The 72089-nt window shown below is 42.2% G+C and overlaps 1 protein-coding gene across 1 annotated transcript; it reads right to left on the bottom strand.

Annotated features, from left to right (window-relative positions):
* Positions 1–21487: 21487 nt before the first annotated feature.
* On the bottom strand, positions 21488–54100 carry fscn2b (fascin actin-bundling protein 2b, retinal). Its single transcript, XM_028819937.2, has 5 exons — positions 52379–54100; positions 27177–27333; positions 25763–25884; positions 23358–23525; positions 21488–21862 (listed from the first exon to the last, which is right to left on the bottom strand). Exons 1-5 carry the CDS (start codon positions 53199–53201, stop codon positions 21657–21659), a joined length of 1476 nt encoding a protein of 491 aa, XP_028675770.1. The 5' UTR covers positions 53202–54100; the 3' UTR covers positions 21488–21656.
* Positions 54101–72089: the final 17989 nt, after the last annotated feature.

The raw sequence follows: 72089 nt of genomic DNA, 5'->3' as shown, positions 1-72089 counted from the left end.
TACGCAGTGGTGTGCTGGGGAGGCAGCATAAAGAAGGAGGACGCCTCACACCTGGACAAACTGGTAAGGAAGGCAGGCTCTATTGTTGGCATGGAGCTGGACAGCTTGACATCCGTGGCAGAGCGACGGGCGCTCAGCAGGCTCCTATCAATTATGGAAAATCCACTGCATCCACTAAACAGGGTCATCTCCAGACAGAGGAGCAGCTTCAGCGACAGACTGCTGTCACCGTCCTGCTCCACTGACAGACTGAGGAGATTGTTCCTCCCCCAAACTATGCGACTCTTCAGTTCCACCCGGGGGGGTTAAATGTTAACATTATACAAAGTTATTGTCTGTTTTTACCTGCATTTTTATTACTCTTTAATATTGGTTTTTGTATCAGTATGCTGCAGCTGGAGTATGTGAATTTCCCCTTGGGATTGATAAAGTATCTATCTATCTATCTATCTATCTATCTATCTATCTATCTATCTATCTATCTATCTATCTATCTATCTATCTATCTATCTATAGGTCTTCGTGAAAGGGCTCAATTTAAGAGCTTTTCTATAAAGTAAAGATGATCCTGACCTAATTGTTTTTTTTTCTCTGTATATGTGGTTCATATTTTTTAACGTATGTTTACATAACATCTCCTATGCTATAAACTAGCATAGGTGATAGTGGAAGAAATTAAGAGGTTTACGGGCTCAGTGGCATCAGTACACAACACTGACCCTCTCACCAAAGTTAATCCCATCTGAAGCTGTCTGTCATTGCTTTTATTTTTAGAATTGGCCTTTACATAACCAGGATGATACTAGCACGTCACACAGGAGCGGAAGGCTTTTGGCAAGAAGCCATGACAGTTTTGTTATAGATATCATTACGATTAGCGGGAGTGGTTTGTCCCTAATGGCCTATTGAGAACAGGGATATAATGGAGTGCAGAGAGAATAATCTATAAACCGCTCTGGCAGATTCACAAAGGACTATGAGTCTTTCAAGTGGGTCTGTCTGGAAGCCATACAGCATCTATTTTCTGAACCTGACAGCATTGGGCAGGAGTCAACCCTTAGTGTGACTCCAGTCACACACACACACTTATTCATACAGGAACTCTTTTTTTAATTGCAGATTGCACATCTTTGGCATGTGTCACAAAACTAAAATATCAGGACGACAAAAAAAGAAGAAAAGTACAAATTACATAGAAACTGTGACAAGGATGGGATTCAAATCCAAGTCTGAGATTGTGTTGCAGCATTGCTATCCACTAAGCTACTAGTGAATTTCCCTTGGAGATGAAGAAATATCTGTTAGTCTGTCTGACACAGTGACATATGTTGTTGTTGTTGTTATCATCATATTATTTGTCCTGTGAGGGTGTACAGTATCTTTTTTTGTTTTGTTTTGTTTTTTGCTGCTGCATACGTCTAAATTTCCCCCTGGGATTAATAAAGTTTATCTAATCTAATATAAAATAAATTTGCAAACATAAACCTATGAAGATATAAAACTCTTATACATTTAATGGTATCTTTCTTTTATATGCACATTTAGCAAACAGAATCAGAATATCTTTATTGTCATTGTAACAAATACAACAAAATTAGGTGCAGTCCCTGCGGTGTCAAAATATAAATAAATATAATTACAAAAGGATAGGAAAGGATAAGAAGAAATAAGGTAGAACACAAACACTCAACATAAGACCTTAATTGCACATGAACACTATTACACAAGCTGTCATCTATTGCACTGCTGATACGATTTAAACATTTATCTTTCTTTTATATGCAGATTTAGCAAACGATGTTTAACAAAACTGAATTTGAGAATAGCATTTAATTCCAATTATTCTCCAAATATTTCCAAAATAGTAATGATTTTGATAGCTCTCAGGCATCTGCTATCATCCACTCATGCAGCATTTATAAAGAGCGGACAGTAGTAGGCAGATCCTCGGGTAGCCTCAGAGAATAGATGTTAATTTGTGCGCATGTAGCAGATAACCACACACAGAACTTCTACATAGTTTAAAGCAGAAGCAGGCAAGTTTTGTTTTGTAAAATCATTAAATATGAAAGTGGAAATTTGTATAGCGTTAGACCCAATCCCCCCCCCCCCACCAGGGAGTGTGGAGTTAAATAAGAGAAAACTGAAGCAAACATGCAGAATTATGCAGGCCCAGGAACAGAACCTAAGATTGTAGAGGTGCGGGACAGCAGTGCTAATCACTATGCAGCCTTACTAGTTCATAATAAAGCATATAAATCGCCAGCAAGACAAAACACTGTGCCACCCAGATTAGAGCAATGCTAAAAATTGTGTAACACAGAGACCTATCAATCACAACATGACAGAGCCACCCTGCTCCTGTGGGATCAAAGGCCTTGTCTCTCCTAGGCAGCTCCCTCTCTGCGTCTCTACAAGCTGCCTTAAAAGGCAATCTGAAAGCAAGATTTTAAATCTAGAAAAAAAGAAAGGAAAGAATCCACAGGAAGTTGGCACACTTCTCCTTCAGAGAGGCTGAAACATTCCTAATTATGAGGGAGAGGAATGCATTGGTTTTTAAAGAAAGAAAGAACCTTCCCTGTCCTTTGTAGCTTTTGACCATGTATCTTTTCTTAAATCTGTAGCTACCCACTGCTTTAGTATGGCGTTTATTCTTAAAATCGGGACAAACAGCTTCTCCTTACGGGTGTGGCTCAGCCTCCCAGTGAACTTCAGGCAGGTACCCTTGCAACGAACGTGAGTGATCGGTAAGTGTCATAATATGTCTTTGTGAAATGCCTTTGGGAGCAATTCACTCGTAGTAGCCCTCAAAGTCCAGAATAATTCCACCCAGACCAAAGAATACAAAAATGACATGTTAATTGTAAAATAACACATAAAAAGGGCAGAATAACGAGAGAGAGCGAGATCATAAAAATTAGAAGTCAAACCAGAAAACTCTATAGCCTCTCACAGCCTAACTGTCTTCACTCCTTTCTGCCAAATGGAGTGGGTTAACCCGCTTACCTACCTACCATTCGGTACCCAAAGTAAACATCGGCTTTTCTTCCAAGTCAGTCTGCCCCTAATTCCATCACCATCTCTCAACACTTGCTGTTGCAGTTGTGGCAAAACTTCCATTTTGTGAAGTCGACACGGCACACTTCGATTTGATAGAAACTTCATGTGGGACTAAACTCCACCGACCCTTATTGTTTCAACGCGATAGGAATCTCGCGGGGGAACCGCAATTTATTGCTTTGACACAATTGGGTGAACGGCATGCTTTGATGCAGTCAACTTCACAGAGGACGGCAACCTTATTGCTTTGACACATGATTGGGACTTCATGGGGGGGGGGGGGACCCACCTACGTGCTCCTTGCAAACGGGTGGGAGAAGCGGTGTGTAGTGTGACACGGCACACTAGTGGAAGCAGGAGTAAGACTGGGCATTTTGGAATTATCTGTGATTTGCTTCAGAACCTTTGTGGTATTGGTACTGAGCTCCAAAAGTTGGTATCAATACCAAAGTCACATTTTTAGTTCCTATTTAACATTATTACCCAGTTTTTTTTCTCTTTTGTTCTTTCTCTCTCACAGCCCTGAATCATTTGAGGCCATTTAGAACATCACGGAAAAGGAAAGCCTGGTAAGTTGTGATGCATAAATCATCAATTCACTTTTGTGCTGTCAGAATAGTGCAGAGAATGGTGTTATCAGGTCAGATGAATCATTGTTCATTTTGTTCTTAACAAAATTTATGACACACACCTGTAAAAATCAATAGACCCAACTGCTTTAGAGCCACAACAGAGGGGTCTGATGGAACTTTTATGGCTTGGAGTCCAAGTGCTTTGCAAGGTTGGGTCTCGGGGGTAAAGGCCAGTAAATACAAAGCAATTTGGGGTGATTACATTCATCTACTGAGTAAGCTTTTCTGTTTTCCATAGTGACAATCCTCCCATTTACAGAGCACAAGCAGTTAATGATTGGTTTGAAGACCTAGGCAGTGATGTAAACCACATCCCATGGCCATACCACCCACCAAACCTTATCCCCAATAAACCCTTGAGTGTCACCTGAAGCAACATATCACCAACATGAAAATGCCACATGTTGGAATTTCTCACGGACGAATGGTATTGCATGCCCCCAGCAATGATCCAGACACTTGCAGAATCTAGGCCAAGGTGAAATGACGTTCTAGTGCCTCACAGTGGTTCGGTGCCCTGTTAAGATAACTAAAGTGGATGTTTGCTTTGTCAGTACAAGCTTCTTGATGCAGTCCATCATTAGGTTCGTGTTCACTATGTGCGTGTACGCAACATTCAAGTACAAATTGTGAAGTGAAAGGAAGAAAACAACAAAGAGCACCAATGTGTACCTTAATAAAAACAGATTGGTAAGTAGGTCAGGTGCCGGAGAGCCACAGGAATTCAGCTAATCCACTTTGCACACATGTAAACTGCTGATGCAGTTGTTGTGGGGCTTAGCCGCTAAATAGCTCACCTGCTGCACAGTGCAGCTTAACCAATCAGGCTGGCACAGAGCGGTGGGGGATTACTGATCTACTCAGTCACTTTTGGGTAAAGTGAGGGGCCTTGAACTCAGCTATCGGTAGACCGTCCCTTCTTCTGCCATGGCCAGGTTGCTCGCCAGCTTTCTTTAAGCAGCTAAGTAAACAGAAATGTATGCATGATGTGCTATTCGTCATGTATGAGATGGGATTTATTTGACCCTGAAAAACGTAGGGTTTGTTTCAACCTAACATATAACAATCTTTAACCCGCTTAATCCAGTTCTTAGTCTCGAAAGGCCTTGAGCCTGTGCTGCTGGAATTGAATAAAACCACAAAGGAAACAAATATTTGAAATGTACTTGAGAGGATGGATTTGAACCAATTGTGTTAATAGAAATTTGACACTTTTGTAGCCAATAGTAAGGTGGCATTTAGATCTCCAGGGACTTCATCCACTATGTGGAGATGGCACATACTCTCCATAACCAGCTGGGTTTTTCTCTTGGTACTCTGCTGTTCTCCCAAATCTATAGGTTAATGGTCAAATCTAAATCGGCTTTGTTTTAGTACTTGTGTCCTACGATGGACCAACATCCTGTCCAAGGTTGGTTCTGGCTTTGCAGATAGGTTAGGAGCGCACGCTGATACAGTGCATTGCCGTACCCACCACACGACAAAACCAACTCAGGGTGCAGATTAGGTCCCGAGTTCAGCCATACAATGGGTGACACGTCAACACCACACAAGTTCAGATGGAGTGGAACAGTGGGAGGTTTTTTATGGTAGCTGAAGTGCCAATTCTGCCACCAACCCCTAAGTTTTTCCGTACAGGAGCAGACGGAGCAATTGCAGGTTAAGGGCCTTGCTCAAGGGCCCAAAAGAGCAGAGTCCCTTTTGGCATTTACGGGATTCGCATGCCTGTCATCGTTTATATGGAGTGTGCATATTATGACCATATTTCTGGTGGGTTTTCTCTGGGTAAACTAGATAGTGGGTAGTGGGTCCTCCCTGTGTGGAGTTTGCATGTTCTCCCCCTGTCTGCGTGGGTTTCCTCCCACAGTCCAAAGACATGTAGGTTAGGTGCATTGGCGATCCTCAGTTGTCCCTGGTGTGTGCTTGGTGTGTGTGCGTGTGTGCACATGCCCCGCGGTGGGCTGGCACCCTGCCCGGGGTTTGTTTCCTGCCTTGCACCCTGTGTTGGCTGGAATTGGCTCCAGCAGACCCCCGTGACCTTGTGGTTAGGATATAGCAGGCTGGATAATGGATGGATGGATACACTAGATTGTATCCCAAAGAATGTGTATCAGGTTATGAGTTACTTCCAAATATGTTCTGAGTCTGTGTGTGTGTGTGTGTGTATTAGCAGACAGTACTGGACTGGCACTGTGCCTAGTATTGGCTGGTAACTTCGGTCTAATACTTCTGAGATCAGCTCCAGTGTCCCCATGACCCTAAACTGGATTTAGTGGGATTGATAATGATAGATACTTTATTAATCCCATCTATCTATCTAAGGGGAGATTCACATACTCCAGCAGCAGCATACTGATAAAGAAAATATTAAAGAGTGATAACAATGCAGGTATACAGACAGACAATAACTTTGAATTATGTTAAAGTTTACCCCCCAGGTGGTATTGAAGAGTCACATAGTGTGGGGGAGGAATGATCTCCTCAGTCTGTCAGTGGATGCTAATGCTGTGCATATTACGGCAAGGTACAACACAGCGATGCATGATGCAGCACTCGGACCTGCCTTCCATTCCTCACTACACTAGAGGTACATGTTGTCTGTAGTCTGCACATTCTGTGATTATGTGGAGCTCCTCCAGGGACTTTGGTTAACTTTATGTGCCTTGTGTGAAATGTCCTCTGTAAATTGGTTCTTGTGAAGGACTGGCACTCCAGACAAAAAAAAAAAAAAAAAAAGCTCACACTGTTGTGCTGAGGTGTCGCCTGTTGTACAGCTGCACTCGGGTTCCAATCCGGGTGGTTCATTATGTGGTGGGTGTGGCAATGCACTGTGATTGGTGTGTGCTCCCAAACTCCTCCCCCTCCTCCTCCTCATGTGATGCGATGGCACCTCAGTTAGCTCGTTCCTGTTGGGGCACCCATTGGCCTTGTATGCTCCGTGTAAGATCATTCAGAATGTCGTGAGACTAGCACAAAACATCATACAGTCCGACCTGTCATCGGATTCCGAAAGCTGTACTAAAAAGACTTGTTCCATAATGAAGGATTCCAATCACCCTAGGCACTAACTGACATTTTTAAAGGTTGCAGAACGTACTACTGTATATCATAAAACCCTGGACCTGTACTGTGAATGTCAGAGGTCATCTCAACATTTTACTGCTGTTCTCAATACAGACAAGGTTATCACTGGATGTCCCAAAAATCTGAAATTGCCTTGATTAAGGGTTTTTTTGTGATATTTTTCTCTTTTTCCGAGTTTCTGACTTTATTTTCCAGTTTTGACATTACTGTAATAATTTATTGGTACTTGCTGTCAACGCATCAACATTTTATTTGTGATTGCAATCAATTTTGAGTGATTTTATGTGATGTCACGTTGTTGATTAGCCACGGTGCTTCAGTGCCATCGCTTAATGAATGGACGTTCTACACGTGACATTTCCCATCGGGATTAATAAAGTATCTATCTATCTATCTATCTATCTATCTATCATCATCATCGTACCACTATTGAAGAGGGTGGTGCACTAGTTTTTGGATTTGATCTCAAAACTTTGTTGTTTTGTTTTTAGATGTTTCATAAATCCTTTTGGAGAGCTAGGACTTGGTATGTTTTCTGACTTTGATTTCTGCTTAAAGTTTTTGCTTTTTGGTGCAATTTGTTTGGCTCGGACCCCTGCTGTTTTTTTTCTTTTCTCCTCTTCTGGCCCATTTCCTCTTTAAACTTTGGTGGCCTGCCGTTTTGCATTTTGGCTGAGCATGAACAAGATATGCTAAGACAATAGACATTATTTCCCCTTGTATGGTCCTCTCAAACAAAACAGTAACGTAACAATTTTCACAGTTGCAGGTATATGCAGCACTGGGCACATCCTGGATGAGTGGGTAGTTCATTTCGGGGCTCACTTTTGCCAACACCCCCATTCATGCCGTAATATTTCAAAATGCTACTGACTGAGTCTTAACACTTTCCATCTATAATTTGAAATAGTGGTCAGAGACAAAAGTGTTGTTGTTGGTTTACAATTAATTAATTAATGGGATAGACACCAGCTCACCATAATCCTGAACTGGATAAGCAGGTTAGAAAATAAATGGATGGATGGATTAAATTGTCAAGGCCCTGAAACTCGCCTCTAAACGGCAAATTTGAATAGTCTAGACCAGGGGTCACCAACTGCAGTCCTGGAGGACCACCGTGGCTGCAGCTTTTCGTTCTAACCCTTTTCTTCATGAGTGCCCTGTTTGTGCTGCTATTTAACTTCTTTTGAATTCATTTTAATTGAATTGCTTTTTTAAGATTTGTTCCCCTGAATTTCTTCATCGTTCCTCTGAATTGCTTCATTTCTTTCCTTAAATGGCACCCAAACAGAAATGAAATGTGAAGTGAGGGAGCCAACAGAAGTCCAACTAAGTCAGGGCCTGAAACTCCAGACAATTTCACTCCAACCAGTTGCTTAATTCGGCGTCGATTCTTGTCGTTAATTAAACCCGATCTTTAATTCCAGGGCTTGTTGCTGCTCTCATTGTGCATTAGCAGACATTTCTGAAATTGTTACTTTTCTCATTTCTAAGAGCTCTGGTCAAATGTTTTGTGGACCTGAGCAGATCAGCATTCCTGAGACCTTCATCTTTCTTTATTTCAGATATTTTACTTTGGACACCAGTTGTTTTGGCTCATTTTGTACCTCATTATTGTTTGGCAGCTAATTAAGGAAAAGGAAAGAATTGAGGGGTCTGAGACTTCAAGAACAAGTCAGTTAAAATTAGTTCAAAAGAAGTTAATTAGCAGCAAAAACAGGTCACTTATTAAGAAAAGGGTTAGAATGAAAACCTGCAGCCATGGTGGTCCTCCAGGACCGGAGTTGGTGACCCCTGGTCTAGACTGCCTGCCCACCATTAGGCTGAATGGCCTAATATCAGAGGTGCTGGCTTGCAAATAAATCTTGTGGTGGTAGCTCACTGCATGACCCTGACTGAACTGCTCTTATCACATTTAAATAACTGTGTCTGATGGTGGCAACTATATTAAGCTGAAGTTTTGCTGTGGCATCGTTATTGCCAGCTAGAAATCAGTCAGGGTCCTGCCACTCTGTTTCCTGTCTTCGGCATGAGGGGCTGTCCTTGAACTTTGGGATCTCTGAGTCAGAAAGCACCAGCTCACCCAGTTACGTTAAAGGGAATTCCCACCACATAAGTTCCCAAGTGTGTTTCTGTGACTTCTTGACTACAGCTGTGGAGTTGTTGCATTTCAGCTAGGTCCCTACGCCTGGACTTCAAAAGCCGTTTTGATACCCGTTTTTTCTTTTATGAATCCTTTATCTATGTTAACTTTGTTGACCATTTAGTCTCTTTATGGCTTGATATCTCTTTGCATATACCATATGTTTTGTGTGTGTTCTTCCATGAGGTGGGACGACCAACCCATCACCACAAGGACCTGCCCTCAGTCCTTGTGAATTTCCCATTGGGATTAATAAAGTATCTATCTATCTATCTATCTATCTATCTATCTATCTATCTATCTATCTATCTATCTATCTATCTATCTATCTATCTATCTATCTATCTATCTATCTATCTATCTATCTATCTATCTATCTATCTACAAAGCCTGAGGAAGTCCCTTGCGGTTCATTGAATGTGCTAGGTGGGTGGTGAGTTTATCCTCAGTTTTTTGTTTTTTTTTCCCCTCTGGTATTGTGATTATTTTTGTGGTTTTCTGGCTTTTTACTGGTTTTGTGATCCTCTACTCTGTTTTTTGACTTGGATTTCATATTGGTACTGTATTTACCATTTGTGTTGCATTCTTTTTCTTTTGTGCTCCTTGAAGTTTCCTTGTGCTGCAGAGCATTTTATATACACAAGAAGTTGTTGTTATTATTATAAAAAGATACAACCTTTGACCCATTTTGCGACCAGCCTGGGTTTGCCTCTAGTGGACATTTTGAGATAACTGGAGACTCTTGTACTTAGGAATGTCGCATACATAACAAGAGTGTCATATTAGGCAGCAGACTCTCTTTATCTGTCTCTCATTAGATAGATATAGCCCATGTCAAGTTTATGAAGCCCCTTTGTTACTCACGTTGTCCAACTTACAAACTGGTGCTGCTATGTTCTATCTGTGCCACTCAAGGTCCTGTAATACTTGTGTTGCTTCCTTTCGTACTAAAATGTCACATCCAATTGACTTGCTGAATCGTCGTACCATCCATGCACCGTATTGCAGCATAGAAATGATGTTCTGCAGGGCCACGATGCAGCATATACATAAATACAGGACAAGTATAAAACTATACTATAAAAGGATAAATAGATAAGTGGATAGATAGTAATAATTTGAAATAGATGGTAATACATACTAATAATAAAATAACAGTAGTAACAAATGTACTGCATATAAATAAGCTTCTAAGAGCAGATCTGAGGACTTGGTGGGGGGTTTAGCACAGAGTTCAGAGTCTGGACAGCCAAGGGGTAGAAGCTGTTGCAGATCCTGGCAGTACTGATTTAGATGCTATGGTACCTTCTGTCAGATGGACGTGGGACAAAGAGACCGTGGAAGTGGTCCTTCACAAAGCTATAGGCATTTACTTTGTGGTGGTGTGCCTCATAAAAAGGTATTTGCTGAAGAAAAGCTTTAGGATTTGATGCTCAAAGTAAACGAGTTTGGCCATCCATTTACTACTTTTATCATAAAAGAAACTATTACATTTTTCTTTTTCAAGACTAACTTGACATTTTAGCTTTTACTCTGAACTCTGGGTAATTTGGCGTATGCAAATGTTACCTTACAGGAATATGCCGCTGTTATACTATGGAGGCTTTCTCTGTATGCTGAATGTCATGTTCCGGTTTGCTTTTAGGAACAGTAAATGTGTTGAATAGTTCGTGGTGGTCAAAGGTCAGGGAACGGAGCTCTCGCTGTCTGCTCTTCCTGTCAACTCACAGGAGGAGGCCGAGCCACCACTCCTCTCGCATTCCATTCTCTGCAAATCACTTCCAAACGACTCTGCCTTAAAAGGGAAAATGGACTGTCTGCCTGGGCGGGCCAAGCACCTCGGGAGAGGATCTTAGCAGTTGCCTAATCTGAACAGCACTTCCTGCTCTGTAGAAGGCTCTTTTCAGGCAATCGAAGGAGGCACCTAATGACAGAAGTAAAAGCCTGAGTCATGATCTTCTGGAGAAGAATCAGTATGTGTTGGTGTGTGTGTGTGTGCTGTCAACATCTGCACTGCTGAGTCAGCCTTTGCATCCTCCCTGTGAAATGAGCTGTCACTCTCGGAGGTTTTTAATTGTTTGTGTTCGCTTTAGCTCTTTGGCTGAAGTGGATGTCTGCCCATTTGAATCTTTTTTCTTTCTTCACTCTTGTTGGTGTGTCATTTTGTACTAACATTTATTTATTTAATAGGTGTTCTAATCAGCGGGGTTTATAAATTTCAATACAGGCTTCAACTTGAAAACCCCTTTCAGGACTGGCTCCTGTGTCTATGAGATTTAGCAGCATAGTGTGACTTCGGCTTAAGGCTTTCCTCCACTCACCTGATTATGTAATCTCACCTATAGGGAGGCAAGAAAGGTAGCAGGTGATTTTTTTTTTGGGGTGCCCAGCAACAGGGCAAGAGCACCCACTTGGTTGGCAACACAGGTCTAGAGAAGCTCTGGCACAAAATGTTTGTCTTGGCCCCTGAGAAAACTGGGAGTGGTCCCAGATATACCAGTATGTCAGTGTATGTGGTGGTGAGTGCTGAAAGAATTCTGGATATCGACAAAATGGGAACTGATACTAGACTGAAAGATGGTTGTGTACTGGCAAAATGTGCTACGAGCCCCACTGCGCTTATTTTAAAGGACAAAGGAGACCCAGCTGAGTGCCCCAACTACCATTCAGTATGCTGAAGGCAACAACAACATTTAGATAGATAGATAGATAGATAGATACTTTATTAATCCCAATGGGAAATTCACATTCTTCAGCAGCAGCATACTGATACAATAAATAATATTAAATTAAAGAATGATAATAATACACGTGAAAAAACAGACAATAACTATGTATAATGTTAAATATTAACGTTTACCCCCCCTGGTGGAATTAAAGAGTCGCATAGTTTGGGGGAGGAACGATCTCCTCAATCTGTCTGTGGAGCAGGACAGTGACAGCAGTCTGTCGCTGAAGCTGCTCTTCTGTCTGGAGATGACATTATTTAGTGGATGCAGTGGATTCTCCATCATTGATAGGAGCCTGCTGAGCGCCCTTCGCTCTGCCACAGATGTTAAACTGTCCAGCTCCATGCCAACAATAGAGCCTGCCTTCCTCACCAGTTTGTCCAGGCGTGAGGCGTCTTTCCTCTTAATGCTGCCTCCCCAGCACACCACTGCGTAGAAGAGGGCGCTCGCCACAACTGTTTGATAGAACATCTGCAGCATCTTATTGCAGATGTTGAAGGAAGCCAGCCTTCTAAGGAAGTATAACCGGCTTTGTCCTTTCTTGCACAGAACATCAGTATTGGCAGTCCAGTCTAATTTATCATCCAACTGCACTCCCAGATATTTATAGGTCTGCACCATCTGCACACAGTCACCTTTGATGATCACTGGGTCTATGAGGGGTCTGGGCCTCCTAAAATCCACCACCAGCTCCTTGGTTTTGCTGGTGTTCAGGTGTAGGTGGTTTGAGTCGGACCATTTAACAAAGTCATTGATTAGGTCCCTATACTCCTTCTCCAGCCCATTCCTGATACAGCCCACGATAGCAGTGTCATCAGCGAACTTTTGCACATGGCAGGACTCCGAGTTGTATTGGAAGTCCGATGTATATAGGCTGAACAGGACCGGAGAAAGTACAGTCCCTTGTGGCGCTCCTGTGTTGCTGACCACAATGTCAGACGTGCAGTTCCCAAGACGCACATACTGAGGTCTGTCTTTAAGATAGTCCACGATCCATGCCACTAGGTATGAATCTAATCCCATCTCTGTCAGCTTGTCCCTAAGGAGCAGAGGTTGGATTGTGTTGAAGGCGCTAGAGAAGTCTAGAAACATAATTCTTACAGCACCACTGCCTCTGTCCAAGTGAGAGAGGGATCGGTGTAGCATATAGATGATGGCATCTTCCGCTCCCACCTTCTCCTGATATGCAAACTGCAGAGGGTCAAGGGCGTGTTGAACCTGTGGCCTAAGGTGGTGAAGCAGCAGCCTCTCCATGGTCTTCATCACATGTGATGTCAGAGCAACAGGCCGAAAGTCATTCAGCTCACTAGGACGTGATACCTTTGGGACTGGGGTGATACAAGATGTTTTCCAAAGCCTCGGGACTCTCCCCTGTTCCAGGCTCAGGTTGAAGATGCGCTGTAGAGGACCCCCCAGCTCCGATGCACAGACCTTCAGCAGTCGTGGCGATACTCCATCTGGACCCGCTGCTTTGCTGGCACGAAGTCTCCTCAGCTCTCTGCTCACTTGCGCTGTTGTAATTATGGGTGGGGATGTCTTTCCTATGCTGGTATCAGCAGAAGGATGTGTGGAGGGTGCAGTACTCCGAGGTGAGAGTGAGAGTGGGTTAGGGTGGTCAAACCTGTTAAAAAAGTTGTTCATTTGGTTTGCTCTCTTCACGTCTCTCTCAATGGTGGCACCCCGCTTCGAGCTGCAGCCAGTGATGATCTTCATCCCATCCCACACTTCCTTCATGCTGTTATTCTGCAACTTCTGCTCCAGCTTTCTCCTGTACTGCTCCTTCGCCGCCCTGAGTTGGACTCGGAGTTCCTTCTGCACGCGCTTGAGCTCATGCTGATCACCGTCTTTAAAAGCCCTTTTCTTCTGATTCAAAAGGCCCTTGATGTCACTTGTAATCCATGGCTTGTTGTTAGCATAGCAGCGTACTGTTCTTACTGGAACTACAATGTCCATACAGAAGTTGATGTAGTCAGTAGTGCAGTCAACAACTTCCTCAATGTTCTCATTATGAGATCCCTGCAGGATATCCCAGTCTGTAGTTCCAAAAAGTTCTCTCAGAGTATTCTCAGCCTCCGGAGTCCACTTCCTGAATGATCGTGTGGTTACAGGTAGGACTCTAACTTTTGGTTTATAGTGAGGCTGAAGCAGAACCAGGTTATGATCTGCTTTCCCAAGCGCAGGCAGCGGGGTGGCGCTGTATGCGTCTTTAACGTTTGCATAAAGTAAATCAATAGTCTTATTTCCCCGGGTGTTACAGTCCACATACTGGGAGAATGCAGGTAATGTTTTGTCCAGCGTCACATGGTTAAAGTCTCCAGCGATTAGCACAAGCGCCTCAGGGTGCTGCGTTTGTAACTTAGCAACAGCAGAATGGATGATGTCACTCGCTGACTCCTCGTCTGCCCGAGGAGGAATGTATACAATAACAACAATGACATGTCCAAACTCTCTGGGCAAATAGTAGGGACATAAACTTACGGCCAACAGTTCGATATCCCTGCAGCAAGTGGAGATTTTGACGTTAACATGTCCAGAGTGACACCACCGTGTATTAACATAGAGAGCGAGTCCTCCTCCTTTGTGCTTCCCACAGGTACTTGCATCTCTGTCCGCTCTAACTGTGCTAAACCCAGGTAGCTCCACGTTGGCATCTGGGATGGTGTTATTTAGCCAGGTTTCGCAAAAACACAACAAACTGCATTCTCTGTAGGTCCTTACATTTTTCACCAGCGCAGCCAGTTCGTCGATCTTATTTGAGATTGAGTTTACATTCCCCAGAATCACAGAAGGCACCGAAGGCTTGAAACGCCACTTTCTCGCAAGCCGCTTCTTTTTTAGCTTAGTGCCGGCTCTGCTGCCACGATACCGCCTTCTTACCTCGTCGGGTAAATGTGGAACCACACCGGCACTGGCATTTGTTCTATTTATGTATATAGCACATTTTCATACAAAAAATGTAGCTCAAAGGCATACAATGAAGACCTTCAAATGGACTCTTGACCAATGTCTTAGCTACGCAACAACTGATTTGCGTTTGTAAAAGGCTCCAAAGCCACAGAAATGGTTTTCACTGCTCGTATGCTGTTAGAGAAGAGAAAGCCATTACATATAGCTGTCCTCGGCCTGGAGGAGGTGTTTGACCGTGTGTCTCATCCACTCATGAGGTAGGCGCAGCACAACCATGGAGTGCCTGAGCTACTCGAGTAGTCAACTGGGTCCAAATGTTGTACGTGAATCCCAGCATGTGCATGAGATACCCAGACAGAAACTCTTGATGGTTTTTCTGCGAACGTAGGAGTGCACCAAGGCTTGGCACTCTCGCTACTGCTCCCGGTCACGGACACGAGATATGCAACACGACATTCTGTGGATCCTGCTCAATATTGATGACATCAAGCTCACAGAGAGAGAAAAGCTGCAATGTTGAGTCCAAGCCTGCAGTCCTCTCCAGTGGTCATCTCAACCAACTTGGCCTATGCTTAAACATTGAGAAGACCTAATATCTAGAAGACCACCCCAAAACTGGCTCCATCCAAGTAAATGGTGAGGACCTGACAAAGACAACTCTGTCATGGTACTGCAGACTGCCTTTACTGAGTGATGGCAATGACAAAGTGCGAGCGAGAGTCAATGTGACCTGGCTTTGGTGGAAAGAGATCACAAGAATCTTGTGCCACAAGAAAATGACGATTCGGCTCAGGTCGAAGATTTACTGAACAATCACTCATCCAGTTGCACTAATCAAACCTGCTAAGATGGAGATATGTATGGTCACTGGGCATCTCCCAGCTCGACCACATGTGCAACAACGTGATCAGGCAGAAGATGCACATCATGCCTATCAATAAGAAAATGTGGGAAAGATGCCTCCAGTGCTGGCTGATGCACAAAGGATAATTGTCAGCATCACCTGCCATCTTGAAATCAACGGCAAGCGTCCCCATGGAAGACCAAAACAATGCTAGCAAGGCACACTCAATGCGGAAATGAAAATCATCCAGAAGATGCATGCGATCCTGTAAAGTGGCATTCCAAAATCCAAAAAAGTGGACCCTGTACCTAAGTGGGCCAACGCTTAGAAGATGACTAAACAGAAAGATCTCTTGGTCTGAGTTGTGGCATATTCGGTCTTTCTGCAACTGATAACTTGTCCAGTCAGCGTATGATGTGCTCCCAAGTCCACCTAACCTCTTTGGCTGGGGAGAGGTTGATTCACCAGCATGTGTCTTATGCCACAGAGGAGGAACTTTAGAGCACTTACTCCGCTGTTGCCATCAAGGACTGAGGGAAGGTTTCTATCATTGGTCCCACAATCAGGTTATGAGGACAATCGCAAAAACAATCTCCAGTGCCAAAGTGCCTTCACCTAACAACATGATTGATCTCGAAAAGAAGCAAGAGTAGGACTTCTAAAGGAAGGGAAGGTGGGCGTGAGGATGCAGCTTCTTCTCCCACAAAATATCTTAAAAGCAGTGTGTCTGGCCCAAGGGTGGTTTCTATCAGAATCCACAAAGAAAGTGGTTATGACCAGGGGTGGGCAGTGTCGGTCCTGGAGAACCGCAGTGGCCACAGGTTTTCATTCCAACCCAGTTGCTTAATTATAAAACAATCCTTTCCAATCTCGGACTTTATTTTATTTTATGGTTTGTTAGTCTGCAATGTAAGGTTTTTATATTGTAGATTTTTTCCTTTTCAAGGATATCATCGAAATGATTTGAAACCTAAAACTGATCATTTTCAGTCTGTCCCATTTTCTATTAATTGTTTTATTAAATCAAACAGTGCATGATGAACACACAGAGATGTAAATTGAAACAAGCTAGATGGTGAACTTCTGACTGCTTTGTCATTTACATCTTATTGCATCACAGTGTGCAGAAAGAGAAAACCATCAGGACCACTACAGAGAAAACAGAGTAGGCCTCAAGGTGGCTGTGGGTCAAGACGAGTGAGGCGTAGACACAGGCTACTTGGGCACAAGCTGGCAGCTGGTCACTCCTGGCTGGGTCACCTATGAGAGTGAGAATGATGTTTGAAACACCCAATGACCCCCAGCTAACATCGCTGATGATGTGCCCAAGTGCATCACTGGATGTATCATAAACCTGTTCATTTTTGATTATTCTATTTCTATTATTTTGTTAATATTGCTATTTGTTTTGATTATCAGTCTAATTATGTATATTCCCTGTCAGTTTTATTAGTTCATTAATTAGTTTCAATGTGGGTAATCCTGTTCTCTGATGTTCTTGTGTTTTGTACGTGCACCCCCGCCAAAAAAAAAAAAAAAAGAGGCTGGGCTGCCGTTACCTCACCATTAAGGATGTGCCCCCAATCTATAAAGGCAGGCTGGCAAAGCGAGTTCCATGCAGTTCATCTGAATGTGCTTTGGTGAAGCAGAGTTTTGTGCTGTGAGTACTGCGCTTATTTCAATTTACTTGGTTTGCTGGAAAGTTTGCCTGTATTTGGCATTCAGTTATTGGATGTTTTTACTTGGATTTGGTCACTGTAGAATGTACACAAAAACAAGAATACCAAAAAAAAGGAAAAAGGTTAAATGCTAACATTAAATAAAAACCATAGTTGTAACAAAGCAATATCTATGAGATATATATACATATATATATATATACACGCAATTGAAACAGACAGATTTACTATTGTACCAGTGTGCCCATTTTAATAAATGTGTGTTTCGCTAGGCTAGTACCAACACAAAAATATATATATATATATAAGTTCCAAAGACTAAATCATAAGCCGAGGAAAAGTCTGTGAACCAGAAAATCAAAAATGTACAAAAATCAGAAGAATCTGTCTATTGTATCCTGCCTACTATGCTAAAATTAAAATATCTATCTATCTATCTATCTATCTATCTATCTATCTATCTATCTATCTATCTATCTATCTATCTATCTATCCTGCCTACTACGCTAAATCTAAAATCTATCTATCTGCTTACACTTTTTATTTGAATTAAAGTCACCTTGAATATAGAAAAGACTCCAAACAAATATATGATAAATGATGACAAGAGAAGACATTAAGATAAGATGGTTTTATTACAGTACCACAATCTGTAAGTCATGTCAAGCACAGGAAGGCCCATGTCTCCACCTCACCCATTTTTAGTAAACTGCAAATCTTTGCAGGGGGGAACAAAAAAGATTTGGAGCCTTTCAAAGGGTGGTCTGGTGACAAAGTGGTCAGCACTGCTGACTCACAGCTCTCAGGACCTGGCTGAATTTCCATGTTTATCTGTGTGGTATTAATATTGTCCCTCATGTTTGTACAGATTTTTCTGAGCACCCCAGCTTCCTTTAGGTTAGACTAAATGCACATTCTCCCCTTGTCTGAGTGGGTTTTTCAAGGTACTTTGATTACATCTCAAAGCCTGACATATTAGGTGAAACGACCTAGGCATGAGCATATAGAATTATGTGGTGGATTTGCATACCCATCCAGTACCAGTTCTTGCTTTGAGACAGTCTCTAGCACTCCACCAAACCCTGTAAATGGCAAAAGCAATTTAGGCGTCGGATACATTTAGATTCACACTTGTGTTATTACATGTATATCACTGATGAGCATCAGGGTATGTATGTTTTAGAAGCTGAGATTTCAGTTCATAATTCCACCCTCCTACTAGATTGACTCAACATTCATATCTTCATTCTTTAATTCTGCATGCAAGCTTACCTTGAATACTGGCACCAATTGGTGGTTGACCAAGTGCTTTGAGGATGGCAAACTAAATGACTGAGATTTAAGCTAAGAAAGGTGAAGAAAAAGAGAAATAAATTCTAGAAAGATGAGCAAGGCTGTGCCCCAGCTAAAGCTGACTTTAATGGAATTTTGGAGCATTAGGGCTTGAAAAAGAACAAAATCTCGTTGACCGTGGGCCAGGCATTCATAAACAAATGAGTATCCACCAAGCTAAGAAGCCTAACCACTGGCACGTACTCCTAAGCACCCTTATCCACACAGTTCAGAACCCAATGGAGGCCAATTTGAAAAGCCCAGTTGTAGCATGTTTGGTTGATTTTGCATTCTTCATGCCACTCTACCCTCTAGCTTTGTGTTTCCTGAAAATGGTCCTTTCACAAAACAAAAGTTACAATTACTTCCCATGTTCTGTCTTTTTTTTTCCCAGAGAATGAAAAGTAAAAGCACTTGGAAGACATAACAATTCTAGTAGGCAAAAGCAACCACTGCTATGGTACTCCATAGTAACCTTTAGAGAGATACACATGACTTATATCAGCCCTGCCACGTCATTTTTGTCAAATAGAGCGTACATGTCAAAAAACTGGAGACACCAGTAAGAAAGCTTTTAGTAGAATCTTGGGCCACATGGCAGCACTCGGCCAGAATGGGATCTACTAGTGCCTGAAATCCAGCCTTTGTGGTTTTATTCATTCACAGTGAGGGTCACCCACTGTTTCAACTCTGAGACCTCTCATTAGATGTGTCAAGCTCTGAGAGAGCCATGGCATGTGAATAAGTTTGTCCCCAATCTCTGTGTGGCACTGCCATCCTGGGTAAGATGGATCTCACCTATTGGTTGCTGGATAGAAGTTCTGCTTTGTGGGAGGAAAATGATCAGTCAGAATTGGTAAGCAGACTAAAGGAATGCATCCCAAATAGAAACTACCAGAACCCTTCATTGTTGGAGCCCACTGTTCATCTTTTGATGCAGATAATGTGATGCCTCTTCTGAGCGTATCTCAATTCCATTCAAGTTTGTTGTACTGTGTTCACTGGTACAGTGAAATTCATAATTCCGCTTCCAGCACCACAGAATTCACTTTGAGTTGACGTTGTCAGGTATTCCTTGCACCGCATTTTGTGTCTAGTTTCAGTTTCTCCTCCTAGACTTGCATCTGCAGTTAGTTAACGTGGAGCGTCGCTTCTCCTGCTAATGAAAGCATTTCAGATGTCGGATATCATCATTCTCTTTTCTGAAGATTTTATTTTTGAAGTCCTGTGCCGTCATCTACACTGACGGCGATCCTCAAGTATCAGTCAAGCTGTGTGTTGCCATTTTTGACGCTCCTTCCCAAAGTCGCCAACAAACAGCCCAGTTTCAAACTCGCTGAGGTTTTGTCTTCAGCCATATGCCCCTGAGCACTTCCAGCACTATGCACTCTATCTATGTATAAGGATTTCATAGATTATAATGTTGTATCATTGTGCAGTAATTGTAAATCGCAACTACGTCTAGCTAGATTAAGGGGATAAGTGGGGATACACCAGTCTTACAGAAAGCCACACTGCCATAGAACGCTCATTTAGCAGAGAGCTTCCACTGGAATGAGGACTTAGAGATGTGTGGCTACCTTCTGCCTGGCCCTGGGGTTAGCCAAATCTGTAAGTATTGCTAATCTATGCACTGGTCTTTTCAAAAAATATTATATTTTAGGATTAATCTAGTTTTTAATAAGTGGCCTTACTTGAAAGTCTTAGCTCAGGCAGCCCTATATCATGGCCCTGTGACTAAACACTACTTTAGCGTACAGCATTGAAATTTGCTCTACTGAACAGCTGAGTTCACCTTATTTTTTTAGGCTTCAGTGGTGCTTTTAAAAAAGGAGCTACTCTACCACTTAATGGCGAAGTCTCTAGTTAAACAAATGAAAACAAACTACTTTGCTTCTGCACCACCGGGTGCCTTCTTCATTTGAATTGTTCTTCTTTAACACCTCCACAGGTACACATTTGTAAAGGGGACAGAGAAGACATGTATTTACATTGTCTCTGGAATGGGAATTCATCTGTTAAAATCATGTACTAAACTCTTAACAGAGAAAAATCATCACGCGCAGTTTTATACAGCATCTTTGATGGTGAAGATGAGCTGCAATGGACATGAAACGAATGCTAAAAAAAATACCTTATATATTCTAGGAGGGGACTGTATTGAAATAATTTGCCAATTCAGTCCCCTCCTGTGACTGCCATGTACTTCTGCTTCAACTGTAGGAAAAAATAAAAATTAAAGAATTAAATTCTATACCTGTATTGCACAGGTGCTGAAATACTTTATATAAAAGATCAGACTTTTGTTGGTATGTTGTATTGTGAGCAGAGACCGGTGTCCTACAACAAAATAACTGTTTGGGTTATGACAAAAAACTTTCCCCACCATAAAGAGGAAGGCCTAAGAGGAGGTTTATGGATGTGGTGAGAGAGGACATGCAGGTGAGGGGTGTGACAGAGCATGGTGATGAGGACAGGAAGATATGGAAGAAGATGATCCGCTGTGGTGACCCCTAACGGGAGCAGCCAAAAGTGGGAGAAGGGGACTTTTTACCTCATGAGTCAATTTGTAACCTGCCGCAGTAGTAATCAGGCCTTATCTAAAGAATCATGTTTTTTGAGACCATTAAAGGTAATGCGAACATTAGATGGTATGGAAAAAGATTATCCGCTGTGGCAGCCCCTAATGGGAGCAGGTGAAAGAAGAATGGGAATGCGAATACTGTTCTGCCTACAACCCTTTAGCCGGTATTTAGCAGCAGAGCCCTGCAGGTACCAGCATGTTATACTATGAAGATGGTCTGCTGCTTTACTGAATATTACGAATAAATGTGAAAGAGATAAATAGGTAAATAGCAACCACTCCCTCTGTGATTGTACAGCTTAAATGTGCATTGAATTCACTTTCTGCCATGGATGACTTTTGAGTTTTCCACTTCAAAGAGCCTAAAAAAACATTGTGTTGTTTTTTTCTTTTTGTGTGTTCCACAGGAAACGCAGTGCAAGTGCTGAATCCACGGTCAGGACTGAGCTCATTGCCCCATGTAAGTTATCCCGATTGGCACTAGCTCCTTCTTGCCATCTCGTAATCCGGACACAGCAGACTAGTGATTCAATACTTTCGGCTTGGTTGCAGTCCTTTGTCTTTTTTAGGCATTTTACTTACTTGGTCATTTTTCTTTTGTTGCTTCTTACTGTTATAATCATCTATTTTGTTTGTATAGCTCTATAAACATCCAGTGAGGGTCAGTACTCCCAGAGTGTCGAGCCGTCCACAGTCTCAGCATCAGCCTTTAGCATTCCCCCTTGGTCACCACGGAGGTACTTGCTGTTTTTTGCTTTGATGCCCACTCGTCCATGCTCTAAAAACTCAAAGAAGAAATCCTCAGGCATGTCCCCATCTGAGCAGACCAGCTCACTGCTGTTGACATACCAGAACTTGCCCCCCGAACCTAAAAGGAAAGAGTGAGCAATTGAGTGCTGCTGTCTAGGTATAGCTAAAGACAGAAAACTATCTGCACTGAGCCGAACCATCCGTTTCTTTCGTTAGTGTGTAACCCTTCATCAAAGTCAGTAGGAACAAGGCTTCAGAGTGATTTTAATGGTGTCATACATAACTGCATTATAGGCCCCCGGGCAAAGCAGTGCACTGGGCCCCTACCTACACAACCACTCACAGGAATTACAAGGTAAATAGTCGATAAAATTAAACATACATTTATTGTATTGGTACTTCCCACAAAATCAGTGTTTAAACATTAAAAAAACATACTGTGCAGCAAAGATTACCGTATATACTCGCAGATAAGTCGGGACTTGATTTTACTGTATAATTTCTGGTATTTTATAATGTCGATCGTATAAGTCGAATGCAGAAGACTCGCTCTATTGATCCAAGAGATTATGATATGCTGACGCCCACCTGAGTGAGTAACCACGGAGCACACAGCCTTTTTTTTTTCTATGTATTCTACCTACGTGACCACATGGTAATACCCAAACTATTCCGAAGCGACGCTTGCACTGTTTTGTGTTTTTTATATCCGACACCCTCATACACCTTTATCATAAGTGCATCCCTTATCTACGATGGAGCGTTTGATCAGAATATGAAGCTGGTTTTATATTAAACATTGTTGAAGTAGCAAAAGAAATTGGTAACTGTGCTGCTGCAACAAAATTTGATGCATCCGAGAAACTGTGAGATTAGAGGAGGAAAGAAGATGTAAAAAAAAAATTTAAGTGTCACATTTTTGAACGGGCGTACAAGTCGGGGTCTGATTTTATGATTGATTTTTCGGGTTTCAAAACCCAACTTGTACGTGAGAATATACGGTAATAAATATTAATCTGGATGATGTAACTTATCTCCCTAGGTAGTAATGTGGACAAAGTCAGTCAGTATTTCAATATCAGAATTGCAGATTTAGCTTTAATTGTAATGTGCTCACTTTTTTATTATTACTCATTCACATAAATGTCCAGTCCCCTTTCTGCATTTTCCACTGTGACTAATCGTATCACATGAAACCCACCCAACATTAACATAGGTTGTCTTCTTGTAGGACTGAGAAACTGGTGTGAGATTTGAGGAAGCAAGAAGATGTAAAAAATTTTTGAAATGGGCATATAAATCAGAGTCTGATTTTATGATCGATTTTTTTGGGTTTCAAGACCTGACTTATGCGTGAGTATATACGGTAATCAACAGGTCACAACATACATAGATTAGCATAGGGCCCCTATGCTTGTGGGGCCCCTGGGCAACTGTCCAGTGTGCCCACGCGTTAAGATGCCCCTGGTTGTGCTCCAGTGCAAAAACAAAATTCACATCGGCAGTATAAAACATCTGTGAACGTGGAGTCTAGCATTAAAAATATTTTTACACGACTAAGAAATAAACATTCCAAATGTATGTAAGCAAACAAAATTACAGAATGGCTTTACCTTTAATTTGATAGGCACCATTGCTGAACATAAGCTGGAAGATGTCATAGACCGATCGGCTGCCATTCAGCGTATTGGAGCTCTTGTGGTAACAAACAAAGCCGTTCTCCCCACGCAGTATTAAAATAGGTCGGTTAATAAGTTTTAGCAGAAATTCTTCATCCTCACCTATAAGAGACCAAAGAGAGCACAGGCCATTATATAACGGTCTTCAAAGAAGGGTTTTTAGTGCATGACGGAGTTGTAACATAAAAATAACAACAAGCAGAGGGTGTAGAAGACGATCTAGAGAGAAATCTGCTGGAAACGCATGCTGTTAAGTGGAGATGAAATCTGTAGGCTCCTGCGAGACTTATTTTGTGAACAAGATTATTTTAGAAAAAGCAATCTTGGTAAAATGAGCTCAAATAATTTAGAGATAATGCCTGGCCAGAAAGAGGGAATGAATGACAGTAAAGCTACAGTAATGGAACCACTAGTACTGTGCAAAACAAGTAAGACCCAATCAGAAGTCCATTGCATAAGTAGGAGTCCATGGAGACCAGCCATGAGAGTGATGTCCCATAATTGGAGTTCATATACACTGATCACGAGTGTGAAGTACAATAACAGCGGTTTGGAGGGTACCACCAGTGAGTGAGAATTCATTTAATTGAAGTTCAGCTAGACAAAGCATGTATGAAAAGTTCCTTACTTCCATCCATCCAGTTTCCAATCCGCTGAATCCGAACACAGGGTCACGGGGGTCTGCTGGAGCCAATCCCAGCCAACACAGGGCACAAGGCAGGGAACCAATCCCGGGCAGGGCGCCAACACGGCACAGAGTTCCTTACTTGATGTTCAAAAAGACCAGACATGAATGAGATGTCCAGTAAATGAAGTTAAAAGTGACCATCTGTTACCGAAAAGTTCAGTGAGATTAGATGTTAAGTAAGGGACTCATGAATTGGTGTTCAGAAAAGACCAGCCATGATTAGGATGTACAGCACTTGAAATGCAAGGAGACTAGGCATGCATGAGACTTTGAAAAGAGTCGAAAAGGGCGATAGATCGAAAAAGTGCACTTCTGGGAGGCTAGCTATGAGTGATATGTCCATTAAAGGGACTCAAGGAAGTTTAAAGTTCATTAGTTAGTGTTTATAGAGACCGATCATAGGCAAAATATCAGTATAGTATAGTTTAAAAGAACCCTTCATCTGACTAACGAGATAAACAATAAGGGTTCAGGGAAATCAACTGTAAGTTAGAATTCCATTAATTCAAATTCAGCATGAGCAAATATATGAGGTGAGACACAAAAATAACTGGACTGCGCTTGGGGCTTTCCTGGAAAATCATCTGGAGGTCGGCTGGACGTGAATCATAGAACTATATCCCCTCCTACACGCCCTCTCTAACCGCCGACCGGCTAGGTATATCCTGTGAATAGCCCAGTCAGTATTTGCACAACAGTCGCTATACGAGTTGCCGTGATAATGTTGGGTGAAAAAATCGAACAGCAAGCCAACGCTCCTGCGCACAATGCTTTTTCCGTAAAGCAGTTCTTGACTGACAAAAACTTTCCTGTCCTCGATCATCCTCCCTAATCGCCCGATTTAGCTCTCTGTGATTTTCACTTGTCAAAAGTGACCTGAAGGGAAGACATTTTTCTTCAATGGATGAAGTGAAGACAGAAATAGCAAGCCTGTTGAAGAGCCTCAAGCAAGAAGACTTCCAGCACTGTTTCAATCAATGGAAGATACGTATGGAGTGGTGTAGAGATCGGGAGGGGGAGTATATAGAAGGTGACAATGTTTAGAATGCTATAATTCATCAATAAATATAAATTTTTTTTTTTTTTTACCAATCTGGTTATTTTTGTATCTCACCTCGCATATGAGAGGTTCATCACCTGGAGACAGGTAAGGCAAAGCAGAAGCTTTCAGAAGGTTAACGGAGGAGTTGTCCAGTTTAACTACACGTACCTCCCTGATCACATGACCACCACAGAGGGGAGAGTAGAGTGTCCATCAGCAGACAGCTTGCTACATGAAGGACAATATCTTGGCCAACACAAGTCCGGCCATTCAAAGTTAATGTCACAGGGTGATAATTATAGGCTCTCGAAATGTGAGGGACTTATAGTAAAGATATTTTATTAATTATTGTCCCAGATGTCCAGATCCTGTTTAGTAGTCACAACAAGTAAAAAATGGAAGGGTCAGGCATTCTCTGTATTTTGAAGGATTTGTAGAATTAAGCTTGTTGTACTGACCAATGGTAAAAATACATAAAGACTGCATGGAATCTGAAAAAGTTCAAGATGGGTGTATGGCCACTACTGCGACTCTCAAACACACACACACACACGTGTATATGCTTTTGTAGAACTCAGAACAGCCTTGAAGGCTAAATGGCTTGCTCACCTACTCCATCGCAGACTGCAGCTAGTTGTCCATTCTTCTTGGTGCAAACATACTTCCCATTGCTGGCTTTGAGTGCCACTCTACGCTCGCGCCACTCAATCTTAAACAGAGTATTGGCAGTTCTGTATGAGAATATAAAGACAGGAACATTCGTTGAAAAAGCTACAAAAACTACAAAGAACTCTTAACCTGGGGATGTCCCAAGGTCCTGAAGAAGTTGGGGAAAAGCATTTTAAAAATGGGCTGGCTATTGTTCTACAGATGCCCCAAAGCCCCTGCTAAAATCAGTAGCCAAGCATCCTTTTGAGGAGCCAACTGGCAACTGAAAATGATACGCTATTACTGGAGCACTTATCACCAAGTATTACCACAAAACCCAACATATCAGATGTTTTTTTTTATGATGTCTGTCCTGTATCCAGTACCGTAAAGGCCAAAAGAAACACCAACACTTTTTATAGCAGCCTCTCACATACATTAGCACAGAAGAATGAGCAGCCACTTCATTTAAGTTGCACGAATGTGCTTTTATTGTGCCTTGTCTGCATGCCGTGCCAGAGAGGTCGGAAGAAAGACCACCACTATCTATGTTGCCTTTTCCTACATGCAACCCCATAAGTCAGACAAGAAAGGCCACTTTGGAGGTTTTTCCAGGAGTGTGTTTTATTTTTGGGTCTTTCCATTACGACAAAGCATTAAACAACATTTGCCACTTTTTACAGTGTTTTGTCTGCACACACACTCAGCAGCCCAGTCAGATTTATTAGGAGTCACGTGACAATAGGAACTGAGCTAGACTGCAAAATGGCTTTTGGAGGTCCATGCCCCTCAATGGGGGGGAGGGTATTTTTTCAAAATTTGGCCCACACACTAAAGTGACACACCCAGCAAGTCACAACAGCCTTATCAGAGAACAGCGACCCCAAGAGCTGACTCTGTCACATCACTTGATCTCATTAAGTGGCTGTCAGCCTCTAACTAAAAGCGCGCTCACATGGACAGGCTCTTTAACATGCATCATGGAAAAATTATTTCAGACCCTGTGAGCCATGCAGTTTACTTTGTACCAAAGAAAGACCTCTAGAAATATGAGTCCTACATAAACCTTTGTGACATTCTGGTCCACCCCACCTACAGGACTGTCATGGGCTAAACTCATCCTAGTGCGATCTAAGGAGATAGCTGCACTTAGATAAACATCAGGGAGATTGGAGGCAAGTAACCGGACCATATGTAAGCTGATAGGCATCAAGTAGCTTTATAATCTCGGCCTGGTGGTCTTTAAATGCTCGTGTTCCTCCTTTTCCCCAATCAACATGGCACTCATGGGACAACACGCACACACACACTCTGAACATACATACAGCACTTGCATCTATCTAGATCTGTGAAGCCCAACCAGCAGCGGTCTCACATTTCAGTGGCAGTTGATTGAATCCCCCCATGTGACACCAGAGTCCAGTAGTTGCCTGTGTTGGTTCGAAACATGCACTGCTTCGTCTCGGGGTCAATCTCCATCTGAAAGGTCTCTTGGTCTGTCTCATCATCCTGATTGGCAGAAATGCTGACACCTGGCAAGAGAAAGGACACACCTGTAACTGTGGAGCACTGGCTCTGTGGACTGTCACTTGGCTGCATGTCTGATTAGGCGCAAGCCCTCCTTTGTTACCTTCTTGAATGGCGGAACCAGAGCCTGGAGCCACTCATCGCTCATTATTATCCATCAGGCTAATTATGCCATTTTCTCCGGCTCTGCATAAATCCAAATTGTGTCATCTAATCCTATCTTTCAGGGGGATCAGGTGGAATGGATTGCAGGCTGAAAAAGGAATTATTGTTGCAGCCAAATGAATTCTTTCCTGATACTCTGTCATTTGGTCCTGCATGATTTATATGCTTTCATCATCAAGGTGGTACAGTGGTTAGTGAAGCTGCCTCGCATCTCCATGGACTTCAGTTCAATTCCAAGCTTTGGTTTCTGTCTGTGCGGTGTTTGCAAATCTTTCCTGTGTCCATAGCAGTCTTCTCTAGGTGATATGGTTTCACAGGTGCACTTTAGGGTAATGCATAAATGTAAATTGTGCCCACATGATTATGTGTTGGATTGTGTAGAAATGTGCCTTTCAGTAAACTGGTTGCTTTTCCATTGCAGAAGCCACTGCTATGTGACAAAAGCTGACAGACAGGCTCCTGCTACTTGTGACCCCGGATTAAAATGGTTCAGAAAATAGATTAATGGGTGACGACTCCAAATTGACCCTGCATGAATAAACATTGGTAGGTAACTGTACCCTACAGGGGACTGGGGAACCGTCCAAAGTTGGTCCATGACTTGCAACCAGTGCTCTCAGGACCGGCTGGGGCTCCATATGACCTTAAGGTTCAGTGAATGGAGGTTAAGTGCATGAATGTGCCTTTTGCTGGACTGGCACTGTGTCCAGGATTACTTCTTGTTTTGTGCCCAAAGCTGCTGGGACAGGTTTGTATTCTTTGCAATACTTTAATGGAAAAAATATTTTTTGGAAAATGAATGGATGGACATACCGTATATACGCACGTATAAGTCGGGTCTTGAAACCCATAAAATCGATCATAAAATCGGACCCTGACTTATGCGCCCATTCAAAAGTGCGACACTTACATTTACAGTGATCCCTCGCTATATCGCGCTTCGCCTTTCGCGGCTTCACTCCATCGCAGATTTTATATGTAAGCATATTTAAATATATATCGCGGATTTTTCGCTGCTTCGCGGGTTTCTGCTGACAATGGGTCTTTTAATTTCTGGTACATGCTTCCTCAGTTGGTTTGCCCAGTTGATTTCATACAAGGGACGCTATTGGCAGATGGCTGAGAAGCTACCCAGCTTACTTTTCTCTTTCTCTTGCGCCGACTTTCTCTGATCCTGACATATGGGGATTGAGCAGGGGGACTGTTCGCACACCTAGACGATACGGACGCTCATCTAAAAATGCTGAAAGATTATCTTCACGTTGCTATCTTTTGTGCAGCTGCTTCGTGAAACGACATGCTGCACGGTGCTTCGCATACTTAAAAGCTCGAAGGGCACGTATTGATTTTTGAATGAAAAACAAACTCTGTCTCTCTCTCTTCCTGCTCCTGACGGAGGGGGTGTGAGCTGCCGCCTTCAACAGCTTTGTGCCGCGGTGCTTCGCATACTTAAAAGCCAAACAGCCCTATTGATTTGTTTGCTAGAGATTGTTTTCTCTATCTATGTGACATTCTGTGCCCCTGACACGCACTCCTTTGAAGAGGAAGATATGTTTGCATTCTTTTAATTGTGAGACGGAACTGTCATCTCTGTCTTGTCATGGAGCACAGTTTAAACTTTTGAAAAAGAGACAAATGTTTGTTTGCAGTGTTTGAATAACGTTCCTGTCTCTCTACAACCTCCTGTGTTTCTGCGCAAATCTGTGACCCAAGCATGACAATATAAAAATAACCACATAAACATATGGTTTCTACTTCGCGGATTTTCTTATTTCGCGGGTGGCTCTGGAACGCAACCCCCGCGATGGAGGAGGGATTACTGTATTTAGTTATTTAGTTATTTTTTTTACATCTTCTTGCCTCCTCCAATCTCACATCAGTTTGTCAGGCGCATAGAAGTTTGTTGCAGCAGCGCAGTTACCAACTTCTTTCGTTACTTTAATGACGTTTAATTTAAAACCAGCTTCATATTTGAACACTCCCATCGTAGGTAAGGGATGCTCTTATGATAAAGATGTATGTGGGTGTGAGATACAAAAAACACTAAACAGTGCAAACGTTGCTTTGGAATAGTTTGGGTATTACTGTGTGGTCACGTAGGCACAATACATAGAGAAAAAAAGGCTGTGTGCTCCGTGGTGACTCTCTCAGGTGGGCGTTAGCATATCATCATCTCTTGGACCAATAGCGGGAGTTTTCCGCATTCGACTTATATATATGACCGACATTATAAAATACCAGAAATTATACAATAAAATCAAGTCCCAACTTATACGGTAAGCAGGTTTTTATCACATTTATGAGAATAGTCAGTGGATATCTCGTCAGCACACAAGAAGGGTTAATGCAGAACAGGATTTAGGAACCTTGGATGGTAAACAGCGAGGGCCCTATTAGCTCAAGAGTGGTTCAGCACTGGTGCCCACCTTTAACATTCATATGGGGGGACAGCTCGTGTGTTCTTTTGCAGTGTGCCTTAATGGCTAACTCTTTGGATTCTCGATCACAAGGTCGACTGTCCAGTCATCTCACTGTGAACGAGTCCCACAACCAGCCTGTGCTCCAAATGGAAATGTACTTGCAGCACAGTTGTGATCTTGTAAAATATCTTAAGATTGCTATCACTATGAAAAGATGCTATATACAGTACAATCTGCTTTGCAAATCTGTTAGCTTCTGAAAGTGCAAATATAGATCACTGTAGGCACAGAGTAGTACTTGTAGAGACTAAAGATATCCATCAGCAAAATGGCAGGGCTGTGCAAAACAACAACAAGGCAAACAACTGCCCAGACTGTCTCTCTGCCTGACAGCCCACATTAGACTCCAGCAGAAATAGCTGCCTAAAAATTCCCTCAGCCAGTTTGCTAATCTTGTTACACCGAAATCCCCTGCTCACCTCTGCCACAGGTGGCCAGCACTCCCCAATTCCCTTCCAGTGCTGTGTTGGGGCCTGTTAAATAACAAGCAGGGAGGTTCTGTTGCTCACTTGCCTACTTTCGAGGAACAGCAAACAGATTTCCAGAACCCCTCTGGAGCTTAAACTCGAACCCAGGGGGACGCTTCTGTTTGTCACCACGAGTGCAGTAGGCAACAGCCTGACACGTCTTTGCATGAAATGCTCACGTCAGGTCAAGTGTTTCTACCAGATGGTGCCAGGATTTATTTACTCAACCTTCACCCTCCTGCACGCATAGATTTGAATGTGCGCCCTCTAAAGGACAGGCCCCACCTTGCGCCCAGTTCATGTCAGGGTCTGGTGGTAGTCTGGCGTGGGCTTAGTGAATCCATGTTTGTTTTGTATAGCGCCTCCACAGACGACACCATTAAGAGGGGCCCTGCAGATCTAATGCGTGCAGAGTGAACAACAGTAATAGCTGGGCCTGTTCCAAGGAAATGCCTGATGGCAACCCAGTGGGCCTTTTAATCAAACAGTTTTTATTTATTAGGGCACAATTCACAGAAAACGTGATTTCATGCTGTTTAAAAAAAAAACATACAAGAATGGAATTTAAAATAATAAGATATATAAGTGTCTAACGGCAACCAATCAATCAATATTTAATATAGCACCCTTTACAGAGCGGACAATTTATAAGGTGATTTACAAAACTAACGAGTGCATATTAATGTGACAAGATCATATTTATTAACATGACGAATGCCAACCCAGACAGTCTTTAATTATTCACTGACTTTTTATTTATATGTAGTGCTTGCCAGAGTGCACACCGTACGTCATACTTTACAATGTAGAGAACAGTGAAGTAATAAGATAAAACATAAAGTGTCTGAAGGCAACGCAGCTGATCCTCAATCAAGCCCTTTTATGTATTTATTTTTTTGTTATAGCTCCTTTCCCAGAGCACACTGTTATGTGTCACTTTACACAAGTGAGAGTGCAGTTCAATATAAAATCCTCTCTATTCACATCCTGCTTACGAACGTGTTCTGTCTGGCCCTTCGGTGAGCAGCGCACTTTTCCTCAGTCCACAAATAACACAAATTCCTTTCTGTTTCCATCTTCAGGGCATCCAGTGACTCTTTCTGGCTGTCACCATTCTTGAACGTGCCGTTAGGTGTTAAGATCGGGGGTGTGAGACTCAAGCTAGTTTGCCTTTTCCTTTAATTGCTTCTCAGGTTTGGCTCAGCACATGTATGGATCCCTAAATCCCTGTGGAGCAGGGTACGGTTCACATCTCTGCAGCTTTTACTCCCCATTTACCACTGGAGCTGGCTAAAGGCTGCAGAAATATGGGAGAAGTTGCTGCTCCTGTCAGGGATCCTCTCTCATGATTATTATTTCAGTATAAATGTACAGGATGTATTGTAGTATCTTGTGTGCTCACGTTGATAAGGGCTGCATGCTGGACATGCTGTCTAAATCGGAGTACCCAACGATCCTGGAGGGCCACAGTGGCTGCAGGTTTTCCTTTCTGCCACTTTCGTACTATGTGACTAAATTCTGTAGTTAATTGACTTTTTTCCCTTCATTTTAATTGTCTTGTTTTTTAAGACTCGGTCATCTGAATTACTTTTTTTTTTTCCCCTTAATTGCGGCCAAACAAAAATGAGATGAATATTTAACCCAGGGCCAAACTCCAGCCAATTTCACTGCAACCAGTTTCCATCCATCCATATCCAACCCGCTATATCCTAACACAGGGTCATGGGGGTCTGCTGGAGCCAATCCTAGCCAACACAGGGTGCAAGGCAGGAAACAAACCCCGGGCAGGGCGCGCACACACACACACACCCACACACCAAGCACACACTAGAAACAATTTAGGATTGCCAATGCACCTAACCTGCATGTCTTTGGACTGTGGGAGGAAACCCACGCAGACACGGGGAGAACATGCAGACTCCATGCCAGGAGAACCCGGGAAGCGAACCCAGGTCTCCTTACTGCGAGGCAGCAGCGCTACCCACTGTGCCACCCTGCAACCAGTTTCTGAATTAAAAAAAACAATTCTTGTTAAACCCACACCAGGCATTTCCAAAACATGTTTTTTTCTCTAAGACCACCGTCAAAATGTTTTGTGTACATTACTGATGCCGTCCCCTTTCTTTATTGTATGATGGACACTGGTTAGCTCAGTGGTCTCCAGCTCCGGTCCTGGAGGGACGCAGTGCCTGCAGGTTTTCATTCTAACCCTTTTCTTAATTAGTGACCTTATTATTTGCAGCTAATTAACTTCTTTTGAATTCATTTTAATAAAAAGACTCAGACCCCCTTAATTGTTTCATTTTTCTAAATTAGCAGCCAAGCAATAATAAGATACAAAATGAGCCAAAATATGACCAGCAAACTGTGTCCATCATACAATATCTGAAAATAAGGAAAGATGAAGGTCTCAGAAATGCTGATCTGCTCTTAGAAAAGAGAAAATCAACAATTTTGGAAATGTATGCTTATGGCACAATGAGAGCAGCAACAAGCCATGGAATTAAAAAACGGGTTTAATTAACAAGAATCATCGCCTAATGAATAAAATGGTTAGAGTTTGAGGCCCTGACTTAGTTGGTCTTCTGTTGGCTCCCTCACTTCACATTTCATTTCTGTTTGGGTGCCATTGAAGGAAAGAAATGAAGCAATTCAGAGAATGATGAATGTAGAGAAAAGCCAAGCAAAATGACACCTTTTATTGGCTAACTAGAAAGATTACAATATGCAAACTTTCGAGGCAACTCAGGCCCCTTCTTCAGGCAAGATGTAATCAAAGAAGAAGGGGCCTGAGTTGCCTCGAAAGCTTGCATATTGTAATCTTTCTAGTTAGCCAATAAAAGGTGTCATTTTGCTTGGCTTTTCTCTACATTCATAATGGCTAACACGGTACAACACCCTAGTACTACAGAGAATGATGAAGAAATTCAGGGGAACAAATTTTAAAAAAGCAATTCAATTAAAATAAAAGGAAAAGGAGTTAATTAGCAGCAAAACTTGCCACCAGTTAAGAAAAGGGTTAGAATGAAAACCTGCAGCCACTGGGCCCCTCTAGGACTGGAGTTTGAGACCACTGGGTTAGCTGGTCATGTGTTGGCTCGTTTTGTATTTTGTTACTGCTTGGCATCAAATTAAAGAAAAACAAAACAATGAAGGTTTCTGAGTCTTAAATAGCAAGTCAATAAAAATGAAGGCATAAAGAAATTCATTTGCAACAAAATCTGGCCACTAATTAAGGAAACCAGTAGAGTGACTGCGGCCCTCCAGGATCACAGGTGGACACCCCTGGTCCAGATTGTGCTCATGCCCGTTAGGGTTAAGCGACACATTAATTCAGTTGGATAACAATGTGGCAAAAAGGCCACTCAGTCAGCCTCTAGTGAGTTTCATTACTTGTGTCATTTGTTTTAGTCACAGTGATAAAAAACAAACCAGACTTCATAATCCCTAGTAATGTAGAAAAGCAGACTTCAGAGTCCCCAAGTGTAGGGTCTCAGGGTGCCCAACGTGTTGTACCTCATACTCCTTTAAGGGAATACCCGGACTAAATGTTCAAAACGCCTCGAGTGACTGCATTATAAGGCCTCCTTTTTTTAATCTGAGTACATTTCTTTTATTTTTGTCAAACCTAGTGAATTCAATCTGATTTATTTACAGAGAAATTGGTTAAAATACTGTAGAAAGCCCAATGAAGATGTTGGAAAGGACAGCTGGTATCTGCAGCCAGTATGGCATTGCCATCACTGTCACGGCTGGTGGTTGTTAAGATGTTAGATTGTAGACCACATAGCTGCTTGTTCAAGATCCAAAACATACCTGTATTCCCACTAGGGCGCCATGGTATACCAGCACTTGAGTAATACTGAAAAAACAACATTTTAAAATGGTGCGGTACCAACATTTTGGGATTTTTCGTACTGAAAGCTAACGTCAGTGACACTCGCTATGTGCTTCAGTGTGATCAGGATTTCATGGAGGACCCCAAATTGCTTAGACATGATCAGGACTTAACAGGACCCAACTTATTGTTTCAATGCAATCGGGACTTCACGGAAGATGCCCCCCATGTTTAATGCTTCGACAGGATTGGGACGTCACAAGGGAGGCAGGACATAGTTTGGTGTGACGGTGTGCCACACCAGGGAGGTTGGAGTAAAAGGACGGACTTTGGAGTTCTCCATTGTCTGTTTCTGTGCCATTTGAAAAGCTGGTATTGATACCTGAAGTTAAAATTTTAGTACTGACCTGACACTAATATCCACAGAGTGACATAACAGGGGCAAACATTATTCTCTACCTATAAAACACCTTGCAGTGACATTTGCTATGGAAAGGTGGTATATAAAATTGCGAGGCTCATTCCACACGGGCCTGTGCTCTTGTTATGCCAGTCAAGTCCCTTAACCTGCCAGTGCTCTGCTCAGAGTGAATCAGCATGCAGTCAGTTGCACTTTACTTGTAAAGCACCTTGTAGTAAGGCTTTGTATGGAAAAGCGGCATATAAAATTACAAGGACAAATCCTCACCAATAACTCATTCTATAAATCTGTGACAGTCGCTTAACCCGCCTGTGCTCACGGTTAAGAAATACATAAACAAAAGTTCTCTGCTTTTAAAAGACCTTGAGACGGAGTTTATTATTGGAACTTGTTATATAAAATCACAACGGTCAGTCCCACTAGGTGGTCCTTGCAGCGAACCCCACATCAGTCATTTAGTCTTCATAGTGCTCCCGCAGTAGAAACATGTAAGCAGTCAAGCTTTACCTGTAAAGCACATTATAACAGGCTTTGCTTTGAAAAGATGCTATATAAAGTTATAAGGATCAGTCCTGATGGTGACTCCTTAAGTGAGTCATTTAATCTGCCATTGCTTCCTCTGTTGAAATGCAGACGCAGCTGCGCTGTACGTGTGAAGCACTTACAGTACTTATGAGGTTCTATATAAGTTGGCCTGCAGTCATTGGCATTGCCACCTCATGAATACATTGCCCTGTGTTTGGATCCCATGCTTGATCACTGTCAGTGTGACTTTGCATGTTCTCTTTATGTCGGTGTGGGCTTTTCTCCAAATTCTGAGATTTCCTCCCTCATCCTAAAAACATGCAGGCTTTTCTGATTACCGTTTCTACATTACCCCTTGTCTGTGTGAGTGTGTAGGCAATTGAGTCCTGGCATAGACTGGCACCTCATTCCTGCTTTGTATTCTGAGGGCCAACTCTGGCACCCCCACCTGCGAAATGAGATAAGCAGATAACATTATATTATGGTTTTGAAACAAAATCACCAAGGTCCTTCCTTATGCATTGCTGACTACTAACTGTGTCAGTCTACCATCCAATCTTCACATTACAAAAATACCCAAACTAGAGTAATATACGTGATGGTCTCCTTGGCGCGGCCTTCACTTTGTAAAGGTGTTATATACTCTAAATTGTTTTATTTGCTTATCAGTTTTTCTTGCTGGTTGGTTGGGCAGAATGTTTACATCACTTCCTGTCATGGGCTTCTCCCAAACCTCACAATCATGTGCTCATCCACCATGAGTACAGTAGGTAGATAGACAGATACTTTATTAATCCCAAGTAGCCTTCGTGGTCGTTCATTCCTTACAGCTTACTTCATAGTTCTTAATGTCGTTTCTTTCAGGGTTCCTTTGAGCACCTTTATCATAAACTGAGTATGGCGTACAGCCTTTTGCAACACACACACACACAGATTCATTAATTAGCCAGGGTTTAAATCACATGCCCAGTGACTACATGTTGATTTTGTGTGTTCTACCCGTGTCTGTGTGGGTTTTTCTCTCACAACCCCAAAGATGTGCATGTTGGGTAGACAGGCACCTCTAAATGTGTGCCTGTGGGTGTTATGTGTTAGTGGGTTCTGTTTTGGACTGCCCCCCCCCATCCCCCCATCCAATATTGGCTCCTGTCTTGTTCCAGTACTCCTGTGACCCTGAACAAGATTAGACAGGATTAATGTTACTTTTAAAAGCGCCTTTCTCCACAAAGTGCCTCACTAAGGATTTGTCCTTGAACTTGTCAGTGATTCCATTGTAAGAATACAGAAACAGGTTTACTTTTCCTGTAAGCCCCTCTGTATGATGTTCACTTTAAAAGGCACTATATATGCTGTTGCTTATCTGCCTGGTTAAGTGTTGTTCTGCCAGTCATCCAGACATTTTATTAAAACTATCCCACTTGCCACCACGCATACTCTTACACGGTTTCCACTTTTGAAGGCAGTATCATTGAAGGTTGTGCTGCTGAAATAAACACCAAACCAAACCCGCTACCTTCACATAACAGCCACCAACCCCGAACACAGCCAATTAATGGCAATGTAACCGACGTCGAGAGAAAGAAAATGATCCCCCAGTAATTAAGGCATTTCACTCTGTTGTAGAGGAGGCCTCTTCCAAAGACACGGCCATTGTTAATTCATCATCTACTTGCTTATTAATAAATAATTTAGAGTAAGGCGATTCACCCAGACCCCCACCCCCCTCCTCCTTCCAAAGGGGCTCGCATTTTGTGGTGCAGATCTCTTCTCCGTCTACATTTCACTTTTCAGGAGGATCAGCCAGACGTTGGTATTTCATATGAAGCTGTTGAGGGAGTGATGGCAGCTGCCCTAGGAGTCTAAAGCTGAAGCTCCTCAGCCATCTCCATAGCCCCTCCAGCACTGGCAGACCCAATAGAGACTGTAGTCTGTGTCCTGTTGCTTAATAAGGAGGACTAAGGAGGGAGTGCAAGTACCTGAAGAAAGCCCTGTTTGTTTGCAGCAGACATTATCAAAAGTTGGAGACAAGACTCCACACCTAAGGTTTCGATTGAAGAGCCTTTTGTGCTCTTTATTGTTCTCCTATTATGCGTTCCTCACACCTATCATCTGCCACAAACTGGGCACTATGCCACCGAGCACTCCTTCACCGGCATCACACACCTATACCTGTTAGTTGAGTGTCACAACAGGCTTCAGCTCCTCATGACTACCTAACTGGAAAAACAGCTTTACAAAATGGATGGGTATCTGCCTTTTTATAGCATTGTTATAGCTGTTTATTATCTATTCCTCCATTTTCTAACCTGCTTTTCCAGTTTATACCTATCTTGGTAACACTGACCCACCCCACGTCATGCCCATGCCTACTCTCACTCATGATGGACCAACATATTTCAAATGACTTTTCTATGATGATGTGAAGAACCTCAAGGCCATTATGGATTGCCACCAAGAGAATTCATTTAGCTATGTTATGGCTTGTATTGTGCAATGATGTTGTGTTTTTATTTTATTTTTTGTATTCATGGGAGAATGTCCCAAAAATCTGGCCTTTCAGAACCATAAGTTCACCCCCCCTCTGAAGAAATATTCAGAGCGGCAATTTAATATTACTTCCTTCATCACAAAGCACTTTATTCCTTCAGTAAGATATCCACCCACCCATCCAAACATTTTTGAACCTGCTTATTTCAGATTGGGTTCATTGAGGACCCTGGATAGGGTACCAGTCTACTGCAGGGCACATTCATGATTACTCATAGAGACCACCAGGGTACAGCTGGAAGCTTTTTAAGGGCAGATTTTTCACAAATATTTGAAAGTTTTTCTTCACACAAAGAATCACAGACACATGGAATAAATTACCAAAAAGCGTAGTGGCAAGTAGAACTTGACTTAATAGTAAAATAATTAATTATACTAATACAGTGTTTCTCACTACTCAAAGTGCTTTACATAGACAGAGGAAACCCACTTCAGCCATCACCAGTATGTAGCACCCACTTGGATGCACCTGGCAGCCATTATGCTTACCGCACATTAGTACAAGGTGGTGAGGGGATGAGAAAGACGATTAGAGACGGGATGATTAGAGGACCAGAAGACAGTGGTGGGCAGTTTCACCAGGACACCGGAATAAACCCTTTCTTTTTAATGACCACTAAGAGTCGGGACTTCAGTTTTACGTCTCATCTGAAGGACGGCGACATTTTTATAGCAGTGTCCCCGTCACTGCACTAGGACATTGTGATCCACACACACACCGCAGTGTTGGCGCCCCCTGCTGGCCTCACCATTGCCTCTTACAGCAAGTACTAGCCGGGTCCAAACATGCTTTGCTTCAGGTGGATAACTTGTTCTGGAGTGCAGGTGGTATGGCTGCTGGCTAGTGGACCTTCCCTTAATTATATTTTGGGCAATCTGTGTGAATAGGGTAGGTGAGCTTGTCGGGTTAAATGACCTGTTCTTGTCAGAGTAGTTCTGATGTTCTAATATGGGGGCCAGTTTTGAAAGTGACCAATCAACCCTAACTTGAGCCCCCAGGAGAAAACACATGCAACTCTGTATAACCAGTAGCCAGGGCCGGAATTCACGCTCAGAGAACTGTGCAGTTTTGAGGTAGCTGTGCTAACCACATTGCCACCGTGCTCCCCTCAATGTAATCCTTACTGGTGTGACCCAAGTTTATCTACCCCCTGAATGGTGGGTGACCTCACTCTGGAGCCAAGACAAAGAAGACGAAACTAATATCAAACATGATTGAAATTCCTGATGCTTCAGCAGCACCCAGGAGATAAGACAGCTGCTGTGAGGATGACTGGATTCTGGCACAGTCTTCATTAAATTCCTGCTCTCTTTAGTTAACACACTAAAATAGCAGATTTCTATATTAAAAAAACCTCCCTGGATACTAACTGGCGGTGCCGGGTGGTGCTCATCCCTACATGTTAAATATCTGGACACTTCAGTTCTGTCTTTTCAAAGTCTCAATTTAGTCAGAGGCTGACCTGTGTGTGGGAGGATTTACGTGTTGCTGCTGCTCCTCATTTATTTAAGTCCGATTGCACTTTTTTTTTTTTCATTTTTAAAAAGTTGGAGGAAATTCTATTTTTTCTGCCTGCTTGTTTAAAGTAAAGCAGTTCTCCTGACCAGATAATATTCCAGCGTTAAGATATACATCTTCTCCTGTGCTGGGATGTGCAAAATTGCATATAAACACGGCTGGACAATTGGTATGTTAGTTTGGAATGACCTAGACAAAGACCAGACTGCAGGGTCTCCAAGACTCTGTTAGCTTAGCCCAAATAAGTCATCTTGTCTAGTGGACTATTTGTAATCTCTGCTACATTTGACCCAAAAAGATGTAGATGTGGGCGGCCAGCCTGCAAACCTCTGAGATTGTTCAACCAGACACAAAAACAGCAGGAAGTGTACACAGTCTAGGTTTGGGCCGCCACAGGTCACTAAAACAGCTTTCGCTTGCCTTGGGCTCAGACTGCACAAGAGCCTGGACCTCTACTGAAGGGAGATGACACCATTCTTGCACGAGAAGAGTTATCATTTTTTTGTTTTTTGATGATGGTGGGAAAAACTGTCTGAAGCTCCAGTTCTGAATGAGCCTGCTGTAAGTTGATATGTGGTCTGTTTTGCTGTCATCCTTTTCAGACTTCCAGAAAATCAGCTGCATATGGTTGTCCACGTCAATTGGCCGCATGGTGAAGTTGTAATTTGAAAACTGCATCATGATGCCTACAGCTCTATGACACTTGGAAGACAACAAACAGCACACTGCTCATCGTCTTAACATGCTCCACCAACAGTGTCTAAGTCAGGGGTCCCCAGCTCTGGTCCTGGAGGGCCGCAGTGGCTGCAGGTTTTCATTCTAACCCTTTCCTTAATTAGTGACCTGTTTTTGCTGCTAAACAACTTCTTTTGAATTCAGTTTATTTGACTGCATATTGAAGTCTCAGACCCCTTCATTGTTTCTTTCTTCTTAATTAGCAGCCAAACAATAATGAGATACAAAATGAGCCAAAACATGACCAGCAAACTGTGTCCATCATACAATATCTGAAATAAAGAAAGATGAAGGTCTGAGGAATGCTGATCCGCTCAGGTCCACAAAACATTTGAACAGAGCTCTTAGGAAGGAGAAAATCAACAATTTTGGAAATGTCTGCTATTGTACAACCAGAGCAGCAACAATCCATGGAATGAAAGAACGGGTTTAATTAACACCAAGAATCTGCGCCTAATTAAGCAACTTGCTGGAGTTTGAGACCCAGACTTAGCTGGTCTTCTTCATTTCTGTTTGGGTGCCATTTAAGGAAAGAAATGAAGCAATTCGGAGGAACGATGACGACATTCGGGGGAACAAATCTTAAAAAACAAATCAATTAAAATGAATTCAAAAGAGTTAATTAGCAGCAAAAACAGTGCACTAATTAAGAAAAGGGTTAGAATGAAAACCTGCAACCACTGGGGCCCTCCAAGACCAGATTTGGGGACCCCTGGCCTAAGTGAACATCACCTACCTTGACTCCATCACCAATGAGGAAGTACTTTTTCGGTGAGGCCTGCCCAAAGTGGACGACACAGTCACTGGCTTTTGAGTCAAACTGATAGTCCACAACCTCGGCCTACCCAACCACCGAAACCCTAAGACAGCAATGAACTGGAAATCAAGAAATGGAAAAGAGAAGCAGGGCCTTAGCTTTCAAGACCTTTGGTGAAGACTTCAAAGCAGTTGACACTGATTTGGACAGAAGCCACAGCTACTGCAGCCGATCGCAATTGTTTCAGAAAGCTGGCTGCCCTGTGCACTGAGTGGCACACTGGGAGGCTCTAAGACAAAGACTGATGAATGGACCCACTCATGGCCTAATTTCTTCCAGAAGATTCCACTCCCCTATGAATATACAGGTGTTATGACAACATGAATGTGATCAACTTAGTTTATTTTCATTACACAGCTTTTATATTCCACTCTGAAAGAATCTGAAGACAAACATCATGCCAGGAAATGCAACCACAAGTTAACTGAGCCACTAGAATCCTTCACAGTTGAGAAATCAAATGTTTGATCCCGTGGATGTGCTCCACACACTTTTGTTTGACTGCTTCTTGAGAAAGAGATGGAGGAAGTCTCATTTGTAAAGTGTGTGTTGATGTGTATCAAATGAACTTAAAACGGCTCTGACGAATGTTGCGATTTCTGTCGATGTGACCCCCCCACTGGACTGGCTGTCCAAATATTTCTTAGTGTGCATCAAAATGCCCAAAGACCCGGCTTTACAGTCTTCAAGGCTCTATTAATGTACATTCAACTAGACACAAATCTGAGGAGGCAAGTCCTTGATAATCAGCCCAACCAGACGTGGAGTGTGGATCTGTTTGAACAGTCCAAGCTAGACACAAATCTTAAACGGTGGATGTTAGACAGAACTAGGTAGACTTGGTGAAGTCTTCTGCCTATATGGTTCCAACATGGACACAGATCCGGCTAGACATTTGGTAAGTCTCTATTAATTAATGTGCACTCGGCTGAATGTGATATGTGCGGGCCTCTAATAATGTGGATTCAATGGAAATGCTTAGTGTGCAAGACCCAATTCTTTTCTACCGTCAGCCCAACCTGGCATAACTGGCATTCGCACTATGTGGTCACTTTACTGTACAATGTCTTAAATAAATTGCTCACAGCTTTTACTTAATAGTTAGCCAGTAGTCAAAGCCTAATCCAGCTGCTATATGTGACAGTAGCTGTTCAAAGATCAAAGGTCCCACACCAGGCAGGAGATCCACTTCTGTTATGATGCAAATATGTGCTGGTAGTCCAATCTTCCATTTGACCGTCCTTCACTAATTCCTTTCTTCCTTTTGTTTAGCTCTGACTTATGCTCGCTAGTCACACAGATGCGCTCCTCTTTGTGCTCAATGCCTTTATTTTGTTCGCTCCTTAAGGAGCGGCTCTGCGCATCGTCGCTCTGTTGCTCTTTAAAAGTCAGAATGGCTTCCCCCTGGGCTGACTAAGTGGACAGCGTTTTATTTAAGGAGTAAAACTTCACTTATTCACTCAACCTGTTACATTTGGCTTTGTCCACTTTGAAAACCTTTGGGGAATTACAGAGGTTAGACATATTAAAGCTGTACAACGTGTGGCAATGGACTGTAAACTGCAAGGTCGCCGGGGCGAGCCCGCACCGTTCGCTTATTGTGTGACTCCTTATGGCTTCTCTAACTTGTTACGGTGCCATTCGATGACAATTCAGAAAAGAGTCAGAAATAGTAATAATAATAAATTCATATACTCTGTGCTAATACAAATTCTGACCTGGCCACTGCGTATTTGGGATGTGCATGTTCTCCTTCTGTCCACTTGAATTAGTTTAGTATAAATAGTGACTATAATTTGACTCGGTGTCTGTGTGTATACGCTCTCCAGTAAACTGGCATTCTGTCAAAAGATGATGCCTGCCTTGCACCTAGTGCTACTGGGACAGACTCTGCCTCCACACAGACCCACTGAAATTAATAACACATTTGAATTCAAGTACAATTTGAAATTAATAATACATTTTATTTATATAGCACCTTTCCCATGCTCAATTAATGGGTTTGAAATATTAACTCAAATTAATATACTATTTTAGGATTAGACTCGATACATTAATTTTCTGAACCCACATCGCATTTGGTTACAGTATATTCAATAGCACTGGATACAAGGCAGGAACTAAATCTGGATGGGGTGCCACTGATTTATCGCCATACAGAACAAATCAAATGTGTTTTGTTTTTTTGTTTTTTTTTAATGTTAACTGCTGCCACCAGGGGGTGATCTGAGATGATATGTCATTAATGGAGTTTTAACTCCAGGAATTAGGACACAGTAGTCCAATATTTGGGTCACCTACTGCCCCAGCATAGGTTTTTGTTATGTAAATGTCATATAAAATGCAGGAAAAGAACTTCATTGCCAAGGAGCCAGACGGTAACGTGATGACAGCATCTCAGAAACATCAGAAGAAGAAGACAAAAATATCAAATATCTACACTACACGAATGCAAAGTATTTTCAAATGACACCAGACTCAAATAGAGGAGATTTATAGTATAAGGTGTAGATCTGGTCAGGCTGGATATTAGTAGGGGCTACTGGTGTATAATTTGATGAGCGTGATATATTATTAAGGGCATCCATCTGTTTCCCATGGATGCCTGCCCAAAGTGGGTCAGTCTGAGCTGTGCATAGTGGGAACTAAGCTCTGGAAAGCCTGCTAGTCTATCAGCGAGGACGGCTAGATGAGTGAGCAGACTGAGAACAACCGGGGGCTGCAGTAGCTGCAGACCGTTTTATGTCGACAGCCTTTTAAAATCAGGTGGGCTGGACATATTGTGCTCTATTTTATATTATCAAATCAAATATTTTCATTTACATACTGTGTATTGTTTTCACAGTTGGGGCACAGGAATCTCCAGCGACTTCATGGCACAGACTCAATGTTCTTTTCAACTTTTTAGCCAATCGACTGCACTCTGTGTACGTCTTAGTACTAATTGTACAAACACTATATCAAACACCAAATCTGCAATGGTCCATACAACAGTCTTAATCCGATCTGCATGCACCTTGCAGTTTGCTGCTCTGTTCACAGATGAAATATTATTTCATCCATCCATCCATTTTCCAACCCGCTGAATCCGAACACAGGGTCACGGGGGTCTGCTGGAGGCAATCCCCGCCAACACAGGGCACACACTAGTGCCATATTATTTCATAAATCATTTAAACCAGTGAATTTTTCCTGCATGCATTTGTCACAGTGCACTTTTCTCAATACATGTTGGTTCTGCAAGCTTTAGTTGTGCCAACCCGAGAAGTGTTTCAAAACCAACAATGACTCAAAACCCCAGGACTGAAGGCCATGTCACATTAGGCGACTTTGCCAGCGATTTTCAGTCGTAGTCTTCATTTACAGGCAGTTGGTGGCACGCTCTTGTGAAGACAATCATCTAACACAACATACCTAACGACTGAGACCAATCTGTCTACGGTAAAAGTCAAACAGGTCTGATCTTCTCTTTGGTCAGCGGTGTGGGCTCTTTGTGTGTGTGTAAGTTGAGAACCAATGAGCGTTCAGCCAGAAGTACAGTGCACAGAATGAAGCGAGGAGGAACAAAGAACACGCAAGTTCTGAACCTCACAATTAGAAAAGAAACTCGTCTGTCTGATGTCTCGTGTTTTATGTCCTGGAACAGAATGGAAACAGACAAATAAAGGGCAGAGATTGCTGCTGAATCATTTGTACACTGCCGGCTCTGTCAAGGAGCACGCTATTGCCTGTCAGAAAAAAGGGGATGAATTCCATAGTGCTGGAAGATCAGCGCTCAGTCAGTAAATGTGACATGGGCTGCGATTTTTAGTCATGTAATTTGGCAGAGTACAGCAACAAGATCCGTGACTGTGATCGGAAAATCAGACATGTCTGATGACAAGAAGTGGCATAATGTGACATCGGCATAACACTGACCACTGATTTTGTACAACATGCCTTCAAATAGAGGTGAAAAAGTCATAGAGCATGCAGCTTCAAATATGGGGAGGTCCAGGTACAGAAATGTCACATCATTTCTTGAAAACAGTCAGGTAAAAACTGAGTAGCACGTCAGAGTGGGCGACAGTCCACCATGGTGACATGTTATTGTAAAGTAACAGTGTATGATGATGGGGATCCCTTCTTGGGCTTAACATACACTAGCCGTCCCCCGAGGCTCCGCCCACCTAGCAGTAAAACAGGACAGTGAGGAGGGCCCTGCCCGGCTCCCTACTCCCCTCGACCTGCAGCCTCTGTCTTGGATTAGCACAATTAAATCGGTACCGCAAGCAAACTATGATACTTAGCGCAATGAGAGAAGTCCCAAAATCAACCGGAATGTTCAAGCAAATTGTAGAAAAAACTCCGATCTAAATCCATTAAGTAGTTGTCACGTGAAAAAAGGACAGGCAGATGTTGGATTTTATATATATATATATATATATACTGCGGTAGGTTGGCACCCTGCCTGGGATTGGTTCCTGCCTTGTGCCCTGTGTTGGCTGGGATTGCCTCCAGCAGACCCCCATGACCCTGTGTTCGGATTCAGCGGGTTGGAAAATGGATGGATGGATATAAATATATTTATATATAATATAGATAGATATAGTTGTGTATTGGGGTTCTACACTATGATGTAATATAACGAGAAAGTAAGCTTTGGATATTTTTTTGGGCTGTGTGGCCAGTTCTGTGTCAAGTGCAGAACTTACAGTTGGGAAAGGCGCTATATAAATAAAATGTATTATTATTTTATGTAACCATTCACTTAATTTACTTACTATTACTTACTGTTTCCCTGTCCTAACCATTATGATCTGGATTATTGATTATCTTCAGATCGAAAGCTCACATTATGGAAGACATCAGATGGGACTATATTGTGATGTGTTTTTAGTGTTGTTGGATTGGCGTGTGTGGATTGTTGCTCCAAGATGTAGGGAACCTTTCCACAGATTCTTTCTTCACCTGGTACCATATTAGTGAGACAGAAGGTAATGTCAATAGTAGGTGTTGTCCAGTTTGCCTTAAGGATGTCTCTGAAATGCATCCTTGGTTCTTCTGTGCTGCATGCATTTTAAATGCCCTTGGGAAAGAATTGTTTCTACACTCCGAATCTGCTGCTTCAGTGTGGGAAGTTATGAAATAAAATTCAAATCAATGTCTGCTTTTAGGAATATTTCAGCACTTTTTTTGGCTGCTAGACGTCAAGGTCTACCTAGGCCATTTTTATTTTTTATTTTTATGAAGTATGAGATGAAACAGACAGTTGGCCCTGGTTTAATCACTTACTCAAGAAGCACTGGGGTATACAAGTACCTAACTGTTCAGACACTGGTTCTCTCGCGTTTGTACTATTGTACTTCTCTCCTGGTGGTGCTTCCTTGAACTGCTTCTCCAGAATGCAGCTGCTCGACTGGTGTTCTCTGTGCCTTGTCTCACTTCTACTACTCCTCTGCTTTGGTCTCTTTACCGATGTCCTGTTGCTGCAAGGATCCACTTCAAAACTACGGTGTTGACTTATGGTTCAGCTCCACAGTATCTCCAGTCTTTGGTCTCTCCATATGTCCCTTCAAGAAGTCTCTCTGCCTGTCTGCTGACAGGTTCCTCTTATTGACTGAAGTGCCAAGACTGGATGATGCCTCTTCAATTCTTGCTCCAAAGCTGTGCCGTGAGTGAGTTCCATTTGGCTATTCGAACTGCACCCAATTACCTCCTATTTAGACGCCTTTTGAAACGCAGCTTTTAATTAAATATGTTGGAAAAGCGTTGTGACTCAACTACAGGATGGCTGCTGTTGCACTGACAAAGAGTTTAGGATACTGAGGGCGGTTTTAGCCTAGTTGCAGTTATCATTATATAGTAGTAGTACAAATCCAAATTTGTTTGGGTTTTTATCTCGTGCTGTGTTGCTTTTGATGCTTGCACCTTCTAATTGTTCATGTATTATAACTTGCTTTGTAAGTCACCTTGGTTAAAGACAAATAAATGCATAAACAACAGTCGTGAGCTGGAGATGAGCAGTCTGCATGCTTTTATGAACTCTTAGCTTTACGGGAGGAATTGTTTAACTGGTAAGAAGCACTGAATGTAAGTTGAGAACTAGAGCTGCCAAAAAGGAAATGCAAGGAGCAGCCTACAATGCAGAAATCTGCTAGCGTCAGTACTTGAAATTGCTAGTCTTGTTCTTTTTTCAGGTTTTGTCATCCTAGAATGCTAGCCACAGAAAAAAGATGTGGCATGAAGCGGTATAGAAAAAGACGCAGCCATCATCTGGGATTCCATGACTTGTGATAGGCATAACAGGCATGAGGCAAAGCTGCATCCTCAAACAAGTAGGTGTGGACAGATAGATAGGAAAGGCACTATATAATAGACTGATATGAAAGGCGCTATATACATGTAAGAATTTCACTGTACTCTGCACATGTGACAGTAATGCCCCTATGAACTCTATAAACCTTTATGATAGGTCGATAGTCAGACAGGTTCTTCAGAGCACAACTAAAACAGAGGGGGCTTTGAGGGTACAACGTCAGAGCGGACAGCAGATGGCAGGTTTCTCGAAACGTTTCCTAGTATGCACAGCACAGAATAGTGGCTTGGAAAGGCTGGAGCCTTGAGGCGCATATCATAGTCAGTGTAATGGATTCCCAACATCCACAGGCTGCCATAGTCTTCTTTGATGGTGTTAATCAACCATTTGTGGTTAAAACTGAAAAAAGCAGGGGGGGATACTGTCTGTTTTAGCTAAACTAAGGAGAAATTGGTGGAACTTTCCCAGAACACACTTCACTGGGACCATGATGGCAGTTTGTTGATGGACCTCAAATAGTTCACCAGTGTGCTCGAACCCCCAGCTCTATATAAACTGAGAAAACATGAGGGTAGATGAAATATTCTCTGTCAAAGTCCTGCCTAAAGTCTGAGGATCAACACCAGCAGGTAGGGGGAGGGTGGTCCGAAACTCCAGCAAGATGGTGGGGGGGCTGGATTAGTCTCAGTGCTGTCAAGAGGAGACACTCATCAGCCCACTTAGCCGGCCCTCCGCTAAGGTGCATACATGGCAACAACAAGAATGCTGACAACAGTTTGGAGAATGCTGCTGAATCACGCAAAAGAAAAGAAGCAAGGTGGGAGTTAACTATCTTAAGATGGAGGACAGAAATTAACAACAGGCTGAACTAATTGAGAATGGTGTGTGCATAGACAAACACTCAGGAGACTTCCCCATGACAGAAATTCCAGGTGTAACCAAAACCTTCCACCCTACCTGCTTTTTTCATTTTCACCACAGTTGATACTCTCCTAGAATAGCCCTCAAAAAGCTGCCAGCACACAGCCAGCGGAGTACTGAAGGACAAATCACGTCTGCTGATCGCGCTTCCCCAACAAGAAACTCCAGCGTTGCCAATGCCAGACCATAGGTATTCATTGTTCAACATCACAAACTGTTCTCTATAGTGCTTTGGGCTAGTATTTAGTACAAAAGGCACTATATCAGAAAAAAATGGATAGATTGTTTACAGTTATAATAATAATAATTCATTACATTTATATAGCGCTTTTCTCAGTACTCAAAGCGCTATCCACACAGGGAGGAACCGGGAAGCGAACCCACAATCTTCCACAGTCTTATAGTTTATAGTTATAAATAGATTATATCTGAAATATATATATCATATATTATAGTTATAATAGTTTATAGACAGAAGAGCAGCTTCAGTGACAGACTGCTGTCACTGTCCTGCTCCACTGACAGACTGAGGAGATCGTTTCTCCCCCAAACTATGCGACTCTTCAATTCCACCCGGGGGGGGGTAAACGTTAACATTATATAAAGTTATTGTCTGTTTTTACCTGAATTACTATCAATCTTTAATTTAATATTGTTTTTTGTATCAGTAAGGTGCTGCTGGAGTATGTGAATTTCCCCTTGGGAATAATAAAGTATCTATCTAGTGTAAGGAACTTTGCGATATGGCTAAGTTTAAAAGCTTGTGAATATTCCAATGACCAAACACCATCTAATGGAGTTTGATCGCAGGCCAGAAGTGTGGCACAGGTGTCGGCTCTGTCGCCTCACAACATTTTAGGCCAGTTTAGAACATAAGAACTCAGAACGTTCAGTCAATCAAGTTCATTCAGGGGTGTCAAACTCCGGGCCTGGAGGGCCGGAGTGGCTGCAGGTTTTCATTCTAACCCTTTTCCTAATCAGTGACCAGTTTTCACTGCTGATTAACTCATTTGCCCTTTGTTTTAATAGCCCTGTTTTTAAGGATTCAGTGCTCTGACTTGATTCCTTTATTTATTAAATGACAGACAAACAGAAATGAGATGTGAAACGAGCCAACAGATGACCAGCTAAATTGGGTCTTCAAACTCCAACCAATTTCACTCCAACCAGTTTCTTAATGAGAAGCTGATTCTTGCTGTTAATTAAACTTGTTGTTTAATTCCATGGCTTGTTGCTGCTCTCATTCTGCCATAGCAGACATTTCCAAAATTGTTGATTTTCTGTTTTTTCTAAGAACACAGTCAAAATGTTTTGGTGATCTGAGACATCAGTCTTACTGAGACCTTCACCTTTCTTAATTTTGAGATATTGTGGATAGCTGGTCGTGTGGGCAGCTCGTTTTGTGTCTCATTATTGTTTTGCTGCTAATTAAGGAAAAAGAAACAAGAAAGGGGCTGAGTCAAGTTAATTAAAATTAAAGCAAAAGAAGTTAATTAGCAGCAAAAAAATGGTCGCTAATGAAGAAGATGGTTGGAATGAAAACCTGCAGCCACTGCGGCCCTCCAGGACCGGAGTTCGACACCTGTGGTTAGCTAATAGCTCAGCTAAATAAAAGTGAATTTAATTAAGTTACTATTATTTGTGATTGAGTTTTACAGGTTTCCCCAGTAAACGTGTTGCATATTGACCAACATGCAAAGAAAGAATTTCACTGTAGTCTGTCGATGTAAGAACGAAGAGCGCTATTAATCAATAAAGCGGCTTCATTCCATAATCTAAACACAATCTACTCGGTGGATCATTAAGGGATGATTTTGTGTGTGTGTTTGTGCCAAGACGGACGGTCTACGGTTGTTTCCGCTGTTGCTGGGATGTTTTTCCCCCATGACTGTACTGGTGAAAGTGGGCCATAAACTAACTGCATGATCTTTTGCTGTATAAAATTCCTTAAGATAGTGTGTGACAGAGTAACAGTTTAATATAGTGCTTTAAGATGGAAACTCTGATGGGAAAAATGGAAAGGACATGGGAATCTTTACCAAATGAAGCCGTTCCTGACATTTGATTTTAGAAAGACAGCCTATCCAAACAGACAGAAAGCTCATTGTTGGAGGCAGGGCTGTGGAGTCATAGAGTCGGAGATAATTTTGGGTACCTGGGGTCGGAGTTGGCAAAAATGTACCAACTCCGACTCCTAAAATTTAAATTGTAATGAAAAAAAACAGAGCAAGTTTAAATTTCCCATTTCACAAACAATAGTCTTAATTAAGTACTTCTCTGATGTATGAATAAAGCCCAGTGCATAGTTGTGTTACTACTAGTGTGAAGAGTAACCGGACATTCACATATTGTAATCTGGATTATGGTACATTACAAAAAGTGATTTCATTTTATTTCAGATATAATGTGTTTAACAAGTTCATTTGAGTGTAAACAAGTGTAATGATGGAGGTGGAGGTGTGTGCTGTGGCCTGATGAGTGTTCAGGGGTTCTCGTCTTTTGTTTAAACTGGCCAATACAGTAGAGAGTCGGCTTCCTAGCCAGTAGTTCTGTGGATAAATGACATGTATGTTGTCTTCCTTCAGTCAACATGGAATATACATTAGCATATTAAATACAGAGGAGTCGGAGTCAGAAGTACTGGAAACTAAGGAGTTGGAGTCAAAATTGAAGGATTTATCTACCGACTCCACAGCCCTGGTTAGAAGCTACACTAGACTATTGCAAAAAAGATAGCGACATGTAAACATTACAGTATGTGTGATGAGAATGAAATAAATACAAATCGTCCAAGCCAACACTGTACACAGGTACCTTTAGTCACCACCCTATAAGAAAAACATACATACAGAGCCTTTGAAGCCACTTCTACATTCAACTGGTGGGGCTGTCCTCCATCATACGAGGGACGTTCAAAAAGTTTCCGCACTTTTTTTTTTAATAACTTTTTATTAAGAATTTCAAAAACAAATGACATCACTTTTCTACAAAGTCACCTTCGTTTGCGATGCAATTTTTCCAGTCACATGACACGCTCAGACACGACCAATGACTACTCCTCCCACCTTCACCGTTTCCAACGAAAATGTAAAGGTGTGGAAACTTTTTGAACGTCCCTTATGTAATTTGTAACAGACTCGTCAGCACTCTGCCTCGATTATGACAGGCAGACACCCTGCATTCTGTAGGCATTCTGATTGGCGTAAACCACCCTGCCATACAGTACAGGGTGCAGTAGATAAATCTGACCACCGAGGGACACGTAACCTTTCTATGCATTAAGGATAAGGCTAAAACCTTGACTGACAGGAAACTCGTCCAACCAAAATGTAACCAGGAATAAAAATCCGTATGCTACACCCCTCTCCATATAATCCACTTAATGTGGCGCAACAGGATGCGTCCAACTTGAACATTCACTGAGCACTGGTTTAATTCAATCACTGCTCAGTGGCTTAGGGGCTCAGGTGTGGGACATCAGGTCACAAGTTCATAGCCAGTCACTTAGTGTATGACACAGACAAGCACCCTCAGACTTGTTACTGTTCATAGGCAGTGCTTCCGGCTGGTGTAAGGCACTGTAAAACGTGAGCACCAACAGTACGGCTAGTGATATTACCTCACAGACCCCGCATATCCTGGGTTTGAATCTCGCCCCTGGATGTTGTCTGTGTGAATTTTGCACATTATATACAGTATATTCCTGCCTCCCCAAAATACTCAAATTTTGCACTGACCTCCTTAAGGACATGTTAAATTAGCTAGTGCTCTCAGCTCGGCACTGTGTAAGGTCGAGTGCGTATGAGAGTGGATTCTGCCATGGCCTGACGCCGAGTGCTGCCAGGACAGACCCGCGACCTAAGATTGAATTAAGCAGATCTGAAAACTGTTCTGTTATGCTGGGCAATGCACAAATATTTGGGGTCTGCTGGGGGTTGGAATTATTTACTCCCTGCAGAGCCTCATTATCTGGATAGTGAGCTTGTGCAGTTCTCCACAGCATGACTGTCATATATCAGATATGTTGATTTGTGTTTTCTGTTAACTAAAATGAAGCAATGAGGCGATACATTCTTGCTCATCAGGGTGCCAGAGGGAGGTTGAAAGTGCAAGTTCAGAATTTCCCTGTACTCTGTACACATGACCATACTACTACCGCTACTATAACTGACTTGCACCCTCAAACGACAAAGGGTGGAGACTTCAGACTGTCAGAAATATAGGTCAGGACACTACTTCAGGTATTATTGATCTTATTTCATGTCGCCCACCCACAGCACAGTTTTGGCACTGCTGCCCTACACAGGTTCTACCTACCTTGCCTGATGGACACAAATCTACCATTGGAAGCCTGGAAGACAACCTGTGGGTGGCTCTCTTCCAAGTCAAAGAGCTCTTCTTTTCCTGGCTTGGAGCTGCGTCCAGAGCGCAAGGTGCCCGTTGGGCCCATGGGGGTCAAATACTTGCCCTCGCAATCCTTGAAGGCCAGTTTGCCAGACCTGAACTCCAAAGTGTAGCTAGTGTTGCGCTCGGGTTCTCGGACAAGCTTTCCGTCATTTCGAAGGAATCGGCTGTCGCAGGTTTTGAGGCAGTACTTGCCCTCCAGGTAGATCAAAGTGAGGAGGGAGTCCACACCCCAGGGAATGTTGCTGTCTGCCGAAATTTCATCCTCCTGGGCAGACAGGTGAGCATAGCGCTTACGACTGACACTCAGCAAGTTGGCCTGAGGGTGGAGGGCCAGGTGTACGGCCCAGAGCTCAGGCTCTCCAATAGACTGGGCGAAGCATGAAAGACGATCCTCGGAGCCACCAAAGTAGCGGCTGTGAGGCGCAGACTGGAGAGCCCAGCGGCCGTCGGACTGGGCAGCAATCTGGAATCGACTGTCCTCATTGGCCTGCTCTGCCTCACAGCTGACCTTGCCGTCCTTGTCTGCCGCCAGATAGCGTCCCAGGTGGCTGCGTAGATAGACTACAGAGCTGTCCTTCTCGTCCTGCTCTAAAGTCCATATCTGCTTCCTCTTCAGGCTTGGCGCCGAAGCATTAACCTTGAAACCAAATGCCTCAGCTGTCAGGTAACGGTTCTCATGGTTGATCAACCCAAACTGGATTTTCAAAGATCGATGAATTCCGTTGGTTGGCATTGTTGGCCAGTCTTTGTAGATTCCAGTCAAGAGAAAAGGGAGGGAGACGGCAGATATTTCAAATCAGTCACCTTTGTGTCTCAGTCCTCTTCCCTGTTGCCTTTGCTTTCCGTCTGTTCTTCTCGAGTCGTTCCTCAATATATTCACACTTTTCTTTCCTCCTTTTTAAAAATCTTTTGAAATAAAATAGGTAGGATTCAACAGCTCACTCCGGCACCACAGATGTTACATTGATCTATAGAGATTCCTCTTGCACACTTTTACTCCACATCAGAATTGTCAGAAGAGGTGTGGCTGGTAGGTTTGCCCCCCAGAATTTGCCTCTCTGCCGTAATGTCGGGCTTTACCTTGGCATACTGTTAATTTCCTGGAGCCTGCCAGCTGCACTCAGGTCCTTGCAGCTCTTCTACTGGGTACATCTTGGATTACGCAGCTTCACCCAGATTTCAATAAGCCGACTCAAGTCCCCCGGAACGAGCAGCATCAGCAGGCTGAAGCCTTTTCTCTTTATCTTGAGCACAATGGCCGCTTTGACTAAGGTAATTTCTCCCTTCTTTGCAGACTGTGATACCGGGTGGTGGGCTGGAGTGACTATTTTTCACCTTGTGCCCCTACGAGAGTTCCTCCAAAATTGACCCTACCCGCATTCTCAATTGTCAGCTCCCTGCAGTGCTGACTAGGACCCACCTGTGCAGCCGCAGGTGAGTTACAAAGCTCTGCAACCTGATCTCTCCCCAGCGGCTGCTGCACTCCTCTCAGGGTGTTTGCTTTCCACCTTGCGTCAGTATAAAGTTACTTCAGGTCTCTGATTCCAGCCTCTCTGGGTCAGCGGCGCTGGTGAACCCACATACTAGGAGAAAGAGCCCTCTCTGATTCCACAGGCTTCTAATCTGCTTTACAATTATCCTGCCTATTTATTAGCTGCCTTTAATCCTCTTAAAGCCTCTTTAAGGTCTCTAACAAACTTCCTTCCATCTGTCTGCACCGAGGCCCATGAGCCCATTAAAGCTCAGACCTCAACACGTATGTACATTTAGATGAAAGATGGCTAAGATAAAGTTGCAGAAGTTGGGAACACCATGTATATCTTTCATATACCCTTTATGCTGAACAAATCACTCACCATTGGCTGCCAGATAATAGCAAATCTATGAGGGTGAAGAGTTAAGACCCCGATGTCTTACTGAATTCAGCTGCAAGAGTCGGGGTCTGAATAGACTCTGACTCAGTGAAGTGTTGTGGTTGATGGGTCATGCTGTAGAAGTCTCATACTACAACAAATTAAGCTCTGTTGTTGGCTGGTCTATGTTGGATAGCAAATCTTTAAGGGGTCAAGAGTTTGGACCCCCAAGTATTTCATTGATGTGCGTCAAGACTGGATTAGGTTATATGAACCTCAGGTGGGACTGAATTAGGCTGAGCCGGGGTTAAGCTGCAGGTGTGGCAGGTCACTGAATTGGTCATTGTGGAAGGAGATGTTCATGTAACAGAATGAGTAAGGATCTGCTGGGGTCACACTTCATGACCCTGTGGTTCGACTGGTTACAATTTCTCTTTGACTGGACCAGGCTCTTGTCTGAATGGATGCCATATCAAGAATTTGAGGTTGTCAGCTCATCATGGACTGCGCGCTGTTGTCCTGATGGATTCTAACCATTTGGGCATTGAGTTCTAACTGAACCAGGCTCGGCTGGGCTCAAACTGTTGGATTCTGATCTGACTGAAAACTTTTATCTTCTTGGAGTCGGGCATTCTGTCACTGACATCTCAATGGATCATGTAATGTAGGGGTGAAGTTGTGACATTTAGGCTTCAGGAGTCTCTCACAGCGAAGGTTCAGGCTCTGCAGGGATTTCAACTTGAGCTGAAAAATTCGATAAACTGGGATCAAGCAAATGGACTCAGGTCTGGCTGGATACTAGAGCTTGGGACGTGACCTGAGTGGATTACAGGCTGTTCTGAGGTCAAGCAGTAAGGACCTCAAATCTGAGTAAATTACGGGCTGCTGTGGTCTGACTGCTATCAAATGTGCTAACATTCAAAAATTTGGTCTCTGTGTTACGATGAATCAGGCACTGCTCGGGTCCAGCAAAAATAAATAAATACACCTTTTAAACTAAGAGGCTCGGCCCAGCATGCACTTATGTTTTGTGGCCTCCTGAAATGTAACAGCGTCTGCAGGTGTGGAGTTAAAGTTAAGAGGTCCCAGATGAATGTACAAGGGATTGTGATGCCTCAGTGCGCTTTACAGCATGATGCCCAAGTGCTGCTCCAGCTATTATTAGAAATGCTAAATTATTACTTCATCAAGTCTCAGCCCTGAGTGCTCCACAAATGCGATGATTGCAAGAAAACTGCTCCACAGAAAAGTCTCCACTGTCCTCTCCTGGCACATCAAATAGGGTCATGGCCATGTGGATTGCCTTGAGAGGTCTGTCCTCCTCCTGTTCTTGAAGGGTTAGGGCGAGCATTCAGTATTGAAGAAATGGGGCGTCAAAGCTGACCCCTAACACCATATTGCCAGTATTCTTTGCCATATCTCCCTCTTCTCTCACCACTTTACAAATGCTTGTCAATCAGGTCCTTCTATTTGCAGCTCTGCAGCTTGCGCATTGGCCTTTGTTTATTGCACACAGTGGCCACTGGAGCTAATCCCGGTAAGCCAAGGGCATTGTAGGGAGGCAGGTGACCCTTTTGTTCGAGAGGGACTGTAAAATACCCACAGCCTGTCTGGTGTTGAGTCGTAAGAGCACAGACGCAGCATTTAACTGTTTATTTTTTAGGTTCACCTATCCCAGAATGCTGCTGTTTTCCCCAAACACAGGCACTGTACTCCCTTATCTCGGTTTTAGGCATCCTTTTACTTGCTTCCACTTGTTGAAGAAGGCAGAAGGCAACAACATACTTTAACCTCACTTGTAGACTTAAAAATAAATAAGCAAAGGTGGATGATGTTAGAATGAGAATTGGGCTTGTCATCTGTTCTGGCCTTTGGCCATCATTTGAAACAAGTATTATATGCCCTGCACTATAAACAGAGAAGCTCTGAGAGCAATGAATACATAACATAATGTGGAAATATTCAAAAATGGATAATGACATGGGGGGGCTTCTTCAGGGTTTTATAGCTTGGGCATATGAAAACAGTGGGACATCTCCTGTTGAAGGACTTGTCACTATCAACCTTCGGGCAGTGTTCAGAAGCCGATAGATAGATAGATGGACGGACAGACAGATAGATAGAGGGTGGTCCAGATCTAATTATGCAATTATTGCATTGCATTAAAAGTTGCATAGTTCGATCTGGACCACCCTATAGATAGATAGATAGATAAGATACTTTATTAATCCCAAGGGGAAATTCACAATTTATTAATCACAGTTAAGAAGGCTAACAGAATGTTGCGTTATATAGCGCCCTGATGTTTAGAGTACGAGTCTACACAGGTTATGCTAAAGTCTTATAACGCACTGGTGAGGCCTCATCTGGAGTACTGTGTGCAGTTTTGGTCTCCAGACTTCCAGAAAAGAGTAATAGCAGTGCTAGAAAAAGTCCAGAGAAGATCAGCTAGGCTGAGTTAGGAGGAAAGATTTAAGCAGTTAAAGAAAACCGAGATTAAGAGGAGACGGGAACAAAATGTTTAAAATTATGAAGAGAATCAGGCCAGTGGATCAAGATTGTGAATTTCAAATGAGTTCATCAAGGACACAGTTCGACACTCGTCAAAGGTATATTTTACACAAACATTGGGAAGTTTTGCTTCATATTGAGAACCAGAGACACATGGAATAAGTTACCAAGTCGCGTTGTGGACAGTAGGACATCAGCAACCTTCAAAACTCGACTTGATGTTATTTTGGTGGAATGAGGTGGATTGGACTGGCGAGCTCTGTTGGGCTGAAAGGCCTGCTACCGTCGAGTGTTCTAATGTTCTCACCATAGTTAAACAGTTGATATCTGCTCTAATTCATTGTAAAAAAATGCCCCGTTTGTACTACCTAGTAAGAAATCAATCTGACAAAATAATTACATAAAATATTTGGGAAAATAAAATGAGACGTTCTTTCTCAGGAAGAAGCAAGAAAACTCAAATATAGGTTCCATCAATATAAAATATTAAGCTGGAGTTTGAATTGTGCACCTCCTTGGTTCAGTCTCCACAGAGGTGGGCAACACAGCTGTCTATGAATGTATGTAGCAAAATAGTGGATCTGATGGAGGAGTTGACTTAGCAGAGTGAAACACTGGAGTCAGGATGTGAGACTGGAATCTGAATGACTGTAGATGTCAGTCTAACATGGGTGCAGATTTCACTTATAGACAGACTAGTGAACCCGCGTGCTGAAATATGCATCGCTGTAGTACAAAGAATCCATTGTAAACTGGCAGGAGCTGGCTGGTGCTCTGTGTCTTGCCACCCCTCTGTGCTACAAATTGCCTATGCCCCCCCCCCCCCCTCCACATTTGTGTCTGTTATTGTGTGACATTAATCAGACTAGATAGGATTAACAAGAGATGATAATCCATGAAGTAGAAACCAAACCCACAGAAACTTTTACACAAGGTGGTGGAACGCTAAGGTCATTTTCTGCACACCTGAAGACCACCCTTCCCTACCAACAGATTTTCAAAAAAGCAATTCAGTAAAGGCCAAGATGTTTAGTTTAGTTGCCTATCAAGTTTGAGTCCATTCACCAGTGATTTGTAAGACACTTTAAATACGGTCCATCAATCAATTCTCAAACCAGCTTTGATCATTTGATGGTTGAGGTGGGTCACAGATGACCTCAGCTCTACCGAGAACAAGGCAGGAGCTCACACTGGATGGAGTGCCAGTCCACTGTAAAGCACAGTCACTTCCTCAAGGCCAATTTGGTGTCGCCAAATAACTTCCCATGTATGTCTCTGGGATGTGGGGGGCACTATGGGCGCATATCAGCTTCAGAAGGTCTGAGCATGGAGAATGTTCTGGAGCTGTGAGGTAAATGTGCTAATGAAAGTGCAAATGCATCCCTCTGATCTGGACAAAAGCTTCAACTAAATAAACATGTAAATAAACAAAGACTGCATTAATAGGGAAGAGTTTTATAGCTTACTGTAAAAATGTGCACTTTTGCAAATGATAGATTTCTTTTAATGCTTTATTACCATATGGCAGGCTTCCTGTCATTTGTATCTTTGATTTAGGCCAGGGTCTCAAATATGGCTGGCAGCAGATGCTTCAGTAGCTACTGGTGTTTTGTAATTTATAGATTTCTTCTACTTTCATATTGAATGCTTTCTTTATTTAGTTTATCTTGTTTCTGAATTGATTTTAATTATTTTAAAACCAAGGTTGAGGGCTGCATTATCAGACCAGCCATGTTTTTTTATTTAAACACTTTCACTCATTTACTTGTTTGCTTAATTAGACCTTTCATTTTTCTTTTTTGGGGCTGCAGCAGTTAGTATGACTGCCCCACAGCTACCAGCTACAGCAGAAGGGGGATGGATCCTACGCCAGTCATGTCTGTGTTTAGTTTGCACATTCTCCTCGTGTCAGGAGTGTTTTTTGTTGTGGGATTCCAATTTTCCTTCAACATCCTAAAGATGCACCTGTTTATTTAACATGGCCTAGACCAGGGGATGCCAACTCCGATCCTGGAGGACCACCACGGCTGCAGGTTTTCATTCTAACCAGTTTCTTAATGAGTGACCTGTTTCTGCTGCTAATTAACTTCTTTTGAACTAATTTTAATTGACTTGTTCTTGAAGACTCAGACCCCTTAATTGTTTCTGTTTCCTTAATTAGCTGCCAAACAATAATGAGAATACAAAACGAGTCAAACAACTGGTGTCCATCATACAATATCTGTAAATAAAGAAAGATGAAGGAATGCTGATCTGCTCAGGTCTCCAAATCATTTGACCAGAGCTCATAGAAAAGAGAAATTCAACAATTTCAGAAATGTCTCCTAATGCACCACGAGAGCAGCAACAAGCCCTGCAATTAAAGATCTGGTTTAATTAATGACAAGAATCGACACCTAATTAAGCAACTGCTTGGAGTGAAATTGTCTGGAGTTTAAGGCCCTAACTTAGTTGGTCTTTTGTTGGCTCCCTCACTTCACATTTCATTTCTGTTTGGGTGCCATTTAAGGAAAGAAATGAAGAAATTCAGGGGAACAGATCTTAAAAAAGCAATTCAATTAAAATTAATTCACAAGAAGTAAATTAGCAGCACAAACAGGGCACTCATTTTAAAAAAGGGTTAGAATGATAACCTGCAGCCACGGTGGTCCTCCAGGACCGGACTTGGCGACCCCTAGACTAAATGCCTGTGCGTGCTCTGAGGTGGACTGGTGCTACATTCATGGCTGTTCCTGCCTCACAGTGAAAAGATCACTAGGGATTAATGGATTGTTCTACTTGAACTTGTCAGTGTAAACAGAAACACTACACAGTGTTACAGCTTGTCTATTAATTTTCTGAATCTGCTTTTTCATTAAAGGGTTGCAGGGAGTCCAAGATCATCTGCGTAACAAAAAGCAGGGGGCCCAGGAGCCTGCTTGGCTGTAGAGCGCACTCGAGCAAGCATACAGTCTCTCATACTTTGTCTGTTTTTCTCAAGTTTACACTTCCTTAAAGATGTGTATTGAAGTGAATGTCCTGGCCCAGGGCCCTACAGTATAGTCATTGCACTTTGACTGCAGTTTGAGAGATGGCTTTATTAATTTTGCTGAAATTGTCCAAGAAAGCCAGCAAATTCTTAAAGAGCAGAGGGAGGTGCGCATGGTTCCATGTTATCTGTAGAGAAACAGGATCATGGGCACCAGCGTCTGGATATCAGAAATTGGCTGCGTTGTATGGATCAGCTGCGTTTAAGCAGAAGTAACCCAACGGACGTCTTAACAAAAAAAAAATCACCGAATAATTTTGTGTGTTAAAACAAAATGTTTAGGCCATGAGGTGCAGCAGTTTTTTTAAAATCTGATGCTAAGTTTAGAAGCAGAGAACTGAGAAGCTGAATGAAGACAGGATTTTGATGAGAGGGCATAATCAGGCTCAGATGATTAAAAACCTCGGCCTGATCAAAAACTAGCATTAAAAGTGACCTTCCAGGAGAGGAGTTTGACATCCCTTCCTGAAATGGCCACCAGCCTAGAACCTGTTATTAATGTACAGGACTGGGTTGGAAGGTTTGGATATATTAGTAGCGCAAAGGGACAGAGCAGGGGAGTGCCTTTGGGCTCGTTAGTAATATGAAGAGGAGCCCTGAATAAATTTGTCATCCTGATTCAGTTGCTGTGGCAGAATATGACAAAAGACTCAAAGCTGAGGTGCCATTTAATAAAACCGAGGAGGCGATTTCTAAACACAATTTTTAGTCTTCTGGCTCCACACCTCATAACACACAAGCTGTTGTTGTTTTCTTCTTGCAACATATCCCTAATTATTACTGTTATCACTATGCATCACATTGGCTTTTCGGAAGATTTCTTTCCATTCATAGCTGCTTAGGATTTTGTGTGATGCCCACTGCACAGGATGATGGGGGAGGGGGTGATTTGCAGAGGAGGTTCTGATTGCCCACTCACATCCTCTATCTCAGTGATGGCTGGGATCGAGTTTCCAATCCCACGACCAGAAGAGACCCTGCCTCTTAAGTCGGATTACATTTCCTATCATTATTTCATGGACAGTTCTCTGTTTCCCTTTATTTGTGTGTGTGTGTGTGCGTCTCTCCCTCGTCTTTTATATAAACATCCAGGCCACTTTTTTATTTATAGGTTTATATTTAATAAATAACCACATTTTTCACATAAATGAGAATCATACTTAAAAAATTGTATACATTTTAAATGATTCTCAGTGTGCAAGTATGATTGTCGTACGATATATACAGTATATACAAAGCAACGGAAAGGAAAGCGCTCCACAGGGTCATCAGGACAGCGGAGAGAACAAATCTACACCTCCCGATGCCACAGAAAAGCAATAGACATTTCACAGGATTCATCACATCCCGGTCATTGCCTCTTCCAGCTTCTGCCATCGGGCAAGAGATACAGAGCAATAAAAACCAGGGACAAGCCGCCTTAAAAACGGCCTTTATCCAATAATAAAATAATAATAATAATTCATTACATTTATATAGCGCTTTTCTCAGTACTCAAAGCGCTATCCACACAGGGAGGAACCGGGAAGCAAACCCACAATCATCCACAGTCTCCTTACTGCAAAGCAGCAGCACTACCACTGCCACTGTGCCACCTGTCCAAAAATCCAAAAGCAATCGTGGCCTTGAACTCAGAATAAAAATGCCCCATATCATTCTCCCAATGTGCAATATAGACCTTAAGTCAGCCAGTGCAATTTGTACATTTAACCATGGCAATTTGTATATATAACAAGTGCAATTTACATATTTTGTAAAGTAATTGTATTACTATTCAGTTTGTTATCATTTTCTCTCTTCTTGTCTTTTTAACTCTTATGCCTCACATTGAGTCTACTGCACATTCAATTTCGTTGTTCCTTTGTAAAGTGACAAAGATCTATCTATCTATACATACATACATACATACACACATGACTTTATAATAATGCCTCACTGTGACTGCTCTCTTATCATTAGCCAAGTGAAAAGTTTTTCCCCCCCCCATAATTAAAAAAGAAATGTGTGTGTTTAAGGGGGCTGTTGTTTAATTGATCCAAAATTCTCAAGCTTCAGTAAAAGCTACATTTCCCCTTGTGACAAATAAATTTGCATCCATCCATCCAGTCTATATACAACAGATATGCTCATGTATGTTTCTGTCTCGCCTAGTTATTGTCTGTTGATTTTGCATGTTCTTCCCCCTATCAGTTTAGATCTCCCACTGTATAGTCTGCGTTCCTCCCACATCCCTAGAGACGTGCAGGTTAGGCTAATAGTCAATACCAAAATGGCGTGGGTGTGTGCATGAGTGGGCCCTGTAAACAACTGGTGCCCCAGGCAGGTCTGGTACCTGTTTGCACCCAATGCTGATATGCCTCACTGTCACTGTGACAGCCAAGTCAAAAAGTTTTCCTTCTTTTCAATTTTCTTCCTTTTTAGTCATTCTGGGGTGTGTTCAAACCATAGTGTGGGTGTATATACTTATTTATCTATCTATGTATTTATTTATTTAAAAAGCTTCTGTAACAAAAGTCATATTTCCTTACATATTGTCTGGCCTCCTGTGACCCTAATTTGGATTAAGCAAGGTTTGAGAATATGACAGTATATACATGGTGTCCATAAAGTCCGTGTGCAATTTAAAATAGTTACTTTGTAAGTATATGTGATAGAAAGAATTCATAAAAAGGATTAGAAAGCTTGATGTATCTAGTTTTTTTTTTGTCTTTAGAAGTTTTATTTTTGCCGTATTTGGGGAACTGAAAATCCACATGAGTCTGTTGAACATGAAAGAGATTCTCCCAAAGTTAATGTGTGGTGTACTTTGGGAAAGAATCGAGTCATAGGGCCATTCTTTTTTGAAGGGCGTGTTGTTAATGGTGATAGCTATTTAGAAATGCTGCAAAATTACTTTATCCCTCAACTTGAACAATTTGGACTGATATAGAATACAGTGTTTCAACAAGATGGTGCTCCTTGTCACTTTGCTTTGTATGTTAGACAGTTTCTACACAAGAAATTCCCTAATGCAGGGGTGCCCAATGCATCGATCGCGATTGACAGGTAGATCGCGTTGCATTCAAAAAAAATTTTTTTAAACGTTAGTCTATATATCCTCCCTATGGCATTTGCCACTTGATTGACATACAGGGCAGCCAGTCTGAGATCTCTTTTCTTCTAACACACTGGTCATCCCGCACGCACAATCAAACGCGCGAGCTACTGCAAAACTCCGGCTGTGATCTAGTTAGCCTTCCAATTTATATTGACTAAAGAAGGGATTTAAAAAAAAAATTATTTGGGGAGGGTATGGGCTGGATGTGGAATTGGAAGAGGATTTTTTTTCTCACAATGTCACAATCGAAGTGCGTTTGTCTGATCTGTCAATCTATCATTGCTATTCCAAAGAAGGAAAATGTGGAAAGGCACTTTCGAACTGTTCATAAAAACTATGAAACGGACTTCCTTCCGAAAAGCGATCTGAGAAAGAGAATGGAGAGGGAACTAAAATTGCAGTTAAATTCTGAACTGAATTCAAAAACAATTCAGACACACCGAAGCATCATTAAGCATAAGAAGTGTGCCATAAAGGTTATTCAGTTATGCAAGGTATGACAACATATATTTTATGTTTAAAGTATACTCTGTGTTTTATATATATATATATATATATATATATATATATATATATATATATATATGTAGCATTTTTAATGTAGGTAGATCATTTCAATCTGGTCATTTTAAAAGTAGCTCGCAAGCCGAAAAAGTGTGGGCACCCCTGCCCTAACAGATGGATTGGAAGAGGTGGATCATTTTCTTGGCCTCCACATTCACCAGATTTGACTCCATTGGATTTCTTTTTATGGAGACATGTGAAAACTAATGTTTATTCAACCAAACCTCGATCTTTAGAAGACTTGCAAGCTAGGATAACTGATGTGACTGCTGGTATTACTGCAAATCAGTTTGAAAATGAACTACAGAATCGTATTACCCTTTGTCAGTATGCTGCTGCTGGAGTATGTGAATTTCCCCTTGGGATTAATAAAGTATCTGTCTATTTGTATTAGTAATGATGGTGGACATGTTGAAAATTAACAAGAACGATAAAAGATGTGTTTCTTCTTTCTAATCCTTTTTACAGATTCTATCACATATACTTACAAAGTTACAACTATTTTAAATTGCACGCGGACTTTATGGACACCCTGTACTATGGAGCCATTATTATGATGACTGCAGTGCACCGTGAAATCCTTACTTGCTCGTGCACATTGCTACTCTCTGGCACAATGATCAGCGAGCATAACTAATCTACTTTGAAACTTCAGTCTTCCATCCATCTTCTAAACCCAAATATCCTGGTCACGAGGAAGCTGGAGCCTAGCAAGCAAGCCTCAGTCACAAGGGAGGAACAATTCCTGGACAGGGCACCAGCCCATTACAGGGTAAACACACACACAGGCCAATTTAGCATCACCAATCCACTAAACCTGCATATCTTACCTGGGAAATCTCATATCATGTTTGTCATAGAAATATGTATTATAATAATGAGTATACTGTAACAACACTTATGTATGTCACATGAATGGTTCCGGGTAGCATAACTAGAGAAAAGTTTTAATAATTTTGGCCACCTCACCCCCAATGATTTCTATAAATTATGTGCAAATGTGACAATACTGAGAAGAACAAGCATACATAATCTTAAATCAATCCGTATTCTTTCAAAATGTTGAAGGGGGTTCTTTGACTAAAAGGACGTAGTACAAATACAATTTCAAACTGTGCCTAAGTAAAAGTGAAGTTAAGATGCATTGGGCATCTGCCCCTTTGCAGCCCTCTCTAAAATCCATGTCTGTCTATGCCAGCAATGCCTGCTTGTATGCAGCACTTGGCCTTTCATGGTTGATGGCACAGAATCCTTCCAATAATAATAATAATAATACATTTTATTTATATATAGTGCCTTTCTCACGCTCAAGGTGCTTCACAGAGTCTTAGAAGAAAAAAAAAACTGCAGGGTATACGTAACATTGGATACAAATGTTTTCCTGAATAGAACAATGAAGCAGATAACAAAGCATTAAATAGAATAAAGGACAATAAACCAGAGTAAAATACTAAATTCAATACTAAAAGAAAAAGCCTAACATAACCTAATTTGTGATATAACAGACACACCAATTATCCTGGGCACCTGGACAGAGAGGTAAACTGAAAGAAAGGGCAGAATGTTAAAGTTAAAAGGCTTTCTAAATAGATGAGTTTTAAGTTGTTTTTTGAAAGAATGAATGGAGTCGGCTGAGCTCATTAATCTCGGGATGTCATTCCAAAGTCTGGGTGCTATGGGGCTGGAGGCCCTGCTGTCACCCACAGAGTACAGGTTAGTGTGAGGCACAACAAGATGACCAGAATCAGAGGACCTTAGTAGGCGAACAGGAGCAGAGTGATTTAGAAGGTCACTCATGTAGTCCGGTGCAAAGCCATTTAAAGCTTTGTAGGTTATTAATAGTATTTTATATTCAATCCTATAAGACACAGGGAGCCAGTGAAGGTGAAGCAGGATGGGTGTGATGTGCTCACTGTTGCTGGTTCGTGTAAGGACTCTTGCAGCAGAGTTTTGAATCAACTGGAGCTGTGATGTAAGATTAGAAGGGGCACCTGCCAGTAGGGAATTACAATAATCGATGCGGGATGTGATAAAAGCATGGACAAGTTTCTTAGCATTAGAAAAGGAGAGGAATGAGCGAACACAGGATATCTTATGGAGGTGAAAGTAAGAAATTTTCTTGATGTGGTTTAAGTGGGCGGAATAATAAAGGGAGGAATCAAAAATGACACCAAGATTCCTTGCATCAGAAGAAGGTCTGATGAGATCACCGTCAAGAGTGACTGAAAAGGAGCTCATTTTCTTAAGTAGCGCTTTAGTGCCAATTTGCAGGAGGTCAGTTTCAAGGATGTACCCAGTGGCTGAGCTTGGACTAGAAACCTGCACATGCAGCCTAATCTGACAAAACACAAAGAGGTAAGGCTAGCATGTGTCTCAGGTTCTTAGGGTTTTCTTGAATAAAGCATTTTTTTCCCTCTTGCTTTGCTGTGTTTCAGTGCTCCTTCAGCAGGTATCTGCAATAACTGACAATGTCTTCCTCTGCTCTGTAGGCCCCCTGCTGTCTGGACGTTTTCAAAGCAGGAGGCTATGTAGAGATGGACATTACCACTACAGCAGGCAGTTGGACTGCAGGTGGCAGCAGGTGCAGATTAAAAAAAAAGCACTTGTGAAAATTAGAGGAGCGTTAAGCAAAGCAGGGTCTTGAGTGCATAAATAAAACCAAGTAGCAGTAGTGGCAGTGACAACCTGCAAGCATGCAAACAGTCACAAGATAAAATAATATTTGTTGTGTGGTAGAATGAGAGAAAAGCCTAGACAGATCGTGTAGAGCATGCAGATTGCTTTTTCTGATGAAACTTACTGGTCTCATTTTGCCGGCCTGTTATCTGCACTTAAAGATGCGTGTCTCAGTTTTTTTTCTTTTGTTACTACCGGCCACATCAAAGATACAGAGGCATGAGTCACATGCATAGAGGGGTAATGATAGCCTGCTGTCTTTCCAGTTAGGCGGGCACAGGGCAATGAATGATTTTTTCCAGGTTAAGGGGGTTGTCCACAACACTGCTTTAAAATGAGTACACAGGATCTGCCCCATAATTCACCAGAGTACTGTACACCAAAGATACAGCATGCATTTTTAATAAATCTGCTAATAACTAATAATTGAGTGTGTTTGCAGCTGGCATGCTCCAGGTCTATTGAGCTTACTTAGAATGACAAAAATATGAAAGGGTTTATAGTATAATATCTGGGCTCTTTGGTTTTGGGTTTTAGAGTGGGGTCCTCTCTGCTAAGCTAACTTGTTCTTTGGTTTGGCTTTGGTTTCCTTTCAAGTGCTGTTAGGTAAATCGGCATTTCTTAAATTACTCTGCTGTGTGGGGCGGTGATGAGGGCTTTATTATGAAGTGGCATTCCATTTAAGAAGGCCTTCTGCTTTGCATTTTTGTTTCCATAAAAGGCCCTGATGCCATCACATAGTAGTAGTGTTGTCACACGTACAGGGTACAGTAAAAGTCTTATTTGCACATCTAAACATGCAACATGTTGTCACTCTCTGCCACCTTGATAAACAAGGGTGAATTAAATTGTACATTTAATTTTTTTTAAAAATCAACTTACCTAATAAATCAGCCTTCCTGGTGTATCTCGTGCCTAAACATATTCCAGGTTGGTAGAAGACATCGGACAATCCTTCTTTCTCTCAGCTTTCTCATACCCTTCTGTTCATCATGTTTAATCAGTGACATTTCATCAAGTTCATATAGTTTGCATTATTTAAAATTTAGAATGTAGAACCAAACAAAGGTGTCCATTATCACCAATGATTTTTGCGATTGCTATTGAACCCCTAATGAATAATCATGTATTTATAAAAAAAAATAAAAAAAAGACTACGAACAGCTACATCCAGAATACAAATAAAATGGACTCTTAATAGCAATGATTCTACTGGGAAATACATGCAAAACTGTTTCCACTATTCCTTAGGTCATTACTGTACATAACTGTCCTTACAAGACTCTTGTATGCAACACACACCATAAATTAAAACAGTATTTGAATACATTTCATTATTGTTAGCTGTGGAATACAAGGAGTCACTGCAGATGAAAACAGCATATACAGCAATACAGTAATCCCTCCTCCATCGCGGGGGTTGCGTTCCAGAGCCACCCGCGAAATAAGAAAATCCGCGAAGTAGAAACCATATGTTTATATGGTTATTTTTATATTGTCATGCTTGGGTCACAGATTTGCGCAGAAACACAGGAGGTTGTAGAGAGACAGGAACGTTATTCAAACACTGCAAACAAACATTTGTCTCTCTTTTTCAAAAGTTTAAACTGTGCTCCTTGACAAGACAGAGATGACAGTTCTGTCTCACAATTAAAAGAATGCAAACATATTTTCCTCTTCAAAGGAGTGCGCGTCAGGAGCAGAGAATGTCACAGAGATAGAGAAAAGCAAACAAATCAATAGGGCTGTTTGGCTTTTAAGTATGCAAAGCACCGCGGCACAAAGCTGTTGAAGGCGGCAGCTCACACCCCCTCCGTCAGGAGCAGACAAAGAGAGAGAGAGAGAGAGAGACAGACAGAGTTTGTTTTTCAATCAAAAATCAATACGTGCCCTTCTAGCTTTTAAGTATGCGAAGCACTGTGCAGCATGTCGTTTCAGGAAGCAGCTGCACAAAAGATAGCAACGTGAAGATAATCTTTCAGCATTTTTAGACGAGCGTCCGTATCGTCTAGGTGTGCGAACAGCCCCCCTGCTCACGACCCCTACGTCAGGATCACAGATAGTCAGCGCAAGAGAGAGAGAAAAGTAAGTTGGGTAGCTTCTCAGCCATCTGCCAGTAGCGTCCCTTGTATGAAATCAACTGGGCAAACCAACTGAGGAAGCATGTACCAGAAATTAAAAGACCCATTGTCCGCAGAAATCCGCGAACCAGTAAAAAATCTGCGATATATATTTAAATATGCTTACATATAAAATCCGCGATGGAGTGAAGCCGCGAAAGGCGAAGCGCGATATAGCGAGGGATCACTGTAGTGTCTTTTGTTCTGCTAACTGGCAGAATGTTGCAAATTTTGAAGATTGTGCAGCATAATGTATACCATAAAGAACACAAAACAAAGACTGATACCCACTCATAAACAAGTTTGAATCTGACACTTTGATATAAGTGATGGAGTCATAGCTCATAGTTAAAATGCTGCTACATAACAGACACAAGTGATTATACCAATGATTTTCTGGAGCAACATTAATATTTTCAGTTAGTGGTATTAAGTTATAATGGTGTCAGATATGGGATAGGAAACGTTACAGCAATAGGTTGTTCTGTTTGGTTAACCGCAGCTGCTTACAGATATTGAAGATCAACTACACAATGCAGAACACAAATAAATTACTTTCATAACGGAACATACAGCAATCCACTATGTTAGAGTCAGACGTGGGATACAAGCAATCACCATGTATGACAATAGCTGATAATACTATAGTGTACAGAATAGGTATAGTTGGGTGGGATTTTGGGTTTGAACCCTCCTGAAATATATTTTATGATAGTTCCAACTGAACAGTTTGTAGGTACAATTATGATTCGTGTATTATCCCACCCTACAGTTTCCCACCTGACCACCCAATTCCTGCCATATAGAGGTTCATGTAGCTAGGAGGTGTGGAACAGAGTCTGAGAAATCAGCAGCATAAGAGGCCTCACATTATACTGTCTACTTCTAACAGCAACTGTTCTTCTGTTATATTAGAGTGAGATGTGGGTTGCAAGGAGGTAACTTGGAAGTGCATAGCAGATCCTGGAGACTCTTGTGAATAAAATAATTCAAACTACCCTAATTCACACAATCTACTAAATTGTTGTCTGGCCAACACTCTGTTATGGTGATGAGCGAGGTTGCCTTACAGATCCAGAGGGTTTGAATCCCAGCCTGGTCCCTGACTGTGGAGTCTGCATGTTCATGCTGTGTATGTGAGGGGTTTCTGTCCCCACACGTTTCCAGTCTCATTTCAGAGATATGCATGTCACATCAATTGGCGATTCTGAATGAGCCACAACTAAGTGAGTGTAGGGCTTGTGCAGGAGTTTGCTCTGTGATGGCCTGACCGGGTTTGTTTTTGTCTTGCATACAAAGAGATTCCAACTTTCATGAACTGGGTAAAGTGGGATCAATAGTGCACGATAGAACGGAAAAACAAGTTAGTTGTGGGATACAAGGTGCATGCATGCACCCTGCTTATTTAGATAGATAGTGAGAGAATAATATAGTTACCTAAGGGAAACAATTTGTGTGCATGAAGAGTTTTGGATTGCAGTGCACATTAGAAATATACAGCATTTGTTTTTTAAATAGCATGACTGACATAATGGTTGGGTAAACAGATAAAATGCCCTAGGTTGTTCAAGAAGTGGCTGAATGTCATGTACACAGCAGGACCTGGCAGTTTTCACTTACACCGAAAATTTCATAAAAGAAGAGTATGAACTAAACTTAAGAAATGTTTGAGAAGGACAAAAATGTAGTGGAAGGAGACTTTTATTTTATGTATGTAAGCTGGCTATGCTGTCTGCTGAAAACCTGTCTTCTGTGTTAATGAGCCAATCAGAATAAATGACAGGTGGTGTGTAAGCTAATGAACCAATTAGAATAAATGCTGTTACGTTACGCAAGTATTCATTCAGTGCTGTTATGTAAACTCAATTGTCTATAAATATTGGACTGTATCTTTCTTTGCTCAGTGACCATTCCTTCACAGGCTGCTGAGATGGGGTGTATCCGTCTTCATGAATAGGAAATTAAAGATGTAATGCACAAACTTCCTCCTGTCCAATTTGTGACTCAAAGAGGTCCAGGTTAAGGACAAAATTTATTTCTTTAATAATTTCCATTTGAATTCTTTCACAATAGATAGATAGAACTTTTTTACAGAAGCTGTTTAAATAAATACATAAATAGGTAGATAAATAAATCTATATTCACCCACACACACTATGGTCTGAACACACACCAGGATGACTAAGACACAGTACTCAGTTAAGAAACCTGGAAAGCGTGTAATAGATATTGAGCATATCACACACCCACTACTGGCTGTTCAGGTGACTGCAAAAGACTCCATGTAAAATGAACAAAACATCTCGACGACAGACCATACAGTATGTACAATTAATTTTGACGTAATGCTTCTTAAAGCACCATGTCAAAGCATCCGTCTTCAGTGTTCGGTTTGTTACTATTATGGTTACTTCTTTTAAGTTGCATTACATAAAGTTGGCTTTGCCTTTTCCGTTTTTGAACCTGTAACCCTAAGTTATCCCCCTGTTCTTAGCTTCACTCGTGGTGCTCCACTCTCACAGTCTGGCTGGTTTTTGCACTTGCCGGGTATTCTGAACCAGTAGGACACTGGGGTTTCTAGATCTGTTGCATTAAGAATTCTGCAGCCGCTTGTCTGGATGCACCCCCCACCACCACCACCACCACCACCACATGCCAATGCTTCTGACACTGAGAGCTCATGAGAGAAACAGACAGAGAGAAAGAAGACTGAGTGGGACAGACTGGGTTTTTTGCTTTATGGCCTGCTTCACAGCAGCTGCACACTGCAAGACTAAACAGGTGACTGTACCCTCTAAAGCACCAAACATCAGATTTCTCAGCATATCTTGCTGGCACCTCCTACCCCTCGCCTCTCCCACTAATTCTAAATTTTAGCAGTTGAGGCAAATTGTGCTCAGATATTTTATGTTATTTATGAGAGCAGGGAGGAGACAGATCCTCTTAGAACAGCCTTGAGCAAAGAGCTATGACTGGCTGATTAGTGTTAAAGCACTTCACTAATTTATATCATTAATTTCACTTCTCCCCCCACCCCCCCGACCTCTGTTTACAGTTTTTCAGTTAGGAGACATCCAATTCCATCGTCATCTCACGCCAAAGGACACAAGCCACTCAGTACCTGCCTGCTCACATTCAGTGGTAGACAAGCAGCCATGTGACCAGAGACACTTCTGATGAAACACCTAATTAGCCAGTCAACATGTTTTTGTTTTCCTAACTAGGAACATGCCCATTCTATGTCACACTAACAGCTGATTAAATGGTTCAATCCACTCCCAGAACTTTCTTAATGGATACACGGTGATGCATCAACAGCAGTGTAAACATATTGTTCAGGAGAACTTGTTTGTGCTGCCGAGTGCCAATCACAAGTGGGGAAACCAGAGAGGCTCTTCAGGATCTCGCCTCTAGATAACTTCACTCCAAACTGCTTGTTGATCAAGCACCTGGATTTCACCTTCTGTAGAAAACCACACTCAGTGCCTCCTGGTACCCCTTACTCAAAGTTCACTTCCACTTCCACACATGGACATTACTATTACTATTGTGCCGTTCGTTTGAGTCACAACACAGGAGAAATTTTATTAAGAGTGCAAGAAACAAATACAGGCAGTGCCACAGAGTACACATGCAGCAGCATGCTGAACAAATCTTGATGCCTTTCTAGATATCTCTGTGATATGGAGTGCTGCGAAATGTGCTAAATAAAATAAAGATTGCTTGATTACTATTCTGACAAGTTCCATTTAATATACAGTTATCTTCATTT

This window comes from Erpetoichthys calabaricus, chromosome 14 (genome assembly GCF_900747795.2).
Source record: "Erpetoichthys calabaricus chromosome 14, fErpCal1.3, whole genome shotgun sequence".
NCBI classification, from domain to species: Eukaryota; Metazoa; Chordata; class Cladistia; order Polypteriformes; family Polypteridae; genus Erpetoichthys; species Erpetoichthys calabaricus.
This window is presented reverse-complemented; position numbering and strand designations above follow the sequence as displayed.

Bases quoted from the DNA above. Each gene is read 5' to 3' on its own strand.
- fscn2b (XM_028819937.2), bottom strand. From the start codon at position 53,201: ATGCCAACCAACGGAATTCATCGATCTTTGAAAATCCAGTTTGGGTTG. The intron at 27,334-52,378 runs GTAGGTAGAACC...TTCTCTTGCCAG, and splicing joins ATTTGTGTCCATCAGGCAAG to GTGTCAGCATTTCTGCCAAT. The intron at 23,526-25,762 runs GTGAGCAAGCCA...GGTCTCTTATAG, and splicing joins TGCAGTCTGCGATGGAGTAG to GTGAGGATGAAGAATTTCTG.